This window comes from Nyctereutes procyonoides, unplaced genomic scaffold (genome assembly GCF_905146905.1).
Source record: "Nyctereutes procyonoides isolate TBG_1078 unplaced genomic scaffold, NYPRO_anot_genome, whole genome shotgun sequence".
NCBI lineage: Eukaryota > Metazoa > Chordata > Mammalia > Carnivora > Canidae > Nyctereutes > Nyctereutes procyonoides.
In genome coordinates this window covers 221,040-291,316 of record NW_026575034.1, presented here as the reverse complement: position 1 = coordinate 291,316, position 70,277 = coordinate 221,040, and the positions used below count along the sequence as shown (strand labels likewise).

The window sequence follows — 70,277 nt, the reverse complement described above, 5'->3', positions numbered from 1 at the left end:
AAATAATTATGTTGTTGTTGCTGTTTTTGTTATTAAAGGGAGGAAAAAGTGGTTCACATCTTAGGCCAAGCCGATGGGTCCTGTGGAGAGCCCGAAAAATCATCTTGGGGTAACATTCACAACTCATTGATGAAATATTTGTTTTATGTACTTAGAGTGCCAAGATTAAAAAGTGGCAGGTAGACATCAACTCCTTGACTCACAAGTGATCATATAACCATACACTTAGTATCTAATCCTAGTACCTCAGGTTTTCTACTTTAATTTTTCTGAAATAATATTGTGTCTCTCAAAATTTGATAGCAGCATAAAAGTATCCCCTTTCACTGTGTTGCTTGCTAAGTGATATCCCCATTCTGGAGCACATCACTTCCTATGTATATATATATCCAAACTCCTAAGCCTGATCTACCAGGACCTCAAAAATGCATCCAGTTTATCTTTACAACTGTACCACACATCACTCTTTCTCAATTCATATTTTAGCCACATTGTTGACTCTGTCTTTCCTGTGTACGTGACACAATTTTCTCTCAGGACCATTCAGTTACCTTTTATGGTGTGCCCACATCAGGCATACACCGAGCACACAACCGGCCTGTTCTTCTCACATGCTTTGGTTTCAAATTATCTTTCTAAAATTTTCAACTTAAAGGTAGTCTTCTGCATGAAGATGCCAGGTGCACACCTGCTTATCCAGCCTTCATTTATTGCTTCATAACCACTTTACCCCATGATGCAGTATATAATCATTCATTGTTAGTGTACTTGTGATCTTCTCAAAGTATCTCACTAGTATTTGTGCAATAAATTGGAATAATTTAAATTGATTTCTTGTCTGTGTTTGTGTTTGTGCATGAGGGTAAGGGTCTGACCAAGAGTAACAGAGACTCAAAGCATCAGTTCAGTGATGTCCAGGACCAAGAACAGTTTGTGGAATCCTCCTTTTTGATCAATACTTTATCAAATAGAACAATCTCCAAATAATCCTATAGACAGAAAACAGTTGTAAGAGCAATTGTCAGCCATCCCCTGCCAATAAACGGTGGGATAAAGTGTAAAAAAAAATGTGATGATGAATCTCATATACAAGTTCATTCTGACTCTAATTTTTTGCTGTGTTTGAACTTGAATCTTCTCCCTTTGTGGACCTCAGGTTCTCTGTCTGAAAATGAACAGAAAGTTGTTGAAAATGCAACAGAAGTTTTCCAACTGATCTTTCACTTTTCCATATTCTGTGCTTTTGGTAATCACAGTGATTAAGTTTGTGGCTGAGCTAGCTTTAGCAATCAGAGCTAGTTGATGCTAGCTGACGTAGGGCCTAGCAAGGCACCTGGGACAATAATACATGTTCTAAACTTCTCTGACCAAAGGTTTCTTCCTGAAAATTGTCTTAGAAATAAAATTTCCCAAATAGTTCCTATTCTATCAGGTTTGGGTCTACCTACAAAAAAAAAACCCACTAATAAAATAGAGCACTGTATTCATAATTTCAGCTTGATGTAGAGTGTTGAGGTGAATTTATACATGCAATAGTGTGAAAATCCATTGATAGTTGCTGTTTTTCATGAATATTATTTCCCCTGGAAAACCTCTACTCACTGCACAGTCAAGTGGGCTCAATTTGTGTCTCCCAGACAGCTTCTCTCTGGGACATCCTGCATAGAGTTTTGGTGAATGACATTGAGGAAAGAGACTGTTTAGAATGTGAACTTTGGTATATAAAACCCTCAGAGCCAAATTGTAGTAGCCACTTTAGATACCAGCTCTCTCATCTTGGGCAATTTTATCTTAGTTTATTTTTCTTATTTCTTAAACTGATATATTAAATGCAACTATTTCAAATTCATTGTATATGTTCAAAGATCATGTAGCCAAGTGTCTAGAATGGTGTATAGGACATACTTTTGCATTCATAAATATTGATGCCTAATCATAAACTTAAAATTAGGAGAAGAGATATTGTCCCAACCTCTCAGAAGCTTTTGACAAAATTCACCTATACCTTGTCATTTCTAGTTCGGGAAAGTGGGTATGGGACTGGAAGGGACCAAGAAAGGTAACTAGTAGTAGGCTTCATATACTTCTGGTAAATTGAAATGCATGAAATGTACATTGGAGGATGGCATTGGCTTAGCCCTAAATAGGCAGAGATGTAGAAGAGGCGAGGCCATAGAGAAACATGGTACCAGATGAAGTTTGGGAAACTTCTAAAAACATTTCTCTTGGGCAATGAACACGTGCTATCAACCTAGTAGGAATGAACTGCTAGGAAAACGCAGTGCAAGAGCCTCAGTCCGAAACCAACACAAGGAACAGAGAGATGGATAATCAAGGGAGATTCTGGGATCTAACGTTCAGCTGCGCCAAAAAGGTACCAGATGAAACAACTCATTTTCTGTTCTTATTCTTTGGTGGCCCCGATAACATTTTTGGGTTGGATTCTGATCTGTGCTCTTGTGAGGACTTGGTCACTGGGATAAATTTAGGGCAGGCAGGAGGGCTGACAATTAGTCTACGAGAGAAAGTTAGGAACGGCTTTCTACATGGTGTGATAGTTTTCAGTGCTTCCTTTCCCAGAGACAAGTATCCTAGGATAGACAACTATCACTTCCAGCTTCCAGCCATGTTTTTGTCACTTGTAAATGAACTGATATTTTATCTAACAGGATTCTATGGATATGGCAATTCTATGGATATGAAAATTTTATTTATCACAAAATAATCAGTGATCCTCTGTTGGATTCCAGACATTTTGCTCCATCACAGAAGAGAAGATCAATATATTGTGAATCCTGCCCTTCAGAGGTTTATATTCAAGTAGGGAGAGAGAAAAAGAAAGAAACATTCACTTGGGTGAATAGAAGATGCTATTAGAATGCAGAGGAACAGTATCACTAGCTGGGAAGGTACCACAGGAAACCAACAATTAAATTTTAAAAAGCTGAACTGAAAACAAAATAAATAAATAAAAATTTAAAAAATAATAAAAAGCTGAATTGGAGTTTGAACTCTCGTGGGAGAGTAAGAAAGAGAATAAAGGTAAAGTTCATTGTATTTCCACTAGGAAATTCTGCTGGAAGCCTTCTGCTGGAAGCCTATCTTCTCTTAGTTCATTTTATTCCATAAAACAAACTGTGAGGTAAGCAATATCTCTCTTTAAAATCTGCAAGGAAGCTCCAAGGGGTTGTTCACTGGTTCCTCACAGAAAACTTGGATCATTGGAGTGACATCAGCATCATAAAGCATAAGACATCACTCCTCTTTGTTCTATTTACTTACTTACTATTTATGTTGACTTCGTGCCCAGCATGGAGCCCAGTGTAGGGCCCAAACTCATAACCTTGAGATCAAGAGTCAGACACTTAACCCACTGAGCCATCCAGGTATCCTTGTTCCCCTTTATTTAAAAACAACTAATTCTGGATCTGCCCCTGCCCACAAGTGCCTCTGTGGGAGCTTCAGTACCACACACCAAGGGACCTAGGAGGAGTCTTGCTGCCCTGGGCATCTGGTGCCAGGCAGACAGATCTGAGTAGGGGCTCCAGATCCAGCAGGAGCTGGCTAACTGGCCACAACCTCCCTCGGCCTTAGTAGGGGAAAATCAGAGGAGGCCTCACCTGGCGTTGATAGGTGAAAGACTTTGTACAAGTCTGGTCTTACCAAGGAGAGATTCTAGCACTCCATTGAGCAAAACCAAACCAAAAGAAATGCTAAGTTTTGACACCTTGGAGAGGGCAAAGAGGAACTTCCAGTGACGCCCCTTCCTTGAAGAGGCAGTGCATGGGGCTGAAGTGGCTGGTGGCGATGTCTCTCTCTCTCTCTCTCTCTCTCTCTCTCTCTCTCTCTCTGTCGGGGAAAAGCGAGAGCAATGATTGAGTTCCCAGCTACCGCAGCTGTGTGGGTCACTGCTAGAGAAAATGGTTCCTGTCCTGGAGCAGCCTGATTTTTGAGGCTCCATGACTGAGGATTATGGAGGAGATCCCGAAAGAGACAGATAAGAGTATCAAAGGGAATGAAAGGGGCAGAGCTCCTGTTGACCACATTTAGGACTCCAGCAAGAAGCCCATCTTATAAGAAACCATCATTAGGCTAATAGCAGATTCTTCAGCAGAAACCCTACAGCCCAAGAGATAGTGGAATGACATTTTAAGTGTTCAAAGAAAATACTTGCCCCCCAAGAGTACTGTATACAGAAAAATTATCTTTCAGATATGAAGTAGTCAGAATGGCTAAAATTAACAAGTTTGGAAACAACAAATGTTGATGAGGATGCAGAGGAAAGGGGACCCTCTTCACTCTTCTATGTTGTTGGTGGGAATGTAAACTGGTGCAGGCACTGTGGAGAATAGTACGGACATTCTTTGAAAAATAAAAAATTAGAACTACCTTTTGATCCAGCAGGTCCAGTCCTGAGTATACACTGAAAGCAGGATCTGGAAGAAATATTTGCACACCCATGCTCATTGCAGCATCATTCACAACACCCAACAGGTGGAAACAATCCAAAGGTTCATCAACAGACAAATGAATAAAGAAAATACGGTGTATACATACAATGGAATTAAGTCTTAAGAAAGAAAGAAATCTCGTCAAATGTACAACATGGATGAGCCTTGGGGATGCTATGCTAAATAACATAAGACAATCACAAAAAAAGACAAATGCCATATAATTCCACTGTGATGAGGATCTAGAGAAGTCAAATTCATAGAAACAGAAAGTAGAGTGGTGGTGGCCGGGGGCTAGGGGTAGGAAATGAGTTGTTCAGTGGGTACAGAATTTCAGTTTTGAAAAAAAAAAAAAAAAAGGATTTCAGTTTTGCAACAAGAAATAGTTCTAAGTGCTGTTGCTCATCCATTTAACTATATTTAACAGTGCTGATGCTGTACTTAAAAAATGGTTAAAGTAGTAAGTTTTATATTATTTTTCCCATAATCAAAAATTAAAAAATAATTTTTGGACATTGTTGGGGAACCAGATCCAGGAAGACACTGCTGTTGCCTGTCAGTCACGGCTGTTTCCAGTAGATCAAGATGTGGTTGCTGCTGCCCGTGATAGGAAGCTGCAGAAATCCTACCAATGGCCACACGGCTCCCCTAGAGCACTGAGGAAGGAGACTGGTAGGAAAAGCAACATTGCTCTTACTCCTCATGCTTGCTGAAGCGTGTGTCTACACCTCTTCCTGCCAATCTAGAAAAAAGTGTGTAACTTCTATGCCTCTTCCCCTACCCGACCTTATTCTAGCACGTATCATTGACAGAGTATGAATTGCCTCTAGAACTTTAGCTGAGAGATCTGGTAGGTATTGGCTCTAGTCTTCTAGCCCCTTTCACACAAAGTAGGAAATGGAATGAGAAGGACCCCCTGGTTTCCATGAAAAAATCCAACGTACATACTCAAGATAATTTTACTAAGTGCTTGGTGTTCACCTATTTGCATATTGCATTTCCTCTGTGGACGAATTTATATGCTTTTTTATCAGGAAGAGGGAAGGTCAGGATGGAACAGGATGACAGGATGGAAGCAGATGTCTGTGCCGTTGATGACTCTCTAGCACTAACTTTGAGGGTTTTGGTACGTGTGGAAGTGAAAACTATAAGCCATGGACAGATAGGTTCAAGACAGTCTTTTATCCATGTCTCTGTGAAAATGCTCTACTGTGTTTGTGGGCCTATAGCCCTATGTATGCACAACGTGTGACGTGACTTTTGCATCTTGGAGAAGAGATTCACTCACTAAATATAAAAAAATCTTTCCTTGTGGTTATTGTTACACCATGTTGGTTCTAAATGTTCCCCGTGATGGTGTTGAAGATAATTCTGTTTCCTGTGTGGGAATAGGTGACCTCATAGATTATTCCAGAAAGAGGAACCTCTCTGCAAAACAACATTATCTTTCTCGTCTCTCTTTATGTGTGAAGATGGGTAATCTCTCTCGATAGCTACATGCTCTTTTGGGGGGTTTCTTTCACTCAGCAAACTTCTATTGATGGTCATTCGTGTTTGTTTGCGTGTACCGAGTTGTAGTCCATTGTATGAATTTACCACAATTCATCGGTTTGCCTATTGATGGACATTGGACTGTATCCAGGCTTGGTCTATGACAAATTAAGCTGCTATGAACTTCCATGTTCAAGCCTTTATATGGACACACGCTTTAATCTCCTTAAGTAAATATCTAGAAGTGGAAAGTCTCAGTCCCATGAAAGATATTTTACATTTAAGAAACTGCCACGTAGCTTCCGAAGGGATCGTACTGTTTTTACGTCCCCCCAGAGGCATATGAGAGGTCCAGTTTCCCCCCATCAGTGCCAGCACTTGGAATGGCCAGTCTTTTTCATTTTACCACGCTAATGGATGCGAAGCAGTCTCCTTGTGAGTTTAACTTGTATTTTGAGCTCTTTTCATGCTATCACTTGTTTATTTGGTCAAGTGTCTATTCATATCTCTTGCCTCCTTTTAAACTGAATTGCTTGTTTTCTGGTTATTGAGTTGTGAGGTCTTTGTATATTCTTCATTCAAGTCCTTTATTGGAAACATGATTTGAAACTCTTAATTCTCAGCTTTTTGTTTTTATTCTACATTTACATATTTCAAGGAACAGATGTTTTATAATTTGAAGTCCAATTTGCATTTTTTTGAAGCAGATCATGCTTGCACTTCTCCAAGTTCATCAGCAAAAGCAAGAGAGAGATTTTTCTCTAGCAAGTAAGAAAGCTTCTGCCAGTTTACAGGTTACAGGAAAATCTGGGAATTAAAGTTTTCCGGGGAATTTTCACGACCATCTCCCCATTCTAAGTCTCACCATCACACTGTTTTTATCACTAAGGTCCCTGACAACACAATAAAAGACTTATTAATATGCATATATCTAGTATCCTTTGCCGTTGTATTACCTTCAAAATCTAATGTTTGGCCTTGATTTCCATCATAGTCTCTGCTTTATGGTTGCAGAGTGTATGTATATATAAGTGTTTTAGGGGAAGCTTTGTGACTCCCTTGGTCTGCATTTGGTTGATATTTAAATAACCTAAGAATTCTATTCATTTTCTTTAAGGTTTCTAATGCACCTAATATCACCAATGAGACAATACTTATCATCTCCCCATATTGTTCAAAACTCTAAAACTGCTTAACTCAAAACCTTCTCTTCTACATGGACCTCATTTTTACCCACTGCTGGCTCGAATCTCAGTAGGGACATTACAGCAATCTAGACATCATCGTTATAATTTCCACTAATCTGGGATCTTTGATTGTCTGACTGTGTAGATACACTCACTCCCAAAATTTAATAAAGAACATCTACTTTGTAGAGCCATTTTGGTTCCTTTCTACTCACTTCCCCTACGAGCAGCATGTGAGATCAGGATTTGAGTGCAGATGGTTTATTGGGTGATCTGCTCAGAAAGCTGTGAGAGGGAGTGGGGAGAGTAGATAGGAAAGGAGAAAGGAAGCCAAAATATGATGGTTAGATCCACCACTTGGGGCAATTGGGATTCAATTTCCCAAATATCTTCAAGAAGTCTGTAAAACACCTCCCAGAACTGTCAGAGCACAGGAGACTGAGACATTTAGCCATCTTTCTTTGCGTGCATGTGAGCATTCAGTCTGTAGCATGTGCTAATCTTGTGCAATTTATATATCTTGCAAATATTACTTCCAAATTGATGGCCTTTCTTTTTAAAATGTTTTTAAAGATTTTATTTTTCTATTCACGAGAGACACAGAGAGAGAGAGAGAGGCAGAGACACAGACAGAGGGAGAAGCAGGCTCCATGCAGGGAGCCCAGTGTGGGACTTGATTCTGGGACTCCAGGGTCATGACCTGAGCTGAAGGCAGATGTGTAGAGCCTGCCAGGGGGCTTGATCTCAAGACCCTGAGATCGTGACCTGAGCCGAAATCAAGAGCCAAGCATTTAACAGACTGGGCCCTTCAGCGTCCCTAAACAACAACAACAAAAAAAAAAAAAAAAAAAAAAAAAAAAAACCTTTTCAAATTGTATAATAAAAACTCACAATGTTTCTGATTTCTTTTGCTTGGTGTGATATTTTCGAAGTTCATTCACTTTGATGCATGTATCAGTTCCTAACTTCCTCTTGTCGCTGAATAATGTTTTATTATATGGACATACCTCATTCTGTTTATTCATTCCTCTGTGGATGGACACCTGAGTTGTTTCCACCTGTTGGCTAAGGTGAATAGAACTGCTATGAACATATGTATACAAGTATTTGTTTGACTGTTTGTAGTTCTTAAGATTCCATATTATGTGATTCAATTTATATGAAACCCTTAAAATCGACACACCTATACATGCAGAAAGCATATTCGTGGTTTCCAGGGATGAAGGGTAGAGAAGCAATGGGCACAAGATTTCCATTTGTAGTGAAGAGTTCCCAGAGCCAGGCAGAGGTGATGGCTGCACAACACTGAATGTACTAAATGCCTTTGAATCATACACTTTAAAAAGGCTAATGGCGGGACGCCTGGGTGGCTCGGCGGTTGAGTGTCTGCCTTTGGCTCAGGGCGTAATCCTGGAGTCCTGGGGTCGAGTCCCACTTTGGGCTCCCTGCATGGAGCCTGCTTCTCTCTCTGCCTCTGCCTCTCTCTCTCTCTGTGTGTGTCTCTCATGAATACATAAATAAATAAAGTTTAAAAAAAATAAAAAGGCTAATGGCTACTTTTGGAAATAAGAGATTTTTACTGGGCCTTTATGCTTGGATAAGAGTGTAAAATGATGGATAAGTGTTTAAGTGTAGAGTCTGCATTCTGTAATATGTGTCTAGACTTGGGGATAAAATGGTGGAAGCCACTAGCACTTAAATGCTACTTACATTTATGTAACTGGATGTGATCAACTCAAAATAAAGAGTTTAAGAGAAAAAAGAAGATATCTCATTTGCAAGTTTTGATTATATGAAATTTTACAAATAGAGGAAAGAATAGAGGAAAAGTCAATACAGAAAATGAGAGCTCATGGTCGCTGTTATGAACCAAAATCCAATATAAAAGGTATTTTTGAATTTTTTACTTAAAACGTCTGACTAAAAACCTGAGTTAGAAAATGACATTTCTCCAGCTTAGGGATTCTCTTTGTTTGGCAGCCAAAGAATAAAGACCTGGCAATGGGCTGTGCTTGGGTGTCATATCTAGGAGCCTCCTTGTGTTTGGAAACTCTGTGTTTGTCATAGTCTGAGCATCTGGGCCAAGAAATCTTTAGCAGGAACCCCTGTGGGGCTTTCCTTATCTTTGTTTTAGCCCCTGGTGCTCTCTGATAAACAGCTGCAATGTGTCCAGACTTCTAGTACAGTAGATAATTACTCATCTCTGTTGCCTAGAGTTAGACTCTGAAGCTTTATTCCACTCCCTCATCCCCTTTCCACTCCTCTTTGTTTCCCTGGCTGAGATCCCACTTATTCTGGAAGTTATTGTTTTCCCATTGAAATAGATAGATACTGAGAATAGTGCATTTCTTCTCTACCTCTCCTTTATGACTTTGCTTTGGATCTTTCTTAATTATACCCTACAGTAAAACCAAAGTAGGGGTGGCTATTATCAGAGTTAATAAAAGTGGAGAATATGTCTCTTTCCCTTCTTTTCATCACCAAATTTACAGAACAAACATTTAAAATCAGAATTTTGTGAGCTCAAAAGGAAATAAGCAACCTGTCAATAATTTTATATATGTAATATATAAAATATAAAATTCAAATAAAATATAATTATAAAAATATAATCATACATGATTATATATGTAATATGATTTATCTATGCATACCTATCTCTCTATGTGTATTCTCCTCAAATTCAAAACAAAAACTGAAAAAAATACCATTGACATTCATTTAAGGACATTAAGGAAATTAAAGATTAGAAAAGCTTTATTGTTACCTTGGTTACAGACCTGGTCACTGATGTAGCATGAGCTTAACACTGATATTTATATATTTGTGACTCTAATGGTCTTCTATCCTTCTCCCTAATTCCCAATGTTACTCACCAAGTCCAGGCAGCTGTCCGGCTGGTAGTGGGGCATGACTGGGTGAGTGGGTGGAAAAAGTGGGCAGTAAGCATTGAGATTGAGACGATTTGAGCTCGTGGAAGGAAAATAGAATATTTTCACTTCATGAGACACTGGAGAGAATTAGTTTATCTGCTGCCTGATTTCCTAAGCACCTCCTTGCAGTAGACAAAATTATTTGGAATTTACACAGCAGAATTGCTTATCCTCCTTTATTTATTTACTCAGTCATTTATGCTATACCAGTATGGATAGTTATTTTATATGTTAGATTCTAATCCAGTACTGCTTTATTTATCTCATTGCTTAAAATGTTCCAGCTTTGGGCAGCCCAGGTGGCTCAGCGGTTTAGCACCGCCTTCAGCCCAGGACGTGACCCCGGGGACCCGGGATCGAGTCCCGCGTCGGGCTCCCTGCGTGGAGCCTGCTTCTCCCTCTGCCTGTGTCTCTGCCTCTCTCTCTCTCTCTCTCTCTCTCTCTCTCTCTCTCTCTCTGTGTGTGTGTGTGTGTGTGTGTCTCATGAATAAATAAATAAAATATTTTTTTAAAAAAGTTCCAGCTTTGGACATTATAAGCTCTTTCAGTTGTCTCCTCTGTCCTCTTGACATCTCCTATCACTGTTTCTTTTTGATTACTTTCTTGCTTTTTGGCATGGAAATATACTCCAAACTTATCTTGTCTATTTCTTACCCAAGACCTAGAATATACCACTTGCCCAAGCTATTGTTTCTTTATTGGAGCATGGTATTTGAAGCAAAATCTGCAAATTAGGTGTGCTTGTTACTGGGGTGTTGTTCTTTTAAAGTACTCTCAACGGAAAGAGCAGGGAAATAGGTGTGCACGCTGACCCCTGTAAACATATGTATCTATAAATATTCTTGGTATACCCACCTGTGTCTATCTTAGCTGAAACATGAGTCCATACTGATTTCTCCATCTCTAATAGGTTGCCACATCGATCATTCTAGACTTCTCCCCTGGCCCATCCATAACGTCCCATTCCAACAGTGAGAAACCCGGCTTCCGCAGTCCACCATCCACTTAGTTGTTCAATTCCAGTATCTGTGTATAGTAGTTTTACACTTGACTGACAACATTAATGCATGCTGTAGGCTGGCTGTTTGTCTCCTCAAAATTAATAAGTTGAAAAGCTAAATCTCCAATGTGACGATATTTGGAGGTGGGGCCTGTAGGAGGTGACTAGGTCATGAGGGCAGAGTCCTCATAAATAAGATGAGTGCCTTTTACCAAAGAGACCCCGGAAGGCCACCTTGCCTCTTTTTGCCCTATAAAGACTGTCAGGTCTGTGAACCAGGCAGTGGGCCCCCATCAGACACTAAATCTGCCTACGCCTTGATCTTAGATTTCCAAGACCCCAAAATTGTGAGAAATGAAATTTTTCTGTGTATAAGCAATTCAGTATAGTATTCTGTTAGAAACAGCAGCCCCAAAAGACTAAAATAACACAGAATTATTTAAAGATTTTAAACTCAAGACAACAAATTCAAACAAACCAACAGAAAAATAGAAGACACAACAGTCAATTCCAATAAAAGCAAAAAAATATATGAAAAGAAGCTCACCACCATTTTAAGCCCATAGAATGGGTACAAATTGATCTCTTGTATACTTATAAAACCAAGAATTGGACAAGATGTGAAGCAATAGTAACAGCAATCATCACGTATTCCAGGAAGTAAGATAATCAGAAAGATGACTTTAGAGAATAATTTAAGAATATCCTGTGGTAGGAGGTGTGCACAATTTAAGACATAGACCTTGCAAATTATTTCCCAGTATATAAAGAGACATGCACCAGAATGTTCTGAGTTGGGTTTCTGCTGAAATAAAAATATTGCAAGAACTGTAAATTTTATCAACATGTGAGGAAAAAAATGTTTGTATTTACACAGTTGAATATGGTAAAATAACTAATATGAATAAACGCCACACATTATGATAGAGAGTGAAAAATGCTCTTCGAAGATGAAGGAAAACAAGATAAAATGCATATTTTAAAAACACAATCATAATATATTAGTGAACTTGATTAAGGACAACTTTACTTTAGTCTGCCCATATCCTAACAGAATGCACTCCCTTTCACAGACTTTCAAAACTGGAGAGAGATGTAAAGAGCAGAGCACTGAAAATCAATCCAGAAAAAAATCTGATTTGTATTTAATGTTATATCTTGTAGAAAATAAGTGGAATAAATTAAAAAAAAACCCAAACTTTTTGGATCTGATTTCTATCTCTTGATCTTCTGAAGCAATTGGTTCTCTGATTTTTCAAAAAAATTAATTAATAAGCCATAAAATAAATGGAATATCCCCCCTGATTTTACAAATTGATGGGACCCAGAGCTGAGGGGTAAATATTTGAAATATTTGTGTTGGAAAAGATGCTAGAACATCACATGTGACATCTCAAGTAAAATCATAATCATAATCAATAAGAGTAGTGGTTGAAGAGTTCTCTAGTGTGACCAAGAGCTATCACAAGGGTTGGGTAGTGACTTTAAATAGGCTCCACCCAGGGCATGGAGCCCAGTGCGGGGCCTGAGCTCAAGACCTGAGCCCAAGAGCAGGATGCTTGGCCTACTTAGCCACCCAGGCACCCCAGCAACTTTTTTTAGTATATCCAGTCATAGCGGTTAGTGATTTTCATCCTGATGTTTGTTAACAAGTGTTAATTTGTGGACATTTAAACTTATTCTTAGCTGCAGTTTGGGCTTTGGGATAAAAGTCAATCACTTGTCCTCATGTGACTGAGGTTTTGATATGAAACACCTTAAATACGGTACTTAAGAAAACCGCCCAGGAGGGCAATCAAGATCTGAAAGCAAGTTTCTGTTGGTTTATCCTTGGCTTCGCTATCTCATGCGAGCCCTGGTTTAATTGACGAAATGTCCTCGCAGCTGCCCTGTGGTAGGCGGGGTACGATGACCACAGGAAGCGACAGTGACTGCGGAGCTGAAGGTGGTCATCCCACTACTCTTCAGATCAGACTCTTCAGGGGAAATGGTTTTAAGGAACGATGGTCAGGAGGAGCTCTCACCTCCCATTTGGTGCACTTCTAGAGAGATGCAAAGGTAGGCAGAGCTCATTTTCTATTCTCAGCTTCCAGGAAGAGTTCTGGGTTCAGCTATTGGTGGGTGACATGCGGGAAGGTGGGTCAAAGGTGTCTGGTAAAGGCCGAGGTGAGAATGAGCTTTGGGATGAGTCAGCCTGCTCCTGACCAGGCTTTCGAAGGGCAGGTTCTCACCTACGTGGGCGTGAATGTCCAGGCTGCAGAACTGTGCCCCATTCAACGTTTACTTCAAAGGGAAAATATTAGCTAACTTCCAGAATAAATGGAATCTGAGCCAGAGAAACTGAAGGAAGGGAAAAGGAAGAAGTGGCGGGCTAACGGTATCAGTAGAACCCCCCCTTCCTGGTAAACGGCTCTGCTGAGTCTATTCACGTGCGGAAGGCAGCTCAACACACCCCGGCTTCACCCTTGACCTGATCTCAGAGGGAAACTGTGAAAACTTGGTGATGCAAGGAAACTTCACTAGCCCATCCATATTCCCTGTGCAATGATAGAGATACTGCTCTTTTAGGGTGCCTGGGTAGTCAGCCGGTTAAGTGTCCAGCTATTGATCTCAGCTCAGATCTTGATCATCTCAGGGTGGTGAGTTCAAGCCCTGTGTTGGGCTCTATGCTGGGCATGGAGTGTACTTAAAAGAAAAGGAAAAGAAATATTATTCTTTCTTGAGACACAGAAGATCATATGCTAACATGTTTGACATTGCCCCATAGCTATGGGTTTTAAACACATGCAAAAATTATCTGGGACCCAATGTAACCTGAGGTGGCAAGTTTAGGTTTTGTCTTCAGGATGTTTTACTGACACCTGGATCCTGATCACTGAACAGATAGTCGCCAAGGCTCTGTCCGTGTTCTTTTTCCCAGACAGAGGTAGTGAAGCTACTGTTCGAGTCTATTTGTAATGATCCCTGTTTGTGTGGGAGAATATGCAGGAATGAGCAAGTTTTCTTTTTTTCCTTTAAGGCAAAAAAATGACACAGAAACTAGGAGATACAGACAAATGAGAACTCTTTAGAGGTCACATCAGAATGAAGGCAGAGTCTGTCCGGCAGCGTGAACAAGGGTGCGTCAGTGATTTATTGCCACAGTAACGGTGCATAACAAGTAGCCCCCGAAACGTACTGGCTTAAAGCAACAAACACGCATATTGCTGACAAGTCTGCACGTGGGTGTGGATGGTTCTTCTGAAATCCCCTGGGGTCACTCACACGCGTGAGGGCCCATAATTGCTACCTGATTTGGGATGACTCCCCCCGAGATGAAGGCTATGACTTCTCTCATTTCCAGTGTCTCTTATCCTCGAGCAAGGGGGTCCAGCTAGTTTTTCTTAGCCACGCATGAGCTCAAGAGCCTGTGCTTTTAAGATATTTGCTGATATCTCCTTGGCCAAAGTGAATCACAAGGCCAACATCAACATTGAGAGAGGAAGAAAATATATTCCACCTTTTAATGGGGGCAGCGGCAAAGTCATGTGGCCCTGGTGTGAACGCAGGGAAAGGTAAAGGATAAAGGCTGTCGGTGCAACAAACCTATCTGCAGGGCTGCTATGCAACAATGAACAAGAGCCCTGAAGGCCATTTGGAGTTGGCCCGGCCATCAGAGCTTTTAATAAATCGTCACTATGCTTGTAGCAAAGGGCAACATTAGCGAAGGCCAGTTTGCCAGAGAAGGTGAGGTCTCATTTGGTTCAAACATGGAAACGCCGAATGACATTTTCCGTACATGGAAAGTGAAGATTCTCATTTTACGTAATTTCTATTCCCGTGCACTTACACATTCATGATATAAATTAAAAATGTATTCTCTTTTACTGTATTGTAGGCTCCCCTTTGACAAGAATTACGTATGTTTGGTTCATTGCTATATTCCTAGCAACGAAACCTATAATAGGGTCTGGCACATAGTAGATATTTAATCAATATTTGTTGACTGACTGAATGAGTGGATAGTACTCTTGTGAACAGCAGCCACGATACATGGCTCTTACAGGATTCTACATGATTCATTTTCCATCAGTCATTTTTTTCTAGAAGATATAAATGTAAGCATTCTGTGTGTATATTTATTATATCAAATTTTAATAATAATACAATTTTTAAAAATGATGCTAACTATCTACTAAGTACTTTGGAGGCACCAGGCACCCAGTTCCAAGTTTTATGCATACAGATCTGTGAAATCATAGACGTATGACAAACAAAAGGAGGCAGGTACCACAATAACCCCCTTTTTATGATTTTATAATTTATTTATTTATTTATTAAAATAATTAATTTATTTATTTGAGAGATAAAGAGCTAGAGAGCTGGGGGGAGAGACTGAGGGACAGGGAATGAATCTCAGGCACATTCTGCACCAAGCATGGAGCCCACCTTGGGGCTTCATCTCATGACCCTGAGACCATGTTCTGAGCTGAAACCAGGAGTTGGATGCTCAATTGACTGAGCCACCCAGGTACCCCTCCCCCACCATTTTATAATTTTAAAAACCAGAGCATGGAGATGGTTTATACAGTGCGTGACTGGAATTATAACTCCGGTAGAGTAACTTACCATCACAGCAGACTGCCTCATGATACCATTCCCCCCAAAGGACGCTTTTCATGCCTAGAAGAAAGGGGTTGGAGAATGAGTCTGTTTTCTGTAAAATGTTTGCATTTATAGTGCTAGAGACTGTGTTAATACACCAGAAGGAACACCTGGAGGGTTTGGCCTGAATCCTCTACAGAAAAACGTCATCCAAGAAGACCAAACAGACAACCTGAAGACCTTCCTGAAGGGGGAGCCCCAAATCCTGGGGGTGAGTGAGCTTGGCCTCCAAGCATAGTATTTGCGGAGATAGCGGTTTCCAGAGAGGAGAACAGTTTTCCTTTGTGATGCCTGAGCCATGATTAACTGTGTCCTAAGCTGACTTCATAAACCTCTCAGTGGCAGGAAAGAGATTTTTTTTTAAAGTCAGAAGTACTGTAATCTGAAAGGAAAATGCATTTCTGTAATGAAAGGGGGAAAAAAAGTTACCCTAAGATCTTTCTAAACAGCCTTGCACTTGAGGAAAGGCCATGGATTCCTAGGGGTTTCATCCTGGGAGCCCTTTCGAAACCAGTTGTGTGTCAAGACCACAAAATCTTCTTCCTAGAGACCTGCAAGCCTCATGCTCTGAGCGTCTTCTTCTTCGCTCCCAGGTGGCCCAGATTCTGATTGGTCTGATGAAAGTGTGCCTGTTTGCTACAAATCAGTGTTTCTATTATTCTGACTTCAGTTATTGGTGTCATCCCTTGAGCATGGTCTCAGGATATCCGATATGGGGATCCTTCTTTGTGAGTACACCTTACCTCCCTCAGTGATCGCAGTCTGCAAATATTCCTTCCAGCCTTCTCTTTCCAAAACCCAATGACAAGACCTGGAATTTTACTTCTTAGAGCAAAATATGTGACTAACTGCATTGGGGTTCGGATGATCTCTGGTACGGGTGGCAGTGCAGGGGCAGGCCCACCAGGCTGAGTGGCTCCCTCCGTTTTTAGTTCCTCATATCCGGAGCGGTGTCTATTGCTGCTGGAAGAAACAGGACCCTGAACCTGGTAAGTACTTCCCGGGGCCCAAAGCACAAGCAGAATCAGGCAGCAGGTGCGCTCTAGCTCAAGACAAAAGCAATAATCCCCAATTCTCTGAATCATCTGGCCTCTACGGGGTCGTGGCAAAGTCTTCCATGAGGAAACTGAGGTTTGACGTACTTTTTCCACCCCTATTGTCTGACATTCCGTCCCTGGGATTAATTTGTGAACATAGAATCCAATGCTTCAGCCCATGCTCCTCCTTCTTTCTTAGACTTAGGAGAATTATTTGAGAATGTGTCTTCAACCCCTTAAAAATAAGTGAATGTGGGGATCCCTGGGTGGCTCAGTGGTTTAGTGCCTGCCTTTGGCCCAGGGTGTGATCCTGGAGTCCTGGGATCGAGTCCTGCGTAGGGCTCCCTGCATGGAGCCTGCTTCTCCCTCTGCCTGTGTCTCTGCCTCTCTCTCTCTGTCTATCATAAATGAATAAATCAATATTAAAAAAATAAATGAATGTTTTTGTGTTTTCCAAAGAGAGGAAGAGCGTGAAACAGGTGACACCAATCATTGTCTTCCAGATCAAGGGCAGCCTGGGAATGAACACGCTCAGTGCTGTGGTTGGAGGAATAGGGACAATCATATCAACAGTAGAACTGACTGTGGAACTTAAGTCGGAAAGAAGGTGTCTTATTTTTGTAAGTGTTTGCGAGCTGCTTTGATTTTCTGAAACTCTGTTTATATTATCTAAATGTATATTTGCCCGAGGTGATTGTCTCTTAGTTGATCCTGGCGTATCATGACAAGCCAGAAGATCCAGGACTCTGATCTCATGGGGAGAATTTTCAGCCCCTTTCTGCTGGGACCTACCAGGATAGTTACCTTTTTTTCTCTCATTCTTCACTGAACACAGTTACATTAGAAAAAAATTTTTTTTACATTTTTTAAAATCTAAATTCAATTCATAAAAAATAAATAAATAAATAAATAAATAAATAAATAAATAAATAAATAAATTCAATTTGTTATACATATAGTATACCATCCAGTGCTCCTAAGGATCTTTTTATAAAGTCTCCAGGTTCAAGTTGAGATGGCAGCAGGCCGCTGTGCTGGCTCAGTGAGCTCGGTGTCATTTGCAGGGGGTGGTGGTGGGGAGGAGAGGCAGGGCCCCAAGCCAAGATGCTCAGAACCTCTGGGGTGTGCTATGTAAAAGGAAAGGACAGTGATGTCCCTTTCCTAGGCCTGGAGGTTCTCTGATCTTTAGATGAGAAAAAAACTTAAACTCATACAGGGAAGTGGTTATAAGGAAAAAAACTTGAAGCAGACAACAGAGAGAATTTCTAAGCCAAAAAAAAAAAACTAAGGAAACACATCTGATTTAATCTGAATTTCCCTGCACTTATAGAGATCCAGAGTAGAACTCCTCTCAGTCATTTAAGGATTTTCTTGTCGATTTTTCTTTTTTGGTTTGTTATGAGAAAGAATGTACCTGTTTCTAAAGTGGAGGAAGAGTCAGATTGGAATCAGATAACCCAGGGCCTGCAGAAGCTCCATCTATTAATTATATTCCTTTCCTTTTTCCCTCTTTCTTTGTGGCATCTGTTTCTTTTTAGAGGGCATTTGAGACTGTGATACTGGTCCTTTCCCTCCTGGAAGTCAGCATCGCCATCTCTCTTTCTGTGTTTGGGTGCAAGGTGACCTGCTTTGTCTCGCAGGTGAGTGCTCAGGACCTGAGGGAGGGTTCACCTTTGGCGAGTGATGCTGAGTCTGTGTTTCTGTTTCTTTCACTGTCTCTTCTCTCTGAACCGATGGGAAAGATAAAGGAGCAGAGTGAAGGAAGGATGGCTGTGATGTGACTTCTTCCTGAAATTAGAGAACACAGCAGAACGCAGAGATAGAGCTATGGCAGGTGTTTCCAGGAGTCTCATAGATCTTGCTGGATATTGATCTTTATCTAGTGAGGGTCTAAGGCCCTGAAGGAACAGATATTGAACTCTTAGGTCCCAGGATACAGAAAAGGTGTTCCCAGGATAGATGTGAATCCCTCTAGCTGAAAGAGTATGTGCATAACTCTATGTATGATTCTCAACCTCCAACAGGTGGTGGTTATCCAGTCAACCAATGACAAGGTGCCCTCAGTAACGGCCCCTTATGAACATGTTTATGAGGAGCTGGAGTTTTAACAGAATTGTTCCTGCTTTTAGAAAAGTCATTCGCTGTGCGTCACTAAGTCAATAATAGCTTGCCTGCCAGGAAGTGCTCACATTTGTGCACAAGAACAGTTATTACAAAACCAAATAAAATACATTTTTTCCCTCTATTGGTGCTGATCGTGATTTTGAATCCCATCCTCCCACATCGTCCCATAACCAATCATATGCCTGGGACGCACAGTATCATTTCTCTTGATAACTCTTAAAGAAACTATGCCACACACACAGGAAAGTGAGCAGATCACTATGACAGCTGGCCAATTTCTTTTTTTTTTTTTAAGATTTTTATCTTTAAGTAATTTCTACACTTAACATGGGGCTCAAACTTACGACCCAGAGATCAAGAGCCACACGCACTACCAACTGAGCCAACCAGGCACCTCCAATTTTTAGATAAATAGGAAGAGAACATCCTCATGTAACCAGCACTTGTGTCGATGAGGTAACATTATCAAAGTTCCTGAAGACTGTGAGTGCTCCTTTTCACTCACTAAGATCCCCAGGGTAACTGCAGTCTTGACTTTTACAACCAATGTGAGTTTTATGCATCTTTGAATTATATAAAATGGAATCTTGTGATCTGTATAACTGAGTATGCGTCCTGAATATGGCTCCTTTCTTCTAGCCTGCTCGTGAACTTCACTCATGCGATTGCCAGTGGCAGTAGTTTATTCATGCTGCTGCAAGATATTCTATTTTAAGACTTATGGAACAAGCTATAAACTATTTAGTATTGATGAATATTTGAGATACTTCCATTCGGGATGAACAGTGCTGTGCACGAAAACTGTACCTCTATACCTTGGTACAGGTATGTGTACAGTTCCACTGGAATTGCTAGGTCATATCCAAATTGCATATCACACGCACATGCCTTCTAGCAGTGCTTGAATTCCAGTCATTGTACATTTTCACCTTGACATTTGTGATTTTCATTTTAACCATCTTGATGTAGTTGTTCACATTGTAATACTTTTAATATTATCTATTAAAAAATAAATGGTGTTTTTATTTTTATTTATTTTTTTAAAGATTTTATTTATTTACTCACGAGAGACACATTGAGAGAGAGAGAGTGGCAGAGACACAGGCAGAAGGAGAAGCAGGCTCCATGCAGGGAGCCTGACGTGGGACTCGATCCTGGGTCTCCAGGATCACACCCTGGGCCGAAGGCGGTGCTAAACCACTGAGCCACCCGGGCTGCCCAATAAATGGTATTTTTAAATAATACGATTTATAAAAAAAAAAAAATTGAAAAAGATAGTAATGAGTGTTCCCATACAACCCAAATCAGTTGACATCTTACATTAGTGTAATGAACCAATATTCATACATTATCATTAACTAAAACATTATTACTATTATTCAGATTTCTTTAGTTTGCAGCGAGCACCCTTTTCCTGTTCCAAGATCCCAACCAAGACACCACATTGCATTGGCTGCCATGTTTCCTTAGTCTCCTCTTGGCTGTGACGATTCTCAAGACTCGGGTTTTGATGACCTTGATAGTTTTGTGGAATCCTGGTCAAGTATTTTGTAAAATAGCCCTCGACTGGAGTTTGTCTGACTTTTCTTTCTCATGATTAGACTATTGTTTTGAGTTTGGAAAGGAGGGTTGCAGAAGTAAAATATCATTCTTATCATAACCAATCAAAGGCATATATTATCAACATGACTTATGCTGTTTATGTTGACTTTAATCACCTCCCTGAGTAAAGTTTTTCGGTTTTTTCCACTCTTAGCTTTTTCCTGACTTTTATGCTGTACTCTTGGGAAAAACGTCACTATACAGCCATTGCGTGTAGTCCAGACTCAAGGAGTCAGGAGTTATAATCTACTGCGTTGAGGGTGCAGTAGCTACATAAGTTACTAGATATTCTACGCTGGGATTTTGTCTATTTTCTCCCACTTACTTATGCGCTCAATTATTCATTTGTATGAATTCATGAATATTTACATATACTTTGGGTTATAATCAAATGCTACCTTATTTTATTGCTCAAATTATTTCTATTTCGGTCACAGTGGCTCCTGTGTCCCTTTGAACCCCATCGTTGTGTCTCACTGTGTGTGAGCCCTTCCCTGTTTTATGGCACCACCATATTCTCAGGCTCATCTTACGGAGCCCCTGCTCCAGTTTTGGAATCAGCCATTTCATCAGGCAGCCCTGTTTCCTTTTATTGGAGAATGGGATTAGAAATCAAGATCTGGGCTCTAGGTATGGTTGTTGCTATTGGTATATCATTTCTTTCCGGTTCTCTAAGTTAATAGAGCAAAGAAATGTGCATATGTCTATTAACTCACATGTCTTGGTTGAGCTACTATAACAAGATATTATAGACTGAGTAGCTTAAACAGCATTTATTTCTCATTGTTCTGGAGGCTGGATGTCTGAGATCAGGGTAGCAGCATGGTCAGGTTTTTTCTTGGCTTCCAGATAGCCATTTTCTGATTGTATGCTCAAATAGTAGAGAACAAAGAGAGAAAACAAACTTTCTCATATCATTTCTTATGAGGTATTCATTCCAGATCCATCCTTGTTACCTCATTCCCTCCCAAAGGCTCCTTCTCCAAAAACCATCACATTGGGGATTAGAGTTTCAGCCTATGAATTTGGGATGGTGGGGGGAGGGGGGGTGGGGTGGCACAGACACTCAGTCCATAGCACCATGTTTATACACATCTATAAAAATTTTTATCCATACCCATCTATTATATATGTTACATCTGGTTTTGAAAAAAATCATGAGAAGTGCTAAAAAAAGGCACAAGATGCTCCGCAATTTTTACACATTTTAAAAACTATTCTGTGACCCATGGACTATTCAGAAGTATGTTGTTTAATAATTTCCAAATACATTGAATTTTCCACTTATCACAATTCTCTTATCTGAGAACATATTTTGTATGATTTCTATTCCTTTAAATTTGTTGAGTTATGTTTCAACACATGAAGTAACCAATACTGGTAAATATTCCATGAATATTTGAGAAAAATGTACTGTTGTTGGATGAAGAAGTCTGTAAATGTCAATTAGATCAACCTGATTGAACTGCTGCTCAGGCCATCTATACCATCTATACCTTTACTACTTCTCTGCCTGGTTGATACACCAGTCGCTGTAAAAGAGGTGTTGAGGTCTCCAAATATAATGGTGTATTTGTCTATTTATCCTCTTAGTTTTCTCCATCTTTTTCTTCAAATGTTTTGGACCAGCCACAAGTGGCCATTGAACACTTGAAATATGGTTACTGAGACTAACAAAATAGACTTTAAATTTTAAAAGATTTAAATAATTTAAATTTAACTTTCTATACATGTCTAGTGGCTATTGTAGTACATAGAACAGGAATGGAATTGTTTGATCTCATGGGACATAGTATTAATTTTATTAGACTTTGAAAAGTTTTGGTTGTATTATTCAAGAGGAATGGGGTAATGCTTTGATTAATTGTCAGTGGGTCAATTAAACAACAAAAGTTTTTATATATGACTATTTACATAAAATATCATCAGAAAACCTTAATGTACTTAGAATGATGCAGTATAACTAATTAACCTAACATGATATTAATAAAATATTATAATAATCTGTAGTATCTCATATAGTTAAAAGTTTGGGGTGGGTTTTTTTTAACCTATATTTACTATTTTCCTTGATAGATATCCCAATCTGAAATGGGTCAGCACAAGCTAGACCATTTGAGAGATAAGCAAACTGATCTTTAGTCAGGGAAGATGCACATCCGAAGTCACAGAGTGTAAAAATGATGGACCAGACTTCATGTAAACAATTTTCACAATTACTTCAGGAAACTCTATGTTTACTTCACTGGTTTTCATAAAAAACTAAGCTTCTGAACTTGATGTCGGCCTACATTTCCTGTCTCCCACACAGTGCTGGGAAGATGACTATTTAAAGGACTGTGGCAAAAAGTGACACTTGCTTTTTCTAGAACAACTAATTGCTAAAGGTCCAACTTCTAACATTTTCTTTCCCTATCTTGGCAAAATAAAAAAAAAACTTTTTCAGATATTATTCTATTTGGTAGAACTCATATCAGTGTGCATCTAAGGTGAATAACCAACCTATAAAGAACATGTAAAGTAGATAGCAAATGAACTTCTGATGTGTTAGGCCACCAATATTTCTAGGTTAAGTTTTGTAACAGAGCATAAACCTAGTCTGTGATGACATCCAACCATAACAAAAAAAAGTGGCAACAACCAAAATCTCAATGTTATAAATCCTAGTTGCTCTCTTTGTGACCCTGAACTCTATGTTTATGTATCTTCACAGGTGTGTATTCCTGCCTCAGTGGCCACAGTATGAGCTTCTTGCTATCACTGTGGATCCAAAATACAGAGGTGCAGCCTCATATTTGTTTGTTAGTATCTGTGGGATAACATGAAGGTGTATCTTCTTTGCGTTCAAGTTCTCGATAGATTATAGTTTGAGGCAACAAGTCTTGATAAAGACCTTCAGAAGGTGATTTCCAGCAAAGCAATACACAAATCTGTAAATAAGCCAAAGAATAATCTTCAAAGTATGTAACATAAGCCATTAAGAATAATATAATCCAAGTCCTCAATGATTTGTCTCCAAATATATGCTATCTTACTCCAAAGATAAATTGGGTGGACTTTGGGCCCAGAGGAGCCCACTGGATGCTCTCCAAAAAGGTAGAAGATAAGGTCAATTTCAATCATGACTAAAAGTACCCAATGATTCAACAAATGGTGTTGGGAAAACAACAGCAAAATGCAAAGGAATGAACCTGTACCACTTTCTTACGCCATACACAAAAATAAATTTTAAATGGATTAAAGAGCTAAATGTGAGTGAGACATGAAACCATAAAACTCCTAGAGTAGAACACAGGCAGCAACATCTTGGACATTGGTCATAGCAACTTCTTTCTAGATATATCTCCTGAGGCAAGGGAAACAAAAACAAAAATAGACTATTGGAACTTCACTGAAATGCAAAGCTTCTGCACAATGAAGGAAATAATAACGCTAAAGGGCAACCTACAGAATGGTAGAAGATATTTGCAAGTGACATATCTGATAAAGGGTTAGTATACAAAATATATAAAGAACTGATAAAGCCCAAGACTTCAAAAACAGATAATCCAATTAAAAAATGGGCAGAAAAACACTCTGGAAAACAGTATGGAGGTTCCTCAAAAAGTTAAAAATAGAACTACCTTACAATTCAGCAGTTGCACTAATAGGTGTTTATGAAAGGATACAAAAATACTAATTCAAAGGGATGCATGCACCCCAATGTTTATAACAGCATTATTTACAATGGCCAAATAGTAGCCATTTGTGGCCAAATGGAAGCATCCCAAGTGTCCATCAACTTATAACGGTGAAGATGTAGTGTATATATACATAGTATATATGGAATATATATATGCAGTGGAATATTACTCAGCCATAGAAAATAATGAAATCTTGCCATTCACAACAATGTGGATGGACCTAGAAAGTATTATGCTAAGTGAAATACCATATGATTTCACTCATATATAGGATTTAAGGAACAAACCAAATAAGCAAAGGAAAAAAGGAGCGAGAGAGAGAAACCAAAAAACAGACTTTTAATGATAGAGAATAGATGGATGGTTACCAGAGGGAAGGTGAGGGGGGGATGGGTGAAATAGGTGATGGGGTTTAAGGAGGGCACTCTTCATGATGAGCACCGGGTGTTGTATGGAAGTGATGAATCACTATATTGTACACCTGAGACTAATAGTTTTTTTTTTCCCAAATCAATGTCCTTTTTTAAAAAAAATGTTAATTTAATTTTCCAACATATAGTATAACACCCAATGCTCATCCCATCACGTGCCCTCCTCAGTGCCTGTCACCTAGACATACCATCACCCACCCACCTCCCCTTCCTCAACCCTTTGTTTCTCAGAGTTAGGAGTTTTTCATGGTCTGTCACCCTCTCTAATTTTTCCCACTCAGTTCCCCTCCTTTCCCTTATCACCCCTTTCACTATTTCTTATATCCCCCATATGAGTGAGACCATATGATGATTGTCCTTCTCCGATTGACTTACTTCGCTCAGCATCATACCCTCCTGTTCCATCCATGTTGGTGTAAATGGTGGATGTTCATCCTTTCTGATGGCTGAGTAATATTCCGTTGTATACACAGACCACATAATCTTTATCCATTCATCTGTTGAAGGACGTCGAGGTCCTTCCACAGTTTGGCTGTTGTGGACATTGTTGCTAATAGTTTTTTAGTTTTATTTACATTTTATTTACAAACCCTTGTGTCAAGGGCTGACTTTCAATAATAGATTGCAACAAAGAGCAAAGGAACTGCTCTGCTACAAAACAAAAACAAAAACAAAGACAAAAAAAACATGCAGAGGCAGGTCATCTATGAATGGTTTAGCACCAAGCTCACCATGAAGGTAAATGAGTAAAGAAAGAAAACTTCCCAATGATGACTTTTTTCCAGATATTTAGCCAGGTATCAGGCTACCTGGCTTATCAGTGTTTAGTCTTGAGGAAGATAAAGGAAAATATAAGCCTACCCATCAAAATAATTCTTGAACAACAGAAATAGGGAGAGATGATAGGGCTTTTTGCCTTCTTTTATCATTTGGGTATAAAGAATGCCAGTCCACCTAATGCTGGGAACTTGTTTATTTGGTATATTGCTGATGGGCTGGAAAATAATGAGCTGATAATAGAACTAAGTTTTTGAGTGTCTGAACACATTAGGCGTGATTATGTATATAAAATGTGAGGTCTTTTTGTATTTCGTATTTGTGATTTGATATTTGTCTCTATAATGAATGATTACTTGATAAGAGAAAAAATGTGAGGGTTTTTTTTAAATAAAGGATGACTATTGTATCTTTATAATTTTTAAATAATACTTAACCTATGGAACCTTTACTAACATTTCCTTTTTTTGCCTAACAATCTAACTTGTTTTTAAAATGGAAAATGGAGATAAAATTGTGACTGTTTTCTAGGCTTTCTTGCAGTATGGACAGATATTTAATTACTATCCAGAAAAATGTGAGAATAAATAGCATGTCTCCGTTTGGAGTTACACACTTACAAAGAAGGGTATGTATTTTCATTCCCCTTTTTCCTTTCTGCTGGTTGAGATGTGGATGTGACAGTAGGAGCTGGAACCTCCTTCACGGATCTAGAGGTGAAAGCCACATTTTGAGAATAAAAGATCTACCTTTCCATCCCTGTTTTTGGTAAAAGTATATTGCCATAGAGAGCAAAGACCTGGCTTACCATAGCCAGGGAATATTTAAAATATAAAGCAATTCTACTGCCACCTATATCATCAGAGAGTAGGATGCAAATACTAAGAAATACCTAAGAAAAGTATCCTCTCCAATGTCTACTGTAGTGATGGACGTGAAAATTAGTGTACAAAGAGCTGGAGAGGAAAATGAATAAGTTAATACCTCCCAGAGACGTGAACTACACTATAACTTAAGTATTTTATGTCTTTGGGGTGGGGGGAAAGGAATCTTCATAATTTTTAATTCTTGCATAAAAATTATTGCAATTGCTATAGAGCAGTGATTTCACATTTCTCTTTTTTCTCTCCAGGCTGATGATCATTATTTTTGGTCCATTCCACACTCACATAAAGGATGTGAATAGAGTGGGGGCAAGTGATTTGTCTTTCAGCCAGCACTGCAATGGGCTACACCTGGACTTGTTGAAGAGAGCTACAAATATACAAAGACTCCAGCACAATAAATGGTTTGGATTATTGTCCTTTCTGAGTTGAGTGTATCTAGGCATGAGGGGGAAGGTAGATGTTTATACGTGGTGCCTATAGAGAAGAATGACATTGAGAACATTACCCATCTTTCTTTAATAATAGAAATTCTATCTACTTTAGCTAGATTTGAGCCTGATGGACTTCTGTAGCGTACATTATAGTTCAGTGAGATCACGTGACACGTGTTGGTCCAGTGTAATGCGAGAGGGGAGATACATTTCACCTCAAATCCATGACCTTACAAGGATAAACACGTCTTCCCCTTCTCTGTATCTTTTCTCACTGGGTTCTGCACAAGTATGAAGAGAGGAGCTGTGGCATGCAGAATAATATGGTGTCATTACTATAGTTATGTTATGTCATATGATAAAGAAGACATTATTTGGATGGCCTTAATCTAATTACAGGAGTCTTTTAAAAGCAGATTATTCTCTGGATAGTAGAAGAAGGAGTCAGAGAGATTCAAAGCATGAGAAACATTTGACAAAGAGCAAGTTATCTGTTGCTGAAATGGAGGGAACACCTTGATAATGTCTGAGAGTGGCTTCTAGGAACGGAATGTGAGTGACTCCTGGCCAATCTTCTCAGTCCCATAGTGACGGGCAACAGAATCCTGCCAACAACAATGAGCTAGCAGACCATTCGAGACTTTCCAGGGGTCTGATGTCTCCAGTACGTGGACTTCAGCCTTGTGAGACTCTGAGTGGAGCTTCTAGCCAGGCCCACCCAGGCTTCTGTTCTACGGAGCTGTGAGGTGGTAAGTCGGTGGTAGGTATTGTTTTAAGTTGGTATGCTTGTGGCAATTCGTCAAGCAACAACAAACACTTATTATGTATTTTGGTACCGGAAATGGGGTAACAATCCAGTATTATTACTATATCTAAGGTATGTGAATAAGTATCTAGGATATGGGAATAGCTGTGGAAGTGGGCAGTGGGACAAAACAAGTTTGAAGAAAATTTTGAGGAGCAAGATTTTCAAGAACAAAATTTTGAGAAATAAAAAGTACAGAGAAAGCCTAAAATGCTTCAAATTCTTTGTTTACTGGAAATAAAGACATTGAGAATGCTGTCAGTGTGGCTCAGAAAGGAGTGAGGAACACATTACTAGAAACTGAAGGGAAGGTCTTGCGGTGGAGTAGCAGAAATCTAACAGAATGTTGTCTCACGGTCATGTGGGAAGCACAACTAGTAAATGGTCAACTTTGATAACAAACTGAGGAGATTTCCAAAGCATTGAAGGTAAAGCTCACCCAGCTTCTTGCTTACAATAAAAGGTGAAAGGGAAGAATTTCCACCTCTGGGTGATTCCTTTTGCCATGCCCTTGGGTCCCTCCCATCCATGGTCTTCCTTTCCAACTGCCTGTCTGAGGAATTCAGACTTGCATTATTTCCCTTAGGATCAGGGAATTCAATGCTCATGATAAATGTTATATACTTGAAATGAGGGGAGTTTTGATGCCATAAATCTTTCCATTTTCTGTTTGAATTAACCCTGACACACAGCTGTGGCAATAATTTCAACACAGAAAAAGAACCAAGTAATGAGGTTGAGAAAGTATGCTACTACTTCTGTATTACCTATATTTGTTACATGTGATAATAAAATACAAAATTCCAACTCTATTTGTGTTTCTTAGTCTTCTGTATTTTCAACTGTGTGGACCTGCAATAATATATTTAATCTGTTACAGGTTTTTAAATTAATTATACCTTGATTTTATTATTTTTTGGATGATACATACTTTGTATATTCATCACACTAAAGAGTATACTTCTCTAGTAAGTTAATGGATGGATGGATGGATGCATGGATGCATGGACGCATGCATGCACAGATGGATGTTTGAATTCGTGGATATATACCCATGGGTGAGAGTTTCTGTATGGATTAAAGAATTATACACTGTGCATTCCAAGTGTGCTCAACACACAACTAGGAGCTCCCAGGTTATCCACAGAATCAGTTACAGCTTATGTTTTTGTTTGTTTTACCCAAGGTAGAAAGAGTTACTGACAGACCACTTCATGAAATAGTTGAAATTATCCTCATTCTTCCAAGAATTGCACTTACCCAGTGAATATTCTCGTCATCCACATTATAACTGAGCATGGAGAGAGGAAGTGAAATTAAAATTTGCAGACAAGTTAGGATCATTAGGACAATCACAAGTCCCTGTCAAAGAAAATAAAATGTCATGCATTACCTTCCACCCTGATGACAGTTTGGAAAGTTTTATTTCAGAGCCTCACATCAGGCCCTCAAAAGGGGACACATTACATTATACAAAATGGTGGCATGAGGTTGGATCTGAACCCAGATGTATATGTGCTGCTGTAGGAAACAAGAGTTAGCATAGTCAATATTCTTGAATATACTAATATAAGATAGGAAGTAAAACTTGATGAGATTTCAGAATTCACAATGATTATTCCACTTATTATTATTATTATTGGTGGTGGTAGTGGTGGATTATTAGTTATACTATTATTGAAGTTATTATTAGTTTGCCATAGATATTGGTAATGTTGCCAATGCTTACAAAGTTGGCTCTTCTCAATATACAAAGCAGAAATGGCAGGGGTTCAGATCTCCCCGGTGAGATACTAAATTCTTTTAGTTTTCCAGTGAACTCAATTCTAGTTAAAACCAGAAAGTTTCCCAAATTTGGAATACACTTTAAGGTAAAAATCAAATGACGGTTGCAAAATTTTTTTGTCCTTGCTCTAATAGGTGAGATGTGTCTTCCAACACTCCAGTGGTCTTGGCCTCTTTTACTGGTTTCCCACCGGTTTCTTTCTCCTCTGCCTCAGACCATCCATCTCCATTACTTTCACAAGGCTTTATTGCAAAAAAGAGTCCACTCTCAGGTGGTGGCAAGTCAGAATAAATATTCATTCTCCATGTAGCTTTGTGAAATACTTATTTTTAATTCCTAGCAGTGATGAATTATGATAGAATATAATTAAAGAATAATAAAGAATAACGTAAAGACTACCCCAATCTTTGACTCAAATTTTAATATCATTCTACTTCACCGCTTTTTCTTGAAAAACAAAATTTAGATCCCAGAACTTGGGGATCTTTGCCATTGTAAAGAAATAGTTTTTGTTTTGTTTTGTTTTTTCCCTAAATGTGACACCTGTAGAGAGGCATTTGGAAGCAAGAATTTTGTTCCTCAAATATACCAATGATCATGTCTCATCTGCATCATGCTCAGATAAGCATTTAGTCTGCCCACAATTCAGGAGGATAATACTTACAGTTGCAATTGATTTGATGCCCAAACAGAGAGTTTCCTTCTTGCAATCATGGTGGATATTTTTTGTTAAATTGTACAACAAAATACAGATCCCAACAATCGAGATGAAGGTGCTGAGAGTGTTGGCACCTAGATTCCCTCTCAGCTGAAAAAAAAGTAAATAATGAGCTTATAAGTTAAGGGCCAGGGGCTTCTAGACCCTATAAGCTGAGGGGAGAATTCTGACTTAACTTAGCCATGGGATCTACAGGCTTTCATCATTCCTATATGGTCAATTCAGCTCAATGGCAAATCACATTTGGGAGAAGAAAATTTGCAGAGGATGGATTTTTTTTTAATAAAAAAATTGTATTTATTAAAAAAAAGATTTTATTTATTTATTCATGAGAGACACACACACAGAGAGAGAGAGAGAGAGAGGTAGAGACGTAGGCAGAGGGAGAAGGAAGCTTCCTGCAGGGGCCCCGATCCAAGATCTCCAGGATGGCGCCCTGGGCCAAAGGCAGGCACTAAACTGCTGAGCCCCCCAGGGATCCCTGATCTTTCTTAAGCACATACCATGGATAGGATATAAAGCATTATAGACCTCTTAGTCTCTGTAGTTTTTGACTCTGTATAGCTCTTCCCTCCATCAAAAATAAAAGTTTGCCTTGCTCAACCCTAAGACATGGTTTTCTTTTTATTCACATCGCCCAACCTCATACCATAGAGAGGTTTAGTAGCTACGTAAATCTTTATTCATTCTTCTTATGGTGACAAGATATGAGGATCACAATTTCTAAAATCCAGGGAGATCCACTAGGATGATCACTTGAGTCATTGGGCCAACGCGACAGTTACAGGATGAAATGTATTACAAAATAATGAATCCCCTGGGGGACTGGGCTTCACACGGGAAGTCAGAGTGTTATAAGTTCTCATTTTCTTTCTGAACGACAAATGGAAAACTTATTAGCTTACCAGCGATTTTGTTTGCTTCTTGGCAGACACAACAGTCAGAGATCCAGAGATGATAAACTGTTTATAAAATAAGAAAGATGTCTGCAGAGTAGCAGCTACTTTCAACTCACCCTTCCTCCTCGTTGCCAGATGCATCTCCCCCCTCCCTTTCTCTCCCCTATTTCCTGGGCCTCCCTTCAGAACTTGGAGGAAAGCAGATCCTTAAAGTGTGTGCACCACACGATTAAGGTACCATGGTCATCCTTTTATTCTTATGAATAGTAAAATTCCTTTAGCTAAATAAAAGAAGTGGATGTAAAAATCACAGGGGAAAACAATTTATTCAATGTGGAGAAAATGAAATAAAGAGAGTAGATATAACTCAAAGATACACTTTGGGATGCAGAAAAGAGAAAACGCGAGCTCAAATTACATGGCATTTTTCTCAGTGTGTTTGGCCAAGAAGGGTGATGACTAAAAAAAGAGGAACATCTCCCTATCCCCAGCATCTTCTCTGATCCACGTATTAATAATACATTTCAGAGACTCTTCTTCTATGTGTCAAACCCAGGATATTCTCCTCAGGCAAAATTGCAAGATTATACCGAATAGGTTCATGCTATACAGTAATGAACAGAACTTAAGGGCTTCATTATAGTAGAATATATATTCAAGTTCAGGTTGGAAATCAGATCTTAACCTAGTATCATTGCAAGCACTCGAGAATTGGCAGGATGCCATACAAGTTCTGTGTTGAGTTGATGAATGAGTGATTAAATGATTATAATTGGAGATGTGGGATACTCACAGACAATGCCCCCCATATAGGGAAGCCTGTGTAAATCGAGAAGAAAATGATTCTGTACATTTCAGAATCAAGAAGAAGAAATCCAGTTATCCCATAAAAGATGCATTTCACACCAATCATAATCTGAGCCACCTGGATAAGAGACAAAACAAGCCAAATTACCAACCACCCAAATTAAATCAAAAAATCCATGTTTTAAAGACAATGGTGAACCTTTTTCAAGAGAGAGAATCACTTGGTCCAAATATCGTGGTCACTCATAGGGTTGACCCCCTTGACTATTATTAAAAGATCTGCTAAGAAGAATCAGTTCCCGGAGAATCTGCCTTTTTTTTTTCCCCAGTGGCCAGCCCATGTGGGTAAACCTTGCTTCAATAAGATATAATCAGTATGAGGCTCATCCAAGAGCTTAGGACTTCTACGGTCTCCTCTTAATGTACGCCCCCCCCATGCCCATATAAACACACTCCCTTGCTTTTTTTCTTTCTTTCTTTGTTAATGTTTATTATTTTTAAATGTAAATTCAGTCAATTAACATATAGGGTATTATTAGTTTCAGAGGTAGAGCTCAGTGACTCATCAGTCTTATATAACACCCAGGGCTTCTCCCATCAGGTGCCCTCCTTCATGCCCATCACCCATTTACCCCATTCCCCACCTCCCCTCCAGTGACCCTCAACTTGTTTCCTAGAGTTAAGAGTCTCTTATAGTTTGTTTCCTTCTCTGATTTTGTTTTGTTTTATTTTTCCCTCCCTCTCCCTATGATCCTCTGTTTTGTTTCTTAAATTCCACATGAGTGACACCGTATGATAATTGTCTGTCTCTGATGGACTTATTTCACTCAGCATCACACCCTCCAGTTCCATCCACATCGTTGAAATGGTAAAATTTCATTTTTAGTGGCCGAGTGTTATTCCGCTGCCTCACTATGCTGCATCTTCTGTGTCCATTCATCTGTTGGTGGACGTCCTCTGGACTCTTTCCACAGCTTGGCTGTTGTGGACTGCCATAAACATTAGGATGCAGATTCCCCTTGGGATCACTATGTTTGTATCCTTTGGGGTAAATACCTCATAATGCAATTGCTGGGTTGTAAGGTAGCTCTATTTTCAGCTTTTTAAGGAAACTCTAGTCCCTTGCTTTTAATCAAAGTGTTGTACTTCCACTTCACAGAACGGTTGACACAGAATGGATGACACAGGTCATAACCTGGTGCCTCTATGCCAACCATTTCATTAGCCAGAATAATCCTTCATCCTGAATATATCCTCCTGCTTCTCCTGATTCAAAATTCTTTATTAGTGGTTTACTTACCCCCAGTGCTTTTAGGTTTCCCTTCAGGAATTTCTGCAGCTTGTCTAAGGGATGTCTCAGGGTACCAGATGTTTCTGTCTTTCCCAATGGGGTACTCTGGTTTTGGTTTGAAGAAATGTCCACAGTCATCCCATCAGAATTCAAAGTTTTTCTCATTCTGTAATAGATCTGTCATCTGATAATAGCATCAGATATGTACTGTCATATGCCAAATACTGTTCATTTTATCGCAATGGAAGTAGATACTGGGTTTCCTTTATCTGAGGTCTTTATCATGTATGAAGAGAAGCCACTGGCCATGTGATGTTCATGTGTCTGTGCTGCTAACTCTGATACCACTGATGCGATAAACAACAGTGTAAATTAAGGAGAGAGATGACAGAGGTTGAGAAATATCAAAGCCTACATAACTGTAAGATATCCTCCCAAGTTAAGGAAATTTGTAAATCTCAAGTCTGTGGTTTTTGTTTTGTTTTGTTTTTTAAGTTGCATGTGGTCACAGACTTGTACAAAAGTACCCACCATGGGAATTGTGATATATCTATTTAGCCTTACCCTTGGTGGAGTGAAAATAACCTGGGATTTAGAGGCAAACGGATCTGAATTAAAGACATTTCTCTTTAATTTAATTAAATGTATAGGTAATTTATCATCCAATCCAAGATAGTTTTGAGAATGAAAGAGAATAGGAGTAGTATCCATAATTATGCTAAGGAAATAGAGACCTGGGGATACACTAGATAAAATCCACCATACCTTTAATTATTGTGTGACAAGGGATCCTTGGGTGGCTCAGAGGTTTAAGCGCCTGCCTTCAGCTCAGGGCATGATCCTGGAGTCCTGGGATCGAGTCCCACATCGGGCTCCCTGCATGGAGCCTGCTTCTCCCTCTGCCTGTGCCTGTGCCTCTCTCTCTCTCTCTCTCTCTCTCTCTCTCTCTCTCTGGCTCTCATGAATAAATAAATAAAATATTTTTTAGAAAATTACTGTGTGACAAAGAATTTAGTTGAAGCTCCAGGTTTGTCAACATAAAATATAATTATGTTTATGCCTCATAGATGTGACACCAGAAATGATGCAACCGATTTTCTCAGTATCATCAGAGATGTGATAAATGTAGCATAAATTCTCAGTTATCTTCTCAAGAAGTTAGGCTATGCTTTGGTACTTGTCAAAAACAGTGATGGATTTCCATAGAAGAGCAAATCCCAGAATGGCCATCCTTGAAAACAAGCTCATTGTGAACCTTTTCTCCCCAAATATTAGCTTTTTATTTCTATATAATATTCTACCATATCAACTTTATGACTATGTGCTAACATTAAGTTAAGTTTGAGAGATAGGGGCAGACTCTCCCTTATTGCATTGGTATCTATGAATTCTATCACTCTCCCTAGTATGTTTTAATTTAGTTCTGCTTACACTTTGTACAATTTATGTTTCCTCCTCCCATTATGCTAATTATATGGAATTAGACCCTTAATATAACTGCTTTTGTACAAAATTCCTGGATCAAAGTGGAAACGTAGTTTCTGACTTTTGCGGTCCATGCCAAATTTCTTTTAAAAAAAAGTTGGGGAGGGGGAGATAGCAATGTACACTGGTCCCAATAATGTGTGTGTGTAAATTTCTTTGCAGCCCCAATGAAAAGATTAAGATATCATGACATGGACTCTTATGGGACATTTAAGATTAATCCTAAGTATTCAATTTTTCTATTTCCACTAGTTGCTTTCAATTAAGGAGTCGAAACAAGGAATTTATCTTATATGAGAACGCTGGAAGTGCTAACAAGAACTTTTTTTTTTCTATTTCTTAAGAGGATGAGTCTTGTCAATATTTCATTAAAAAAGTATCTATTCAATCAGTTATTATATCTTTTTAACATGTGACTCCTACATCCAAAGATGGTAAAAAACAAACAAACAAACCAAAAAAAAAAAAAACTTGCCCAAGTTCACAGACATATTTATAGATGTGGGACCAAAGAGCCATAGGTCTGATAAGTAAAAATCTTCTCTTTAGATCAAGCCTGGCTCAGAATAACACATCCCCTATTCAGCCTCCTGAAGCTCCCATGTAACAGGTTTGAGTTTTTGAGGGAGCCATAGCTTTCAGTATAACTTTGTTGGGGGGGGGAATAAATTGTTGACTCCAAAAAGTATCTCCCATTATTCCTCATTGCAAATGTCATTATTTACTCATTCGTTCACTCAATAAATATATTTATTTTCTAGGTTTAAAATATTGACTATAATATTTACTGGACACATTTTGATTCACTAAACTCGCTTTAATGATTTTTGTTACAGATATATGTTATTAAATACTGTAATATTCTATCAATCTTACACTTGGAATTCAGCCTTTGACTGCTCCTTGAAGCCACCATCCAACTGTTCAATATTTTGGTAAGATTTTCACATTTACAGTTATCATCTTTCTAACAAATGCTGCTCTTCCATCTCTGTTGTCTATTTAGAGAATGACATTGCAATATTTCTTGGCTACTCCACAGTACAAAAATTCGCCTTGTTTACCACATTGTCCTCACCTTAAATATTGACGTCAAAGCCCTATTAACCTTTTAAGTTAATATAGCTTCAAACCCACCAAATCCTCTTCGTTATACCTCTACCAGCTTAGTTATAAAACTCTCATGATTCTCACTAAGAATGCCACTGTGAACCTAGCTGTCTTACCATATCCAGTCTTGAAGTGCTGAATTGCACTTGCAGATTGTAACCAAAAAATTTCTGTCACAGTTCTAACCAAATTATTCCCCTGTATCTTAAATTGCGTCCGCTAGAAAATAGGGCTGGAGACAAACTTCCTTGTTAATGCTAAGCCTTACTCTCTACCCACTGATGAGTAAGGTGTGCTTGCATAATCAGAAAATCAGAAAGCTGGAATGAAGACAAGATCAAATGTATCTAAGTCACTGGAACTTTCTCATTACCTTAAAAAAATTCCTGAAATATTGGGCAGTGAGTATCTACCAATGGAAAAAAAGGAAGAACGGTCTCTGCCTTGAGCCCACATTCAGTCCAGCCTCAGTCTGTCAGGTTTCACACCTGTGCCTCTCAGAACATAGACAAAAGTACTTTCTGGTGCTCAGGATAATGAAGGAAAAAAAGGTTACCTACCTAGATATGTTCCACCACAAGATGTGGGAGCCTGTAGTCTTCTTAAGCTTAAGTCTCTTCTGTATCTATCAAGGACTGTGACAACATATGGGGGAGGAAAATCTATGCTCTGATCTCTGTGTTTCCTCATTTGCTGTATTTCCACACCTAGAATTCCAGATAAGCAGTTCTTCTCATGTGTTTAGAGAAAGTTGATACATATCATATTTTGTTGCACAAAATGAGAAGCCTTATTACCATAATCCGCAATACCAATTGATAGTTTTATTTCTGCACATTGTCTTTCCATTTCTTTCTATTAATCTAAAAAAGAATGTATTTTTTTAGCTTACTAAATAAAATTCTTTCCTTTGGAGCAATTTCTAGGAAATTCATATTTTCAACCAACTTTTCTTGGTCTTTGCTTTAGCACCTTATGAACTACACCTTCACTAAAGTAAAATAAACATTAAAAACCCAGAAAAATAAATATATTTCCAATAATATTTAAATTTCAGGACTCTATCTCAATGATCAAGCTCAAATATACCAAGCAAAGTATTAATATATAACTATGCTAAGATGACATTACAATAAAAATCAATAAAATGGATTAAACTTTGTCCAGATTGACCAAGGGAAAACGAGAAGACAAAAATTATCAATGTGAGGAATAAAAGAAGAGATACCAGTGCAGAATTCAGAGACATTTAAAGGATAATAAATACTGTGACCAAGTTTATGAAATAAATTAACGTCTTGAAGGAAATAGAATCTTTATTTGAAAGACACAAATTATAAACACTGACTGAAGAATAGATGATCTCAATAGTTTAATATCTATTTAAAAAACTGAATATATAGACAAAACCATTACAACAGCAACAGCAAAACCAACTCCAACTGGTTAGCCATATCACTGACTAATTCCACCAAATATTTAAGGAAAAAATAATTTAACATAATCTGTTGTACTTTATGAGGTCAGCATTACTGCAATATAAAAACAAGACAAAGATATCATAAGAACTATGAAGCAATAACTTTTAATATAGAAGCAAAAATCTTCAACAAAGTGTTATCAAATCAAATCCAAAAATGTACCAAAAGATAATACATCACAACCAATGGGATTTATTTCAAGAAGGTAAACTGATTTTTTTTTAAATCAATGTATACAATTCATCATGTTGACAAAATAAATACAAAACACATGGTCTTCTCAATATACAGAAAATGCATTTGACAAAACTTATTTATTCATGATAAAGAAAAATACTCTCAGAAAACTAGTAGTAGGTGGGAATTCCCATTATTTGAAAAAAAACCATATACAAAAACCTACAGTTATAGCATACCCCATAGTAACCTACTGAATGTACTCCTCTGTCTCCCAATACTAGTGTATCTGCCCTCCCCACTCCTGTTCAACATCTACTGGAAGTCATAGCCAGTGAATATGGTAAGAAAAGAAGCTTCACTTATCATGTCCAAATGTAATCATGATTGGGAATAGAGTAGGAGACCATAGCAGCGTCAACATCAGCAAATCTGTAGCCTTTTTCTCCCCCCCTGAGAACACTGAAGACTATTTACTTCTTGATTACTAATTTACTCCCAAAAATGCAATTTAAGTAATTCCAGGGATAGCTCAGAAGTTAATATATCAAACAACTAAGTGGGTTGGAAAGCCACATCATCATAATTATGATAAAGAGCAGATATGGGAAGTTCACACTCATTGGAGGATAAGTCGACAACCACCTGTGGAGGAAGAACACACAGGAGATGATATTTCATGACGTGATATGACATTTCACTTGCCCATGGCCCTAGTTCCCTTGGGGCCACTCTTCTCTTTCTGATATAAACATCTCTATCCATCCAAGCAATCTTCTGCTAGTGCCACGTCTGATCCTGCTCATGTGGCTGCCAGGGGCAAAATGGAATGTGAGGGGCTCCTAAAGTGAAAGAGGGTCTTAGATGCTTCATATGCTTTGAACTGTTTTAGGACAACTTAAAGAGGTAAATGGAAAAGTGGCAGAAAATATCTCAGAACACATTGTAAGTCCTCTAGATCACGGACACTCACCGAGGTGGTACCACAGCAGACCGCGCTGCATCCAAACGCAGAAAGCAACACTGAGAGGATGAGTCCGAGGATGATGAGGATAAGCTTCATACTCATAATCCCCTGCAAATTAAAATCATGCAGGGAGAGGAAAGATTGAAGAACTGAGCAAGGGAGCTTCTGTCATGGACCCTGAATGTTGTCCTTCCTAACTCATTGACAAGTTGTCAGCGGTAGTAAGATACTACACTCTGGCTTCACCTTCAGATAAAATCTGGGCAAAGGTACACATAATTACTCCAATTTACAGACTCCCAAATTTGTAATTTCATTCATTTGTAATTTTCACACAAGTGAAGTAAGATCCTGTTATCCATTTTTTTCTCAACATAACCAACTGATAAAAAGCTGCTCATTTGCAAACCTTACTTTATTGAGGTGTTTAAAAATTAGAATGTTTTAGAATTCCTTTCTAGCTCATAGTAATTTTCACCATATGATCAGTAGATCCATGTCAGTTTTGTTAAATATACTTTCTAGAAAGGATCCTGGACTTTGTCTATCACTGTGCTGAATGGACTAAACATCTAGACTTGTCTTTTTTTTTAAAGATTTTATTTATTTATTCATAGACACACAGAGAGAGGTAGAGACACAGGAAGAGGGAGAAGCAGGCTCCATACAGGGAGCCCGATGTGGGACTCAATCCAGGGTCTCCAGGATCACACCCCAGGCTGCAGGCGGCGCCAAACCGCTGTGCCACCGGGGTTGCCCCTAGACTTGTCTTTACCTCAGTGAAGACAATCACAATCATTGAGCGAATTCATTGGCACCCATTCTGATCTTACCTAAAATAAGAATCTTATTTAGCTTCACCTGATGTACATAAGTCCTGACATCATCAATAATTTATATTTTGTAGATATTCACTTGGAGTCAAGGCCCTGACCTTTCTGCAAATGATTTGTCAGTTTTAAGTGGTGCCCTATTGCCCACCTGTGATGAGAAAGATTTCTATAAGAAATTTTATACATGTGGATAAATATCAGGAGTTTTTTTTTAACCAGATCTATAAATACTTACAATCATGAAATAACGAATTGATGTGCTTGGTAGGAAGTAAAGGGATATGGCTATTCTGAATGCAACGATTATTAGGGACACTCCGGTCAATACGGCGGCCACAGTGTTTGTTCCAATGTTGCCATAGATCTGAAAAAGAATCAGAAACTGAGTCCCTGTTCTTACACTCTTCAACCTGGCAACTTGATTGTACACATGTGAACATTTTACTTAAAGTGTAAGTAAAATTGGAATTTGTAAAAATTATGCACAGGGTTGCTATCTACTATGTGACCTATAGGGAACAGGGAAAGAATCATCCTGAGATCACAACTCAAGGCAAAAAAAAACTCCGAGAATCAAAGACAGTCTGATTATTTCGAAAATGAAGGTCAATCTATGCTATGCCTCTTTTGATTTTCTGAAACTGTAGATAAACACACCATCTGTTTTGTTGTCTTCATCCCAGACACAATAGACACAGTTCCGGATGTGATTAACTGTACAAAGATAAAGTTCAAGGAGTTAGTCTTTGAATACCTCATTCTGTAGTCTTTTTTCCTAACACCAAATATTTCTCAATACTTTTCCTCCAATTTTGTGCTTACATATAACTATTAAGGATTTTACATATATTCTAAGTGATACAGAGATAAGTTGTTCCAATTTACTTACAAAAGTTGGTCCCAAAAGGAAAATGAAGGTATATACAGTATCCTCTAGGAATAGATGTAGTTTATGGAATGAAAGGAAGACTTTTACCATAATCCACAGGCAAATATTCATTAGGCCAATCATGATTTGGCTCACCTAGAAAATGAGAAAGTGCCTCTGAGTTAGGAGGAATCAGCTTTCCTCTTAGAATTACGTGCCCCACATGTGGAGGTGTAAATGGCTCAAGAGCCCTTTAACTTGGGGGAATTCCAAAATCAGCACTTAAATTTCCATTCAGTGTTCCCAAATATAAAATAGTTTGGTGATTTGGCTAAATGGAATATGTGTTTTCTCATTTTAAAGTCCTATTTTCTTCTTGATATGGTAATTATTGTGACCACCCCAAACTTTTGTCTCAGGTAATCATGTAGCTTTGACCCAGAGCAAATTCAGGGGAATATGAGCCACCTCAAAATCCTTAGATGACCTTCATTGTACTTACCCCAATAATAACTGGCTGCCCCTTTAGGAAATTCTGCAGGTTTCTCTGTGCCTCCTGAGGCAGAGGCCCTGGCCCAGTTTGGCCCTGGTGGATGGCTGGATCTCTCTGCTGAAGGTCCATGGTTGTGTCCCTTGATGTCGTCACTCTTCACAACCTGTTGCTCCCCTCACTGTGGCGTTGAGTCATGACACATGTGAAGCATATGTTGGTCAGAAAGATCAGGTAAAGGGATTAGTCTCTGATTCCATGCAATAGTTAGTGTTCATAAATATTTTAAAGTAAAAGTAGGTGCTGTGCTAAGTGTAAGAAATTGGGCCATGCAATTGTTTCAGTTCTTAAGGGTAGGAAATCTGACATTTATTAAGTATTTAACAGTGTACCTCGGGCAGTTCAGAATGACATAGTCACTATTATGCTGAGTTCCAGAAAGGCTATCTAAGTAACATAAACTTACATTATAGGAAACTGAGGATGGTAGCCCGAGAGCATGTGCCTTATGGATCCTATTGTCTTGAAACGATGTTGACCTCTTGACCATGAAGCTAAAAATAAATATTGCCCACTGGTCCTGGTATTCCTGTCCCATGGAAAGACAGTATTTATTACTTTATTTCTTTACACCTCTGTTCCTAGGTAGCATCTGGCAAGTTATTTTTGTTTTGTCTCTGGGTTCAGGCTCCTTCTGAAGTTTAAGAACTAACAGCACTTGACCCAACAAGCCACCGTGTAACATGTGTGCTCCTAGACTCAGAGCTGCTTCCTCCTGGTGCCTCCAACTGACTCGCCACACAGACGACACACGACTCACAGAAAGCCTGGAAGGGACCATATGTCCGCACGGGCGAAGCTGGGTCAGTGGCTGGGAACCACATCTGCCCGAGCCCAAACCCTTGTTTTCTACATATGATCTGCTTACAGAAACGTCAAGCAAAATACTCACATATTAGAAATGCTTCCCTTCTCTGACCACAAGAAATCTTCTCTCTTTATTTGAACACATGAACCATCCTGAGTATAAACAAGAAATAGTATCACCTTTTCTGTCTTCATTATGATGGCAATGGATACTCTGTCTTGCATACATTCCTCTTTGAAGTGAAATCATAGGAAACTTGGTATAGTCCATGGAGCTACAATTCCACTTTTCCTCTAGAATTCACTGTAAAAAAATTCTAGCTATGTGGTGTACAGGTACGTTCGAATTTATCAGGTAAATATAATAAAACAATAGCAATAAAACAAATATTTCTTCTACTACCTTTATTAAGTTCCATAAAATCTGGTGATCCTTTAATAGAAATGAATGCCTTTTATTCTTAGGAGATTGAAAAAAAGAAAAAAAAGAAAGAAAGAAAGAAGAAAGAAAGAAAGAAAGAAAGAAAGAAAGAAAGAAAGAAAAGAAAGAAAGAGAAAGAAAGAAAAAGAAAGAAAGAAAGAAAGAAAGAAAGAGAAAAAGAAAGAAAAAGAAAGAAAGAAAGAAAGAAAGAGAAAGAAAGAAAGAAAGAAAGAAAGAAAGAAAAGAAGAAGAAGAAGAAAGAAAGAAAGAAAAGAAAAGAAAGAAAAGAAAGAAGAAAGAAAGAAAGAAAAAGAAAGAAAGAAAGAAAAAGAAAGAAAGAAAGAAAGAAAGAAAGAAAGAAAGAAAAAGAAGAAGAAGAAAGAAAGGAAAGAAAAGAAAGAAAGAAAGAAAGAAGAAAAGAAAAAGAAAGAAAGAAAGAAAAGAAAGAAGAAAGAGAAAGAAAAAGAAAGAAAGAAAGAAAGAAAGAAAGAAAGAAAGAAAGAGAAAGAAAGAAAATACAGTTGACCCTTGAGCAACACATTTTCAAACCTTACAGGTCCACTTATTTGTGGATTCTTATAGTACAGTACTGAAAATGTATTTTCTCTTCATTACGATTATTTTTTAAAGATTTTATTTATTTATTCATGAGAGAGAGAGGCAGAGACCCAGGCAGAGGGAGAAGCAGGCTCCATGCAGGGAGCCCGATGCAGGACTCGATCCCGGGACTCCAGAATCACGTCCTGAGCCAAAGGCAGATGCTCAACTACTGAGCCACCCAGGGGCCCCTCATTATGATTTTCTTAGTAACATTTTCTTTTCTTCAGTTAATTGTAAGAATATAGTACATAATACATGTAACAGATGCATGAGTTATCGGTAAGGCTTCCAGTCAACACTGGGCCATTAATACTTAAGTTTTGGGGGAGTCTAAAGTTATACCAGATTTTCTACTGTGGGGAGAGAGGGTGCCCAGAACCCCTGTGTTGTTCATGGGTCGACTGTAATTATTTTCAAATGGAAAATGGGTGGGGAAAAGTCATACACATTTGAAAGCTGGTATTTAGATGTTGAATTTGCATGAGGAGTCAAGTGGGAATAGAAACTTTGGTGTTTAATGTAGGCCAATGATCTTTTATATAGAATTCCGACTTGATATTCTGACTTTATTTCTACCCTTGTTTCAATGAGTTTCTGAATACTGAATTCTCATATGCAAAATCTGTTTTTATTACCAACAGAGATTATTATCAACCCATACATAGGTATGGAAACAAATGTGTATTTTTTTTTACATCTTGATAGCATTATAATTAGTATGCTACTGTCCTTACTCTTTAATTTACTTTTTAAAAAAAACTTTAGTTCTGTTCCATATTATTAATCATATCTGAAGCAAAAATATGTTTCTCTGAGCAAACTGTGACTGTCTCTTTCTTTCTTTCTTTCTTTCTTTCTTTCTTCTTCTTTCTTTCTTTCTTTTTGACTGTCTCTTTCTGATAATAAAGTCAACACCCTAAAAAATATGTTTTCCTTGATTCCTGATTTACAAAGCAGGACTCTCAGAGTCCACTCAGTCCTGTATTTTTTTCTCAAAAAAGTAATGATTATACAGAGAATATATTTCCAGATCAAGAACCTCCTCCTTTTGGATCAAATCCTTTCACTGACAAAAAAAGGACAAAGTAATCATTCATTATATAAAATTGAATAAAGCCGCACACTAGTGGTCCCTACCACTAGGAAAGAACTCTGTGTTGCAAATTCTGGATAGCATATGATTTTCAGGCTACTTGTTTTCTGTTTTTTGAAAATGATTACATGGCCGAGATAATCTCAAAGCACAATCTGGAATGCTTCTTTACAACTGTAAGATTTAATTTGCTACCAGAGAGTCAAGCATTTTTTTTAATGGAAAAAAAAATCCCTTTAGACATTTATGTCCTTCTCAAATAACTAGTTTTACAAAAAGTAGTTTTTATAAGATTATTCTACTCCTGTTCCATGGTTTCATCCCCTGGAACAATTCTCATGAGTCTTAGGGACCGGCATGGAATGGACATACCTCTCATAGGCCAGAGGAATAGCCACCTAAGTAAGAATAAAAGAAAAATACATACCCCTGTCCCAAAACAACATTGAGTCTTAACTTGATATCCACACAGGACGTGGGAACTTCAGTACCCAGAGTCGGTCTCAGAGTCTTTCCAAGGAAGTTCCCCCACAGAGCAAGCAGTATATGATCTGTGTCTCCATCAGGCACTCGAGGCCCTGGGTATTTGGTGTACACAAGTTTTGCTCAGACAGATTGCCCTGTTCTATGAAGAGATAACGCACACCACCCTAAAGGCATCTTTCTGCACTCTACTTCTTGCAGATGGGTCTCTATGATGGAGTAAATTGATGATGTTGACAGAGATAACGACTTATCTCTGCTGTTCAGATAGCCGCAATTTGAGTGCCAAAGCTTGGCACACTCTTCTTTTTGCCAGGGAAAATCTTAATTCTTGTTTACCCACCACTCCTCAAAGACCTTGTCCATGAACCACATGCTTTCTGTTCGGGGAAATATTTTGATTTAAAATAAAACCTTAACTTGCGCATAGAAGTCCTCACCTTTGTTAGAAAATATGGGATTTTTTTTCCATAAATATGGGATTTTTACTCTGTTGGCTCCCAAATTATACTCTGTATGTTTTGCTAACAATGCCAGTTCCTCCGCCATGATGTTAGCAAGCTTCCTTACTCCCATTTCTACTACTTGACAAATAATTTTAGAAAAACAGCACATAATATTTATAGAGCCCAAGTCAGGAAATCCAAAGATGGGAGTAATGTGCTGTTTGTCCATATCTCTGGAATTATAGTCTTCAAACGTAAAAGGGAGCCTTTGCATATTCTTTCATCTTGGCTCAATCATCCATTAACTGTCATTCTCTCTGCTCTGTGACCCCTCTGGGTTCTTTTATGGTCTTGCCCATAGTTTCCATCATGAATGATGGAGAATCTCCGTGTTCCACACCACCCCTGCCTTCCCTCAAGGTGTAATAATTTGAGGTAAAGCTTCTAATAGGAAAAAATAAGCTATTTTCCTATCCTTGTATCTGAATAAAAGAAGGACTAACTGTCTCTGTTCTTGTTTCATATCCATCAAAAGGAATGCTCTGCCTTTTCTTCACAAACGTGAGTGTCATCCTTGCTCAGAGGCCGGGTAAAGCATCTCTGTATTGTTCCAGTGTTAGCATATGTGCTTTCAAAGAGAGCTCTGCTCTGCCTTTTCTTAACTTTAAGAATTTTCAGTATATTCTTTTATTCGCTGAAAAGTTCTATTATGAAAGGAGTTTGACCAACAAGACAGCGGCCATGGAAGTCAGAATCCACTAAGGAGTGGGTAACAACTCACCTGCGAGCCAACTAGCCCTGAAAATGGAGGGGCTGGAGGGGGGTGGTGTGGGAGGGTGTGGAGTCCTAGGTGGGAAGTACTGCGGTTCCCCCCACCCCCCACCCTGTGGTCTCCATGCTGTGACTAGTAGGAGGGCCAATGCAATGAACCTTGAAGCCCAGAAGACACCAGTGGAGCCACAGCAGGTGCAGATTTTGGTGGTAGTAGACCAAAAAAAAAAAAAAGAAGAGTTTGATCTTTTTCAACAGCTTTTTCTCCCTATTGTAACAACCATATAGTTTCTCCCCTTTATCCAGAGGTGTAAACAACCTCCACACCCTGCATAAACCAGTTTTCCTGTGACATACCTGTTTTATATGTTGCTAGGTTTAATTTATTAGTCTTGGTAAGGATATATGGGTCTAAGTTCATGTAAATAGATGCATATTTTAATGATATTTTAATCCATTTTGCAGAGTGAGAGAGCTGGTTACTACTTGCCTCAAAAATATGCTCTGAAGTTTTTCTTCCTCTTCAATGTTCGGAAAGTTGTTTGTATAATATTGGTATTACTTCTTCATTGAATGTTCGGGAGAATTCACCAGCAAAGCCATCTCCACCCAATCTTCCGTGCATGACAAGTCTTTTAATTATGAATTCAATTTCTTTTCACGATACAAGTCTATCTGTATTGATCGGGGTCCTCCAGAGAAGCAGAACCAGAAAGATGCACTGATATGAACAATGACATTTATTATAAAGATTTGGCATGTGTGATTGTGGAGGCTGAGAAGTCCGAAGTTCCACAATCAGCAGATTGGAGACCACAGAGCCACTGTTAGTTTGGGTCCAAGTCCAAAGACCTACATAAGTAACAGGAGAGCCTACTATAAGGTCAGGTGCTAAGGACAGGGTTCATTTTTAATTATTTATATTTCATGGTTACATGTGAAATGTATAACATGGTTTTGTGCAGAAGGAGTCAGAAAAATCACACTCTGGCACAGATGGCCTATTGCATGACTCCAAATGGCATTCACAGTATGATCTGAAGTGAATGACTTTCTAGAAATTGTACAGATCGGTGGTCCTGAGACATTCTCTTTAGGAGCAGACAGCACCCGAAACCTTCAACAGACTTCCTGATGTGTCTTTCTTCATGCTAAGAAGGCTGTGGCATGATGATAGTCCAGATGCCATGAGCATCGTATGCTTAATTCATCATGTTCAAAGGTGATACGTTGATGGAAAGAGTAGATGACCCTGGCAAAGTCAGCATTAACAAACCTATGACTGTCATATCGCTGAGGACACTTCAGCTCCTCTCGCTGTGGAGACTGATATAAATTCAAGAGCACAAACTAGAATAAATCTAGGATTTTCTCATTGAAGAGATATATCAAGCAATGCAGGTGGGTTGGGAAGCCACACCATCATCATCATGACGTGGAGGTATCATGGAGAGTTCACACTCATTGGAAGATAAGTCAACTACCGCCTGTGGAGAAATCAGGACACACAACAGATGAGCATGTGGGGTTTCTTTTGCTCAAGGCCATAGATTTCCTAATGTCCTTATGGATCCTACTTTTGTCTTGTTCTGATCCAAACATGTACACCTTAGGCACCTCCTCAATTTGTGCCCAGTCCAATCTTATGCCTGTGGATCCCAGGGGCAAAACTGAGCACTAATGGGCTCCTCGCACAGATGTGTAGCATTAAACAGGGGCTCAGGGCTTTTATATGTTGCATACTGCCTAATAACAATAGAGGTAAATGTGAGAATGGCGGAGAAGCCCTAGAACACATTCCAAGTCCTCCAGACCACATTCACTGAGCTCACATCGTAGCAAATAGCACTTGCACCTAAATCCAGAGACACTGAGTTGACAAGTCCAAGCACAAAGAGGATGAGCCTCAAAATCATAATCCCCTGCCAATTAAAATCATGGATAGAGGCGTGCCTGGCTGGCTCAGTCGGAAGAGCATGTGACCCTTGATCTCGCGGTCTCGAGTTTGAGCCCCATGTTGGGTGTAGAGATTCCTTAAATAAATAAAACTTTAAAAAATTAAGTAACTCTTTTAAAAAATAAAATAAAATCCTGTCAAAAGAAAAGATTGAGGGATGGAGCACAGTGAGTTTCTGCCACTGACCCTGCTTACTCTCCTTCATAAATGATGGACATATTCTCGATGGTGATGAAATATTCCACCCTGGCTTACCTTACAAACCAAATGCATTTTGTGTTAATTCTGTGTTTTGTTAGGAAAAAGTGTATTTTTCTTATATTTTCATAACACTATAAGTAGCTCATTACTTTCTGTCTTCACTGCTTAATTTATTGTTTTTTTAATCTTTTAATCCTAGTTTGTCATCATCAAGTCATATCTGAATTAAAAGCAAATTATTTCTCTCCGGACAAACCGTGACTTCATAATGATCAAGTGCATATTTTATAATTTTTCTTCAACTGACTCGTGATTTACAAAACACACTCTTCAGAAGTGAGAGTCTTTTTGTGCAATATCCTATTTCTCAGCAAGAACAATGAGTACTTGGAGAACATGATCCACATCAAGTACACCTCCTTCATGGATCACAGTCCTTACATTGATATACATTTTCAAAAGAATTATTTGTTACATAGAATTGGATGAAGTGGCTAATTGGATAAAGGGGAATTAGCTAGCCAATGTTGAAGGCCACTGAAAAAGTATTCAGGGTTGCACATTCTGGACAGAATACGGGTTTTAGGAGATTCTCTCCTGCCCTTTGAGAATGACTCCATGATTGCGATCATTTCAAAGCCCAGTTTAGAAGTATTCTGAGAGTCTATAAAATCATCACATTGTTTGCAATCAGAGTCAGGTAATTTTTTAAAAGATTTTATTTATTTATTCATGAGAGACACAGAGAGAGAGAGACAGAGACACAGGCAGAGGGAGAAGCAGGCTCCATGCAGGGAGCCCGATGTGGGACTCGATCCCTGGACCCCGGGGTCACGCCCTGAGCCAAAGGTAGCCACTCAACTGCTGAGTCACCCAGGTGTCATATATATATGAATATTTTATGGAAAAGGAAATGCCCTTAGACATCGATGGCCTTCTCTAATAACTAGTTCCATAACAAGAGCTTTTTGTAAAACTAATTCTTCTATATTTTCTTTGCATGGGACAACTCAATGAAAACTTATATGAGCCTTAGTCACTGGCCCAGACTGAGAATCCTCTGAGAATCTAAGAGGATAGCTGCATATGTAAGTAAATAGGAGAAATACCTAGCTCTGTCCCCAAACACCGTTCAGTCTTACCTAGATGTTGTTGAAGACTAGGGAGCATCATTTCATGAGAGTCCATTTCTGAAGCTTTCCTGGCAGATTCCCCAAACACAGCAGACATGCATGCGAGCTGCATCCCTACCAGGCACTTGAGACCGTGGGCATGGGGTTCACCGTGTTGAGGTTTTACTAAGCAAGACACAGCTCCCTGCTGTTTGGGGAGCTGAGGACGTACTGCCCTTAAGCATCTTTCTGCAACTTCATTTCTAGCAGATGGTGTTCTGTGATGGAGTCGGTTGCAGGATGGTGACACAGCTCCTAATCTCCACGGTTGGGATACTTTTGGATAGTCACAGTTTCAGGTAACAAAGCCTTGATCACTGCTTTCCATTCTGAGCACAAACCTGAGGTCCCCGTTACCAATCACGTGCCAAAGGCCTTGCTGATGAAGCGTGTGTTTTCTGTTTAGGGAGATATTTTAACTTACATATGAAAGCTTAATTAGTCCATAGACTACCTCTTGCTGAGAAAAATACTGAGGATTATCCTCATAAATTTGAGATTTCCACAATCCACTGCTAAGATTTATTCTAGAAATTTATTCTAGAAACATTATGTAAAAGGAGATTCAGTCTAGCCCTTGAGGTGTAAAGTTAGGTTGCTTTTTTGAGGTCTTGTTCTTTCACATAGACATTCACGGCTATGAACTTCCGACTTAGCGCTGCTTTTGCTGCATCCCATGTTTTGGTGTTTTCTTTCCATTTGTCACAAGATATTTTTAAATTTCTCTTTTAATTTGCATACTGGTTGTTTAGTAGCAGCATTTTGTTTAATTTCATCTTTTTGAATTTCCCAGTTTTCTTCTTGTAATAGATTGCTAGTTTAAATGTACAGTTTTTTGCAGGTCAGTTACACACACCTTAGTAGGGTGCTGTTAAGCATTTGTGCTCTTATTTTTATTTCTATAAAGGTAAAAAGAATATGACTTCAGAAAGGAAAGTGCTAGATGGTCCATTTAATTTGGATATATAATTGGGCGGGGTCATATTGTCATTCTCCTCAAGTGTGCCATGAGCCACCCAACTCTCACTGTGGTGCTAAGAGTTCGGGGATGACTTGCAATAAAGGGTTACGTGTTGAATCACCAAATTCAACACCTGGAACTAATATTACACTGTATGTAAACTATTTGAAATTTAAGTAAACAATTAAAATAAGAACTTAAAAAGAAGAATTATAGGATGGAAAGGTTCTGAGGGTCTGATATACAGCACAGTGACCGTAGTTAATAATACTGTATTGCATACTTGAAATTTGCTAACAGAGTAGATCGTAAGCTTTCACACACACACACAGCAGCTGTGTGAGGTGATGGATATGTCTGTTAACTCAGTTCTGGAGGTCATTTTACAAGGTGTGCATATATCAAGTCACCATATTGTATAATTTAAAAATATTACATTTTGTCAATTATATCTCAATAAAGCCAGGGAGGAGAAAGACTACTAGAGTAAAGAGAATTTTAAAAATTATATCCAGGAGGATTTTGTGAGGGAGGCTTGTGACTGTTATGTGGTGTCTTTATCCCAAGGAAAGTCAGGAAAAATAATCATCCTAAGTGGTCAAAAAAAGTTACTAGTCTTTTACATTTGAGAAGCTGCCTCTGATACTGGTAATGGCTGTAATGTTTATTCAGATTTGCCTACATGAAAAGAGAATGAGAAATCTTTTATTGGTTAGAAGCTCTATTGGTTAGACATGACAGCAAAGAAGGCCCGTGGTATGGACCTGTCTTTCATCTGTTTCCACCTGTACTCAGGCCTCCATGGAACCACGGCTAAATCTTTCAGTCTGTTTTGCTTAATGTGATTTTAATTGGCAGGTGCACCTGTTGACCTATTAGGTCACATGGGATATGCAACTAATTTGATCCAATTATGATAAGCACAAGAAGCATTTTGGGGATTAGATCTTCTTATGGCATCATTGTCTATGCCGGTTGATATTACAGGAGTCAATAAAAGAGGATCCAGACAAGCTTTCGGCCTTCTGTTGTTTTATTTTTCCAGTTTCCACCTCCATGACTGCACATTCTCACTCCTGTACTCCTGTCTCAGGTGTTGTAGTATAACAGTGTGTCCTTCCTCTCAAGATTCTGGTAGAGTGAAGGGTGAGGCAGCAAGCCTTCATCAGGACTCCCTGAAGCTGATTTCCGGGAAAATAATGCCGAAAGCTGCAAATAAGCCAAAACATCATTCAGAACCATTTCCCCTAAATCCTCAGAGTTCTTTTCCAGTCTGATTCCTGAGGGTGTATCCTGGCCTCTGAAGTCTACCCCACATTACTCTGAGTGCCTGTTACTTAGGAAACTCCCCCCAGAGACGGCCCAGTGGGGGTCAACTCCAGGCACCACTGATGCCGCCAAGTTACCCCAAGGTCCACCCCTGTGTCGGGGTGCATGTGGACATTGTCCAGCCCATTTGCCCATGTCCACAGAATTTGCGGAATATAATGGAAAAAGAAAGTTTACCTCTTAAAAGATATTCAGGATGACACACACTAGGGAAGGATACAATGTCGCCACCCTCCTTGTCTGTCCTTAACCTGGAAGTCAGCCTGGCTATTCCTGGGAACCTTGAATATTTATGAGGGCCTAGAAATCATCTGTGCCTGTTAGAAGCTTAATATATATTTTCACGTGTGTGATTTTATGTCTGTCCACACATAAATGTGTAAAGAAGATTTCACAAGAGAATATATGTAAATTCTACATGTTTGCAGGAGGACCATTGTGTTTTCCAAAAATATATTTAGCACCCTTTTTTTAAGACTCTTATAGGAGGGGTAAGGCTACATTTTCTCTCTCACTCCTTTAAAAAAAATCCATTTGCGTTTACCTGAGCAAGCAGCTGTCGATTTGTGATTTTTTTCTTTCTTTCTTTTTTTTATGTTTAATTTTATTTGAATTCAATTAATTAACATTGAATGTGACTTGATCTTTCAAGGCTATTTTCATCTCTGAGTGGCCAGATTCTGAAGCCAAGGGAGTGCAAGAAAGAACACTGTGAGCCACTCCTGAATGGCACACGCAAAGTAAATGTGTTTCCTCTCCTGCTGGGCCTGAAACTGCGTGCTTGGCACAGACCACAGACGGGAAGCTCAGGCTGAAGACAACAGGGCTGTTAAACCACCCCGGATTTTTTTAAGACTCTCTTTTCATCGACTCAGCAGCCAGCACTGCAGAAACCTGAACGGTGGACACCTGCCTCCCGGATGCCCCTGCCCCATCAGAGGGTGGGGCGCAGCAATCCAGCCCCCGGCAGGGAGAACGCTTCAGTATCCAGACAGGTGACAGTAAGGGGCTATTTAGTAAATGAGCAGAGGGGAAAGCCATGCCCTCGCGTGGACGGCTCACCGTCAGATCATTCCTAAGGATGTGTAACAGGGAGGTTACCGGGGCTTGTTTTTCAAACTGGGGATTGTTATTATTTTTAATCCTCATCATCGACTATTACCTCTTGGCTCTGAGGATACGTGCGTGCCAGCTGGATTTCTACTTAGTAGCTTCTTAAACTAGTAAGTAGTTCCAGGGTTGTAGGGGAGGATGGCAAATCACTCAAGAATCCTGGACTTTGAGCCAAGAACAACAAATGCAGCAGACTTGTGTTTTCTCAAGGATTTTCTCCTGGAGGAGTGGGGAGGGACCTTCAGTTGGGGGAGGAAGGTTGGACCCAATGTGACAGGGTTGCCTGCCCGCTTTTGATACCATCTGCGTCCTTGGGTAGCAGAACCCCTGGGCTTCACCTACACAGATGACGTCCAGCTAATGACTGAACTGTGCAACGTCCCTTGAAACCGTGTGTGGCCTCATGACAAAGATCTGGGGTGTGATGCAGGCAGAAAGGAAGGAGCCAGAGCAGCAACTTGTACCCAAGAGAGAGACCACACGGTGCAGGAGGCAAGGGTGACACCACTGGGTGTGGGCCGCCTACTCCTGACCCGGGGCAGGAAAGGAAGAGAAAATCACACCCTGCAGGCGCTTTGAAGGTGGTCTGAGTTCCTGGCCCAGTGCCAGTGCCCGAGGGCACGACTCGTCCCTACAGCTTGGAGTCATTCCAAGGAAGGACTGGTGTTTGCATCTTTGCCGAGTCACACAGTGCATCGCCTGTGTTTGTTAAATATGCACATCAGTGGATCCATAAACTAGCAACAAAACGGAATTACTCGGTGTCGCCGTCGGGTAAAGCTTCTGATTACCCTAGGCAGCAATCATTGTGCTCGAAAGTACGGTCGACGTATAAAAAGCTGTTCTCGACTGGGTGACAGGCACTGGGTATTATTATTATTATTATTATTATTATTATTATTATATATGTTGGCAAATTGAACACCAATAACAAACAAATTTATATATATATATAGCTGTTCTCGGAAATTCTATACCACCTGTTTTGTCTTTGTTCCTCTCCAAGATCATGCGAATAATCACAGCCCAGGTCGCCAAATAAAATAACCCATTACATCCCCGTTCTCCCAAGAACTGCCACTTACCCAATCAATTTTCTCACCGTCCACGTGATAGTCGAGCACACACAGAGCAAGTGTGATTGAAAATTGCAGACAGTTGAGTAGCATCAGCAAGACCACCAGGCCCTGTTAAGAGAGTAGAGCACACTGGGTTGGATGTTGCTCCCCTGCCCTCTGGAGACCCCCCAGCCGGAGCCCACTCGGGCCTTTGGAGTCCATCTAGGTGGTCCTCAAAGCAGTGACTTGCCGGGTGGGGTCTGAGCCTAAAGATGTAACATTGCTTTTGACGAACTGAATTTCAGAAATAAAAAAGAAAGAAAGCCAGTGTTCCTATGAATTTTAGCACAACAATGCCTGCGTTAAAAAAAAAAAGCCTTGGTTACTTTCCTGTGTTAGGATCATTTTATAAGTTGTTGGTATCATGATATTGTTCATTCTCCGCAGGAAAGATGCAGTGTCTATAGGAGCAAGTGTTCTCAATGGATAGGGGATTCAAGGAGACATGGAAGGGGATCCAAATTCCCTTTCCTGAACCTGGTCTCCTAACTGAAACCAGGAGTGTCCTACAGGTTGAAGATCCCCTTATAATCATTCATCTGAAAGGTGCAAGGCCCAGCAGGACTGCTCCCCCCACCCTACCGTGACCTCCGGAGGCCTCATGCCTGTGGCCTCCCCGCGCTACCTTTTTTGGATTATTTATATAGTCTTGTGATCTCAAATATTTTTTGCTTATTAGATATAACTGTGCTTATTAACGTGGTTGCTTTAGGATTTATATTATATACATTTAAACAATCATAATCTATATTCAATTGATATTATAACGCTTTTATTTGTGATATAAGGACTTTATAATAATGTAGTCTCTACCCTCTTGGACTGGATGCTTTTGTAATTTTACACATGATTTATACATATTTTTAAGTTCCCCAAATACATTGCTATTAATTTTGTTTAAAGAGTCAATTATCCTTGGGCACTCTGGGGGGCTCAGTGGTTTAGCTCCTGCCTTCAGCCCAGGGCGTGACCCTGAGGTCCCAGGATCAAGTCCCACATCAGGCTCCCTGCATGGAGCCTGCTTCTCCCTCTGCCTCTCTCTCTCTCTCTCTCTCTCTCTCTCTCTCTCTCTTTCTCTGTGTGTGTGTCTCACAAATAAATAAAATCTTTTTTAAAAAGTCAATTATCTTTTAAAGATATCTAAATAACACAAAATTCTTATATATTTTCCCATGTTGTCTCCATCTATGGTGTTCATACTTTGTGTAGATGCTCATTTTCCTTCTTCCTGAAGAACTTCACACTTTTTTGTATTGTTAGGCTCTGCATAGAAATTATTTTAGCCTTTGTGTGTCTAAAACCATGTTTATTGTGTCTTCATGTGGAAAGATATTTTCACTAGACATGGAATTCTAGGGGGACAAATTTTTTTCTCTCAGTACTTTAAAATTTTTTCTTCACTCTGTTCTCCTTTTTTTTAAAAAAAAAATTTATTTATTTATGATAGTCACAGAGAGAGAGAGGCAGAGACACAAGCAGAGGGAGAAGCAGGCTCCATGCACCGGGAGCCCAACGTGGGATTCGATCCCGGGTCTCCAGGATCGTGCCCTGGGCCAAAGGCAGGCACCAAACCGCTGCGCCACCCAGGGATCCCTCTGTTCTCCTTTGTGTTGTTTCTGATGCGAAATCTGTTGGCAATTCTCTTTATGATGTGTTTTTCTTCACGTTCTGGCTGCTTTTCATATTTTAATATTTCATATTTCAGTCATTGGTTTTGAGAAATTTCACTATGATGAGTCTTGAGATAGTTACTGTTTGATTTCTTACACTCGAAGTTCATTCAACTTTGGATTCTATGAATATACAGATTTTTAAAAATTTTGGAAAAATTTACCCAATGCTTCTTCAAATATTGTTTTCCCGTCCCACACTCTCTTTCTGTGGGGACCCCAATTACCTGTCTCTTCAATAACTTGAAGTTATTTCATCAGTCACTGATGCTCCTTTAATATTTTCACATTTATTTTGTGCCTCTATTTTTCACTTTGCAGAGTTTTTAATATTATTCTTCAAGGTCATTATTAATATTTTATTTATTAGTATTTATTTTCTTGAATGTTTATTCTGTCATTAATCCTGTCGTCCGGTTTTTCTTCTCAAATATGATAGTTTTCTTACTCTTTTTTCTTTTTTTTAAGTAGGCCCCATGCCCAACATAGGGCTCAGTGTGTGGCTTGAAATCACAGCCCTGAGATCAAGGCCTGAGCTGAGATCAAGTGTCAGATGCTCGACGAGCTCTGCTACCCAGGCGCCCCAAACAAGGCTGTTTTCTTCTCTAGAAGTTTGATGTGGGACTTAAAAACTATATTTTCCATGTCTGTACTTAACTTTTGAAAATATGGGATGCTGAATAAAGTAATTCTTAGCATCATGGTCTGCTAATTCTAACATCTGTGTCTTTCCTGAGTTTGTTTCAATTGATTTATCTCATTACAAAACATTTTATTTTGTTTCTTTGTAGGTCTGGTAACTTTTTATTAGATGTGGGACATTGTATTTTTATCCTGTTGGATACAGGATGTTTTTACAGACTTGCAGGTAGAAACAGACACTGTTCATGGCCGTATGTGAATATCGGGTATTGTTCCTCTAATCATTTGGGGCAATGCTTTCTCCGCCTTTGGTATTCTTTCATGAGCATGCACTGATAAGTACTGCAATTAATATCAAAGGGGACCTATTGAATATATCTGGAATTATCTCTGTTTGCAGATCTCTTTTCTCAGGTGCTCTCTCCTGTAGACTCTAGATGCTGTAGCTTCTCCTGACTCTCAGCTTCCCCCATCTCCTCAATTTGGACAGTTTTCTTGGTTCTGCCTGGATTGTCCAACCCTGTGCTCTGGCCAGGAAATGCTCACAAGTCAGTACATGAGAGTAGTTTTTAGGCTTGCTTCATTTGTAAGGTTTATTTCATCCTCAGGGATCGAGTTCTTTATTACCATCAATGTCCAGTGTCTTAAGAATCATTGTTTCATATATTTCTTGAGTTTTGTTGTTGGTGGTGTTTCAAGTGAAAGGAGGCACCCAGGCCCTGTTACTCCAACTTTTCCACTAGTAGTAATCCTCCAATCTTCTTGTTTTTGTTTAAAAAAAATTTTTTCCCCAAGTATAGTACATATTTCTTTTCTTCTTCCTTTGACATTCATTCTCCCTTTCTTCTACATGGCCATATAGTAGAAGGTCTGCTCACAGGTACTGGTAAAACAGATAAAATATAATCCTGTACAGAAGTTATTATTATTATTATTTACTGTTTTTAATTGTATAAGTAATGCATACTTATTGTAGAAAATTTGTGAAATAATTAATATAAAGCAGACAATGGAAATCACAGCAGTCATGGACCAAGAAATAAATAACGTTGATCCATTTGTTTGCCATTTTTCATGAAGCTATCCAATTGGGATACAGGAATATTGTGCTCTCTGCCCAATTGAATCGAATGGAATATGTTGCCTCTTGTTAAAAGGACATCAAATTTAGCTAGAACTTATGAATAAAACTCAAGTGCAGGAACTTTTTTTTTTTTTTAGATTTGTGCCTAGACCATCTGATCTCCTGATCCTGGGCCTCAGAAGTTATCAGGCTTTTCAGCATTCAGAAGGAAAATACTTACAGTTGCAACTGATGTGATGCCAGAACATAAATTTTCTTTCTCAAACTTCAGGAAGGTGATTTTTATTAAGTTGTTTGAGAGAACAAGAATTCCAGTGCTTGAAACAATTGTGCTGAGAGTGTTAGCTCTCAGATTTCCTCTCAGCTGAAATAGAAAGAAAGTTCATTCACTGAAAATATTCAGGACACTTTACTTCAACATTCTTTTTTATGAAGATTTATTATGTCGTTTAGAGACAGAGTTTGGGCAACCGAGTGGGGGAGGGGCAGGGGGAGCTAGAGAATCTCAAACAGATTCTGTGCTGAGTGAGGAGCCCATTATGGGGCCTGACACAGGCTCAAGGCAGGGCTCCATCCCACAGCCCTGAGATCAGGGCCTGAGCAGAAATCAAGAGTTAGAGCCACCCAGCCACTCTTACTTCCATATTCTTGCAGGTCCCCATAAACCTTTATTATTTCCTTTGCTCGCTCTGGATGGGCCCAAATAGATGTCTACCCTGTTCAAGGCTAAAGGCATTCATTTCTCTATATCACCACCATTCATGATTGTAAAATCTATCTCCAGGTTTACTCATGGAGGTCTGTGTTCTGAAACTCCAGGGGAATATATGTAATCTAAACCTGAGAGAGCTTCTGATTATATCCAGACCCGGAGTGATCAGATGAATTAGTGGAAAGAAAAGACGTTTGAACTTGTTCTCAAATGTACGGAAAGCTGTGGAACTTCTGGTTCATTGGGATTCATATAGGAAATCAGAGTATTAGTGGCCACATACTATTCATAAATGTGAATTCACTGATACTTTACCAGAGCTTTTGTTTGCTTCTTTGCAGACACAACTGTCACAGATCCAGAAATAATAAACTGCTCATGAGAGAGAAATGGGCATATTAGCACTGCTTCCTGGACATTTACAGTCCACCTCTAAAAGACTAACTTTATCCTTAGTGTATATTTTTTCCTATGGAAATCCCTTCAAAACTTCAAGTAGATGATTGACTAAATTTTCATGGCTGTATTCACATTATTATCAGAATAATTGACATTATTTAAAGGTTTAAAAATCCTTACATTAAAAAAATAATAAAATAAAATAAAATAAAATAAATAAAATAAAAATCCTTACATAAAGTAGAGGGGTGAAATCAAAGGATTCCTGTGAATGTTTTAATGGAAGGTGGAGAAAAATGAAAAAAAAAAGAGCTAGATACAAATTAATTATTTTGAGGTTCAGAGAAGGGACTATATGCACTCATCATACAACATGATATTCATGGAAAACAGAGAAGTTGAAAGGAATAGTTCACTACCTTACCATTATCTTCAACACTTCAATACCCCTTGCACATTTGAAGATAACTCTGGGGATGAACCAGGGATTATCTAGTAACCCAACCCAATATAGTCTCCTAAGCAAGTGAGCAGGATTTTACTGTATGGCTTTATGCTACACACCTAGAATTTAACAAATAATCCCCAGCATGTAGACCTTAAGGTTCATATTACAATGGAAGGTTTAGAATGGCTGAGATTGAACACTGAACCTTCGATTAGCATGTCTGAAAACTCTGCAGCATTTGCAGGAGGCTAATGCACAATTGAATGGATGACTGAGTGAAGATTTAATTGAACTATTAATTATTTTAGACATAAGTCAGATGTACTCACAGATAAAGCTGCCCATATGGGGAAGCCTATCTGAAATGAGAAGAAACCAATTTTGTGTATTGTGTAATGGAGAACCGTAATTCCAAGTGTCCCATAGACGATGAATTTCACGCCAATCATAATCTGAACCACCTGGATAAAAGACAGAACAGAATAAAGTATAGACGTCAGTGAACATTCCAAGAGAGAAGATTTATTTGTTCAAACATAAAGATCTTTCATGGAGTGAACCCTCAGATGTCACTAAGTCTACCCCTGAAACTAATAATACACTATATGTCAACTAAATTGAACTTAAAAAAAAAAAAAAAAAAGCTCTTCAGTAGAGCCCAGTGCAATGACATCTCCTCCCTCTAATGGCAACAGTTGAAATAGCATCACTGTGAAGGCTTGTCCTCTTGGCTGAGGTCACCCCGACAGGCACACATTGGTGTCCATCAAGTCTCCTCCAAGGGATTCCCAGCGCTCCACTCTACCACCTTCCAGTCAACCCAGCAGCCATCACCAACCAAGATTAAACAAAGCTTCCAGTCTCTCCTCTCCAAAACTCCACCTGGCTAAGATGCACGTACCCCCAGTTGCCTGAGATGTTCCTTCAGGAATCTCTGCAGCTTGCCTGGTGTGTGTCCTGAGGCGTTGGATGTCCCAGCCTTCCCTAACTGGATACCTTGGTTTTGATTGAAGGAAATATCCACAGTTATCCCACTGGAACCCACAATTTCTCCCATTCTGTAAAGAAACCATCTGTTACCAGCGTGAGATTCACTATCCAGTATTGACTACTCCTTACTCACGATACTCTGCTTGTCTATGAGGAATATTAACATGAAGTAGACACTAATGTTCCCATTTCTGCAGACTTTATATCTCAAAGTCAAAAGGGTCTCAAGCCAAGCCATGTTTGTCTATGATTGCAGATCCCAGCAGTACACCCACATTAGGCCCCTAGCGGCAAGAGTAGGAAAAATAAAGGAGAAAGAAAATGATGGAGCTTTAGAAATATCATTTATCAGGTGTCTGGGAGATTTTCTAGGTTATAGAAATCTGTCACTCTTGTATCTGGGTTTGAAAGAAGTTCTATGTGGACTAGGTGGCAAGATGGTCCAGAAAGAACTACTTCATACTGTAGCATGTATAGTGCTTTCTCTCTTTTTTTTATGACCAAAGAATATTCCATTATAAAGATATATTACATTTTGTTTATCCACATCAGTTGACAGGCATGTTGGTTGTTTCCACTTTTGGACTATTATGAATCTTTCTATTGTAAACATTAATGTGTAAATTTTTGTATGTGCATATGTTTTTAATTCTTCTGGGTGTAGACATGCGGTGGAATTGCTGGGTCCTATGATAATTCTGTGTTTAACTATTTGAGAAATGGCCAACCTGTTCTACAGAGTGGATCAGCTATTTTCCATTCAGCAGTGTGTGACGGTTCCAGCTTCTCCACATCCTCACCAACATCTGTTACTGACTGACCTTTTGGTTTAATCGTTCTAGTGGATATAAAGTGGTATCTCATTGTGGTATTGACTTGGAGATCCCTGTGACTCATGATTTTGAATATCTTCTCATATGTTTATGGCCATGTGTGCATATTCTTTGGAGAAATGCCTAGTCCAAGCCTTTGCACATTTAAAATTATGTCATTTGTCTTTTTAGTATTGACTTACAAGAGTTCCTTACATATCCTATATTCAAGTCCCTTATCTGATATATGATTTGCAAATTTTTTTTCCTATTCTATGGATGACTTTTCACTTTCTTAATGGTCTCCTCCAAAGCCCGGCTTTTATTGTGATGAAGTCCACTTGATTATTTTTCTTCTGTTTCCCACATATTTGGTCTCATCTCTAAGAACCCATTGTTAAACTCAGGGTCATGAAGATTTATTCTATATTTTTGTAAGAGTTTTGTGATTTTAGCTCTTAAATTTAGATTAATCCACTTTGGATTCATTTTTATTTATGGTATGAACTAAGGTCCAACTTCATTATTTTGCACATGGCTATCCAGTTGCTCCCAATACCATTTGTTGAAAAAAATGTTCTTCCTACTTTGAATGGTTTTGGCACTCTTTTCACAGATCAGTTGACTGTAAACAGACACATGAACTTATTTCTGACTCTCAGTTTTATTCTGTTGGTACTGATGTCTATCCTTATGCCAATACCGTGCTTTCCAGATTATTATTGCTTTGAAACTGAAAATGTGAGTCCTACACTTTGTTCTTTTGCAAAAACATTTTTGCTATACGGGGCCTCTTGCAATTCTATTTGAATTTTAGAATCAGTGTATCAACTTTTAAAAAAGTAGCCCGGTGGGGTTGTAAGAGAGAGAGAGAGTATTGAATTTCTATAGGTCACTGGTGGCTATTGCCATTATAACAATATTAAACATTATAATTCAAAAACATATTTTTTCATTTAACTATATCTTATTTGAATAATATTTTTGTAGCATTGAATTTTATACCTCTTTTATTAAATGTATTTCTAAATATTTTTATTCTTTTGGATGTTATTGTAAAGTGTCTTATTAATTTCATTTTCAACTTGCTCATTGCAAGTGTATAGAATTAGAGTGATTATTGTATATTGATTTCGTATCCTGTACCTTCCTGATTTAGTTTATTAGTTCTTTTTTTTAGGATTTTATTTATTTATTCATGAGAGAGGCAGAGACACAGGCAGAGGGAGAAGCAGGCTCCATGCAGGGACCCCGATGCGGGACTCAATCCCAGGACCCTGGGGTCACACCCTGAGCTGAAGGCAGATGCTCAACCGCTGAGCCACCCGGACATCCCAATTTTGTTACTTCTAATAGATTTTTTTAGTGGATTCCTTAAGATTTCCTATACACACAATGATGTTATGTGCCAACAGAAACAGTTTTATTTCTTCCTAATTTGAATATCTCTTATTTCATTTCTTCCCCCCCCCCCCATTTCCTATTTGCCTAACTAGGACTTCCAAGGACAATGTTGACAACAGTAGTGGTGACTACAGACAACCTTATCTTATTCCTACTCTTGGGGAGAAAGAAAGCGTCCAGCCTTTCACCATTAAGTATGATATTACCTATAGGATTTTCATAGATGCCTTTTAAGAAAGTGTCCTTCTATTCCTAGTTATTGAGGGCTTTTATAATGAAAAGTGTTGGATTTTGTCAAGTGCTTTTTCTGCATCAATTCAGATCATCATTTTCTATCAATGGTGCATTTTTTTTTCTGTGCAATGATGGTGCAGTACATTAATTGATTTTTCAGGCTTTAAAGCTACCTTACATCCCTGGCATATATCCCACGTAGTTATGGTGTATCATTCTTTTACATGTCGCAGGATTTCGTTTGCTTATGATCTGTTAGGATTTGATCTCTATGCCTCAACAACACTAGTCTGCAGCTTTCCTCTATTGTGATGTACTTCCTGGTCTGGGTATCAATGTAAGACTGTCCACACAGAAGGAGCTTGCAAGTGTTTGCTCCTCTTCTACTTTTTGGAAGAGTTGATGAGAACCTGATAGTAATTCGTTGAATGTTTGGCAGAACTCACCTATGAGGCCACCCGGGCCTGGGATTTTCTGAGGGAATTATTCTTATTAATAAGTCAACCCCTTTGCCTGTTAAAGATCTCCTCAGATTGCTTACTCTTGAGTCTTCTCAGTACTTTGTATCTTTTGGATTTTGAAATACATTCCATTTCAGCTAAGAAATATATTTGTCTGCAGTTGCTTACACTATACAGTTATAGTGATCATTTCTATAAGATCAGTAGCACTGTCTCCTCTTTCCTTTCTAATTCTTAAGACTTTTATCTTTTTTTCTTGTTCAGTATAGCTAAAGATTTGTCAATTTTCCTGGTCTATTCAAAGAACCAGCTTGATTTTTTTTCATTGATGTTTTTTCTATTTATTTTCATTCTCTATTTCATTAATTTCTGCTCTGATATTTCTTTCTTCCTCCTTGTTGTAAGTGTAGTTTCTTTTTTTCCCTCCAGAGTCTTAAGGTGGGATATTAGGTTACTGATTTCTAAGATCTTTCTTATTCTTTTTTTTTCTTTTTTTAGAGAGAGAATGAATAAGTGAGTGGGGGGAGTGGAGGGGCAGAGGGAAGGAGAGACATCTTAAGCAGGCTCCTCACCCAGGGCAGAGCAAGCCCCTGAGATCATGACCTGAGCTGGAATCAAGAGTCTGATGCTTAATTGACTGAGCCACGCTCTTCTTTTTTAATATAGGTATTTTCAGGTACACAATTGCCTCTAAATGCTGTTTTAGCTGGATTCCGTAAATTATGCCATTTGCCATAAGCACATTTCCTAACTTCCTTTTGCTTTCTCCTGGACCACACCCCATCCCCCATCTTTTAGGAGTGTGGCACTTAGTTTCCATGTGTGTGTTTCCCGAGTTCATTTCCATTGTTAATTATTAAGTTCACTGCAGTGTGGTCAGAAAACATACTTTGTATTATTTCTTTCCTTTTAAACGTATTGAAGTTTGCTTTATGGCCTAGCTTATAGACTAATCTGTGTGCCCTTGAGAAGCATGCCTATCCTGTTGTTGGATGGAATGCTAACTCCACTCTGACTCCTTAAGACTGCGAGGTCCTGGTGGGCAGTGTGTTCAAGCCTCCTATACCTGATCTTACACTAAGCTGTTCTGTCTGTTATTGGACTGAGGCATTGACTTAGTAGCTAGAATTGTTGAATTATCTATTTCTCCCTTAATTTCTGTTGGTTTTGCTTCCTATATCTTGATGTTCTGTTGTTAGGTGCATATATGAGTGTGTTTTCCCAAATGCCACTCCTTATCTGTACTAACGTGTCCCTGCTTCTTTCCATGTCTCATTGTTTTTTGTTAGAAAATGGACATTTTACATAATATACAGTAGCATTTCTGGGAACTGTACTGCTCCTAGGCTTGCTATTTTTATTTCTTTGTTTACTTTTATATTCCCTGGCTGGACTATTTTAGTAAGTCAACTTCTCCCCAGGCAGCATGAAGCCTCTGATGTTTCTCCCCAGGGAACACAGTCTGGGCAGTCACCTGGGAACACCATGGTTTCCTTGGGGCTTGCTTTGAATGTTCCTTTCCTTGCCTTCAACCAGCTATTAATCTCCACTAATTGCAGGCTAGCGGCTTGATTGTTTTCAACAGGGCCTCTCCAGTGCCTTTTGAATTGCTACACAAACAAGTGCAATCAAAATCAAGCTCCTTTAAAAGATAGTTCCAGGTCAGTGTTCAAAATTTGTGCTGGCCCCAGGCAGACTTCTGCTTCCCTTTCCCCTGCAAAGCTCACCAGCACACAGGTTAGCACGTATCTCCAGGGAATCTGCTGATGTGCTTCCGATCACCTTACACTGCAACCCACACTGTTTTTGAGAGAACTTTTGGGTTTGAACTTCTCTACACTCTGTTTCAAAGGAAGTTGGTTCCTTTAGGGAGTGTTTTGAAGGCCTCTGTTCTTTGGTCTGCTACTCCCCATCCTGAGGCCAAAAAAAAAAAAAATCTTTAAATTGTAGCTCTGGTGTTGGTGTTGGGGTAGAGGAACAAGGACATGCTTCTTTATGAATGACACCGCCACTTTAGCAGCCAAGAGGAGTAGGGCATCAGACTCGTGTATGCGTTACCTCTCAGGGTATGGAACCCAACTCATGAGCTGGGTCGAGATCCAGTATTCTCAGCAGTGCTGTGCCAAGGAAGAGCCACAGGTAGGGGCTTAGAAGAAAGAAGGAGACCCAAGCTTCACGTACATTCATCTGGAACTTAGCCTCACAACAGGTAGTGGGGGCAGGATGACAAATGTTGATGTCCTGCCCCTCTCAGGAAGACAGATCTTTGAATGGGAGCTGGGGTGAGCAGGTCTAGATTTAAATACCACGGATTTACCCCCATATTTTAGTTTATTTGCCTTCAATAAATTTTATTCATTTTCTCTATAACTATTTATAGACACATTAAATGTTTTTTTAAGAATTTTTACCAGTTTGCCTGGGGATAGCTCTGTAAACCTCCTCACATAGTCATGCAGGGTAGTAGAAACTCTTAATCACTTTTTAAGTAGAATTTGGCTACTATTGTGACCTTGTGTTTATGAAGCAGGAGAGTGACTTTCTTATCTCATGGAGCTGAAGGATGAATCTTGCAGACAAAGGAAAGTAACCAAAGTGATAGAATTTTGTGAAGCAAGGACGCAGAGAAAGCTCCCAGGAGTGAGCGGGGTCCCGACAGTGTGGCCCGCGACAGTCTTTTATTTAGAACTGACCAGGGAGCTTGTGGCCGTAACATTTTCATGATGTCTTGGTTTGAGTGAGAGGCCTGGTGATCACATCTTTAATGGCTAACTTCTTCTTAGGATCTGATCATCTTCTGTGGTCACAATGTGCCTGCCATAGAAAGACACTCCCCCCCCACCCTGATGCCCAGGGCAGTGTGATCTGGTTTGTTCCCTTATCTCTGGCTTCCTTATACCTCAGGATTTCTGGGATTTTCAATGAGCCTGATCACGTACTCCTACGTGACCCTAGTCAGGTAGTTCCCTGTCTGTCCCTCCCTACCCAGCTCTGCCTCTCTCTTACTCATATATACTATGGTAATATTGGTTAAATACTAATAACAGACTATTACTCTTGGTATATTTTGTATTAAATCTCATCAAATTCATTAAGTGAATAATTCATTGAATCTCAACAATCGCACTCTGTAATTTTTAATCATACATATTTTTTTCTTTTTTTATTGAATAAAAGTTCATTTTGAGGTACAGACAAGTAACATATTCCATGTTACAAAACTAATATGAGGTAAGTGTAGCTCTCTGGCTCCGGCATCCACGTCCTTAGGCATTGTTCCAAAAATAAATTGGTGTTGTGCACACTCACCGTTTTGTTGAGTGAAACTTGGAGGATACATTCCCAAGTAAGGAATCAATGAAATAAAGTGGAAGTGCAATATTATGGGTGTGTAAACTTCTGGTCAATTTTTAAAAGGAAGAGAGTAAAGAAAGATTAAGAAAAAACGGGGGGAAGGAAAGGAGAAAGAAAGAAAGAAGGAAAGAAAGAAAGAAAGAAAGAAAGAAAGAAAGAAAGAAAGAAAGAAGAAAAAAAGAAAAGAAAAGAAAAGAAAAGAAAAGAAAAGAAAAGAAAAGAAAAATAAGGGGAAGAAAGGAATGAAAGAAGGAAAAAAGGAAGGAAGAGGGAAACAGGGAGGGTTGACGGTGCTCAATTTGTGCCAACACTGTCTGGTTCTACATATTTCACTCCAGCCTCAGTGGAAAGTTAAGATGTGAAGACAGTTTGAGGCACTACATTTTAGGTAATCTAAAGTACGCAGGATTCCAAATTCACTTTTGATAAAAAGAACAGAGTGGAAAAATCCAGCTCCCTGACGGGGCCAGGGGCACACTTCTCCGTGCTTGCTTGCTCCTGGATCTGCTGGGGGATCCTTAGCGCTTCCCAAGGGCACTTCTCTCTGCTGACTTCATTCATCATTCACTTGCCCCCCAGGCACACCGACTTCCTAGTAAGTGCCAGGACTGGTGTTGGTCATTCTCTACCCCACAGTACTTAAAACGGCTCCTTATTGTAGAAGGACTCAGAGCCTAGTTTGGTTCCTTCTTTCCCCCGCCCCGGCTGGGAAAGGATGCTTGAATGATAAAAACACTAATTCTCCTCGGTTTGAGGTCCAGAAATATGTTATTGGAGCAGCCCCATTCTCTCTATCGCTCTTGCAGAGGACACAGTTGTGCAAAGTCTGTTTCCTACTCAGTCCAGCGAAATAAAAACTTCCCCATATTCACTTTGACTACAAATAGCCCTACTGCATGGTCCCCTGGAAAGGAGCCCGAGGAAAACGTATTTGCCATAAAGGGCAGTTCCGTCAGGAAAGCATGAGTGAGGACCCAGGTCATGGAGGGAGGGGAGCAGGGAGATGACACACGAGGCGCAGAGCACATCCAGAGCTCCTGGCACAGGAAGCAGACACGTCGCACTGCAGCCCACCCTCCCACTGGCTTCATCTCCGGAGGCAAGGGTCTGTCTCCACATCCTAGAATTTACCCAAGGACCCCCCCACCCCAGGCCCCAGGTCAGGAGGAAGAGTGAAGAGTGGTGTGTACCTGGTTTGCTCCAGCAGCACAGAGGGGGGCCCGGAGTCTCCTGGGGTGCTGCCCTGCTCCCTGTTTGGCACAGACTGAACCGTCATGTGGGGGCAAGATCTCCACTCTGGTCTCCGGGAGGCTCCTCAGGCTGTGCCCCCGCATCAGGGCCTTGTGGTGTGTTTAGGCACGTGCTGCTGAAGGCTGATGCCTATCAAACTCCACCACCCACAGTTAGGGGCGTTGGGGCCTACCTCCCGCTGCTGGCAGCGTCATTTGCCACTGCCCTTGACTCCTTGTCCCTCCAGCCTGCTCACTGAAGCTCTGCCCATCGTCCCATCAGCCTTTAGCTAAAAGGGTGTCTCTTCAGTGGTCTCAGCCCTGTGTCTGTGCCTCAGCTGGAGCCGCTCCTCAGACACACCCGAGAGGGAGCAGGGTACGGTGAGCACCGACAACAGTCGTCAGCCCGGCCCCATGTCTCCTTTCCGTGCATCAGAAGGAATTTACAGAAATAATACAGATAAGAAACATGGACAGACGGAATTTTAGAACCTTTTAGTGAAAGAAGTTTTGTGCTGAGAACTTTAGGAACAATACATCTCCTCAACACCCTACAAGAAGACACCAAAGAATAGTTGATGCCCGAACATTATAGGTTTGAACCGGATGGGTCTCCTTACACACCGACCTGCTTTTTACAAATACAGTCCAGTACGAATCATGCATTTTCTCTTCCTCATGAATTCCCCTTCTTGAGCTTACCTTAGCACAAGAATAGAGCGTAACATGCCACGTAACATGCCAAATATGTGTCAATCAACTGTTTATGTTACCGGTAAGGGTCCAGTCAGCTGTAGGCTGTTAGTCATTAAGTTTTGGGGTAGTCAAAAGTTATACTTTGGTTTTTTACTGCAGAAGGGGTCAGTGTCCCTAACCTCTGTGTTGTCTGAGGGTCAGCTATATTATCGTCATGAATTTATACTTGGGAATGCTGGGATTTAGACAAAAATGATTTCCTTTTTTAGAGCAAAGTTACTAATGACTGGTCTTTGGGCTCAACTCAGTCTGCTTTCTATTGCCTTTTAAAATTTTTATTTTTGCTTTTTTTTTAAGATTTTCTTCACTTATTTTAAAGAGACAGAGAAAGAGAGAGAGCATGCAGAGGGGGAGGGGCAGAAGGAGAGAGAGAGCCCCAAGCAGACTCTGCACTGAGTGGAGAGCCCAACTCTGGGCTTGATACACGATCACAAGATCATGAGACCAAGACCTGAGCCGAAACCAAGGGTCAGATGCACAACCAACTGAGTCACACAAGCATCTCTGTCTTTTCTTATTTTTTAAACTAAGCATCCCTTCCTTCCTTCCTTCCTTCCTTCCTTCCTTCCTTCCTTCCTTCCTTCCTTCCTTCCTTCCTTCCTTCTCTTCTCCTCCTCCTTTTCTCCATCCCCCTTTCATTTTTGCATACATAGGAATTTTCAGTTTAAAATAGACATCATAGTGTTCTGTATTCTATATTCTGTTGTCTTCTCACGGCTGCTGGTTGCTGGTAGTAGATAGCAGTTGCAATCACACCGACTCAAATGTTGGACACTGTCTCTTCTATAACATACAGAAGCTTATATTTATTCTCACCATTTTTTTTCCTGCCCAACTTACAGGTCTCCTTTCCATCTGTGCACTTCAGTGGTCAAACAATTATTTGGAAAGAGAGTATATATATTCAGCTCAAGCTGCAAGCTTGAAAAATTCATTCAGTAAAAGAATCAGCAATACAGCAGTCATTACCAGAAACAGTTCTGCCTTTCAAAGATAGACACCTCTTCAATATTACCTAAAATCTCCTGACCACATGTCTTCATTTCTGAAGGAATAGTCATCAGATATAGTCCCCCTCAGCACTTCATAAATTCCCATTTTCCTCTTCCTTGCATATTGCATATTTCCCAGTGTGAGATTTGTTACCATTAATCTCCTTGTTTCTCTGTACATATTTTTTTCCTCTAGCAAGTCTAAAGATTTTCTGATTTTTGGCTTTCAAAAAATTAATTACTCTATACCTTAATGTGGTCACCTTTACATGTTATCTTACTTGGCCTATCTTGCATCGAGTCAGTGGGCTCCTAGTTTTTGCAGTTAGAAAGTTTTCTGCCATAATTTTTTTTCAGTGTTTTCCTGTTATTCACCCTCATTCTGTCTTCTTAGGTGACTCCATTTATACGTGTGTTAAATTGCCTGGTATTCTTCTACAAATTACCAAAGTGCTGATTGATTATTTACTTATTTATTTTTAAGACTTTTTGAGAGAAACGGAGAGTTTGGAGGGGTGGTTAGAGAGAGAGAGAGAGAGAGAGAGAGAGAGAGAATCTCAAGCAGATTCCCTGCTAAGTGCAGAGCCTGATGCAGGGCTCAATCTCACAACCCTGAGATCATGACCAGAGTCAAAACCAAGAATTGAGAGACTTAACCAACTGATCCACCCAAGTTCCCCAGTGCTGATTATTTATTTTAAGGTTCTTTCTTTCTTTCTTTCTTTCTTTCTTTCTTTCTTTCTTTCTTTCTTCTTTCTTTCTTTCTTTCTTTTTCTTTCTTTCTCTTTCTTTCTTTCTTTCTTTCTTTCTTTCCTTTCTTCCTTCCTTCCTTCCTTCCTTCCTTTCATTCTTTCTCTATTTCTTTTTTAAAAAGATTTTATTTTCTTATTCATGAGAGACACACACAGAGAGAGGCAGAGACATAGAAAGAGGGAGAAGCAGGCTCCCTGTGGGGAGCCCAATGTGGGACTCAATTCCAGGAATATTTGAATTTTTGATTGGATAGTGAATATTGTACATGCTACTTGGAGGGATTATATTTGTTTCTTTTTTTAACATAATGCCAGTTTTTGTTGCCTTGGGCACTTGTAATACATACAGATCAGCTTGGTATTTTTAGTTTGTTTTTACGCTTGGTTAGTATGGCTGTCAAGTAGCCTCATGCTGGTAAACTTTATCCCTTTTACTAAGACATGATATGTTTGTGGTCTTTGTCAACGTGCTGAATGATTACAAAGGCCCCTCCACTGCACTTGAGTGTCCCTCCCCATTAGATGAGCTCTAGGAATCACTAGGCTTACTGGTCTCAACTTGTCCTTTGTCCAGAATTGAGGAGTTTTGCACTGTACTTCACGATTTACCATACAGCAAAGACTCAAGGACTCCTAGGCAGTTTTGTACAGTGCATTTCCCACCTAGTTTCCTCTTCTCCTGAGCTTTTCCCTGTTGTTTCTAAATCACACAGGCCTCCCTGAACTAAGGTTTCTGTCTTTTCAAACCAATAAAGTAGCTGTACTCTCATTTGGGTTTTGCTTTCTTCACTAGTCCTCCAGGCAGAAAGCCTGAGTGTAGGGATCATTTATTTGTTTTCATTCTCTCAGAAAAGAAATCCCCATGCTTCCTGTTTTACAGTGTCTGGAAATAATTATTTTATATATTCCACCCATTTTCCTATTGGTTTATATTAGGAGAGCAATCTGGGCATCCATTACTCTATCAAGGCTGGTTTCATATTGGTTTTATTTTCTAATGAGGTTAAATATCTATTTTTCATATGCTTATTGGACAAACTTTTGCTTGTGTCTGAGTCTTATCAATTTTTCTCATTGTTTTGTCTCCTTGACATACTGATTTGTAGGAGACACTTATGCATGTGGAAATAAGATTTTTGTTGATTATAACTGTGGCAAATATCTTCTGTCATATAGTAGCTTGCCTTCTACATAACTTCATGATAACATTGATGAAGAGATTTGTATCTAATCCAGGCAATTCATGTTGATACTGTGGTACTATCTAATTCTCAGGACTACCCAAATTTTATTAATAAGCAAATACTTTTCTTTATTGCAAAATGAGCCAGTAAGGAATCATACACCATTTAGTTCTCTATCTCTTTGGTCCCCTCTGTCTGGAATACTTTTTGCATTTTCTTTGCTATGA

At 39.3% G+C, this 70,277-nt stretch overlaps 4 protein-coding genes, 2 long non-coding RNA genes and 1 pseudogene across 11 annotated transcripts; 1 reads left to right on the top strand and 6 right to left on the bottom strand.

Moving 5' to 3' along the window:
* The first annotated feature begins 13,008 nt into the window (after positions 1-13,008).
* LOC129505000 (membrane-spanning 4-domains subfamily A member 4A-like) lies at positions 13,009-18,988 on the top strand. Of its 2 annotated transcripts, XM_055317923.1 has the most exons (7): positions 13,009-13,120; positions 15,782-15,917; positions 16,300-16,434; positions 16,639-16,695; positions 17,247-17,363; positions 18,282-18,383; positions 18,768-18,988. In XM_055317923.1, exons 1-7 carry the CDS (start codon positions 13,050-13,052, stop codon positions 18,849-18,851), a joined length of 702 nt encoding a protein of 233 aa, XP_055173898.1. In that variant the 5' UTR covers positions 13,009-13,049; the 3' UTR covers positions 18,852-18,988. The 2 variants fall into 2 exon arrangements, with proteins under 2 accessions (XP_055173898.1, XP_055173899.1); XM_055317924.1 differs by lacking the exon at positions 16,300-16,434.
* Positions 18,989-21,703: 2,715 nt separating this feature from the next.
* On the bottom strand, positions 21,704-36,192 carry LOC129504960 (membrane-spanning 4-domains subfamily A member 3-like). 5 transcript variants are annotated; one of them, XM_055317863.1, is made up of 7 exons: positions 36,140-36,192; positions 32,994-33,161; positions 31,680-31,811; positions 30,893-30,949; positions 29,934-30,077; positions 28,744-28,845; positions 21,704-23,399 (listed from the first exon to the last, which is right to left on the bottom strand). In XM_055317863.1, the coding sequence occupies exons 2-7, from the start codon at positions 33,147-33,149 to the stop codon at positions 23,259-23,261; spliced, it is 732 nt and encodes a 243-aa protein (XP_055173838.1). In that variant the 5' UTR covers positions 33,150-33,161; positions 36,140-36,192; the 3' UTR covers positions 21,704-23,258. The 5 variants fall into 5 exon arrangements, with proteins under 5 accessions (XP_055173838.1, XP_055173841.1, XP_055173840.1 ...); XM_055317866.1 differs by having other exon boundaries at positions 32,994-33,089; positions 36,140-36,187; XM_055317865.1 differs by lacking the exon at positions 36,140-36,192 and adding an exon at positions 25,981-26,070 and having other exon boundaries at positions 32,994-33,165.
* Positions 36,193-37,394: 1,202 nt separating this feature from the next.
* Positions 37,395-39,819, bottom strand: LOC129504690 (membrane-spanning 4-domains subfamily A member 4A-like). The gene is made up of 4 exons (XM_055317495.1): positions 39,695-39,819; positions 39,273-39,401; positions 38,211-38,312; positions 37,395-37,882 (listed from the first exon to the last, which is right to left on the bottom strand). The coding sequence occupies exons 1-4, from the start codon at positions 39,794-39,796 to the stop codon at positions 37,793-37,795; spliced, it is 423 nt and encodes a 140-aa protein (XP_055173470.1). The 5' UTR covers positions 39,797-39,819; the 3' UTR covers positions 37,395-37,792.
* Positions 39,820-39,971: 152 nt separating this feature from the next.
* Positions 39,972-40,978, bottom strand: LOC129504720 (uncharacterized). Its single transcript, XR_008663417.1, has 3 exons — positions 40,862-40,978; positions 40,408-40,576; positions 39,972-40,061 (listed from the first exon to the last, which is right to left on the bottom strand). It is a non-coding gene; the product is annotated as an uncharacterized LOC129504720 (long non-coding RNA).
* A 3,858-nt stretch (positions 40,979-44,836) lies between these two features.
* LOC129505174 (U6 spliceosomal RNA) lies at positions 44,837-44,949 on the bottom strand (annotated as a pseudogene).
* Positions 44,950-50,474: 5,525 nt separating this feature from the next.
* Positions 50,475-56,681, bottom strand: LOC129504772 (uncharacterized). The gene is made up of 3 exons (XR_008663422.1): positions 56,544-56,681; positions 52,895-52,996; positions 50,475-50,576 (listed from the first exon to the last, which is right to left on the bottom strand). It is a non-coding gene; the product is annotated as an uncharacterized LOC129504772 (long non-coding RNA).
* Positions 56,682-57,335: 654 nt separating this feature from the next.
* Positions 57,336-66,413, bottom strand: LOC129504745 (high affinity immunoglobulin epsilon receptor subunit beta-like). Its single transcript, XM_055317585.1, has 4 exons — positions 66,328-66,413; positions 58,784-58,940; positions 58,212-58,343; positions 57,336-57,407 (listed from the first exon to the last, which is right to left on the bottom strand). The coding sequence occupies exons 1-4, from the start codon at positions 66,411-66,413 to the stop codon at positions 57,336-57,338; spliced, it is 447 nt and encodes a 148-aa protein (XP_055173560.1).
* Positions 66,414-70,277: the final 3,864 nt, after the last annotated feature.

What these genes read in the sequence shown, in the direction of transcription:
- LOC129505000 (XM_055317923.1), top strand. Translation starts at nt 13,050, where the DNA reads ATGGTTTTAAGGAACGATGGTCAGGAGGAGCTCTCACCTCCCATTTGG. An exon ending in GAAACAGGACCCTGAACCTG is followed by an intron (nt 16,696 to 17,246) that starts GTAAGTACTTCC and finishes ATTGTCTTCCAG; the next exon opens with ATCAAGGGCAGCCTGGGAAT. An exon ending in AAAGAAGGTGTCTTATTTTT is followed by an intron (nt 17,364 to 18,281) that starts GTAAGTGTTTGC and finishes GTTTCTTTTTAG; the next exon opens with AGGGCATTTGAGACTGTGAT.
- LOC129504960 (XM_055317863.1), bottom strand. Translation starts at nt 33,149, where the DNA reads ATGAGAAAAACTTTGAATTCTGATGGGATGACTGTGGACATTTCTTCA. An exon ending in AGAAGCAAACAAAATCGCTG is followed by an intron (nt 30,078 to 30,892) that starts GTAAGCTAATAA and finishes CTTTTTTTTCAG; the next exon opens with CTGAGAGGGAATCTAGGTGC. An exon ending in GCATCAAATCAATTGCAACT is followed by an intron (nt 28,846 to 29,933) that starts GTAAGTATTATC and finishes TTTCTTTGACAG; the next exon opens with GGACTTGTGATTGTCCTAAT.
- LOC129504690 (XM_055317495.1), bottom strand. Translation starts at nt 39,796, where the DNA reads ATGAGGTATTCAAAGACTAACTCCTTGAACTTTATCTTTGTACAGTTA. An exon ending in TGAAGACAACAAAACAGATG is followed by an intron (nt 39,402 to 39,694) that starts GTGTGTTTATCT and finishes ATTCTTTTTCAG; the next exon opens with ATCTATGGCAACATTGGAAC. An exon ending in CAATTCGTTATTTCATGATT is followed by an intron (nt 38,313 to 39,272) that starts GTAAGTATTTAT and finishes TTTAATTTGCAG; the next exon opens with GGGATTATGAGTATGAAGCT.
- LOC129504745 (XM_055317585.1), bottom strand. Translation starts at nt 66,413, where the DNA reads ATGACGGTTCAGTCTGTGCCAAACAGGGAGCAGGGCAGCACCCCAGGA. An exon ending in AACATCTCAGGCAACTGGGG is followed by an intron (nt 58,344 to 58,783) that starts GTACGTGCATCT and finishes TCTTTTATCCAG; the next exon opens with GTGGTTCAGATTATGATTGG. An exon ending in CCATATGGGCAGCTTTATCT is followed by an intron (nt 57,408 to 58,211) that starts GTGAGTACATCT and finishes TCTCATGAGCAG; the next exon opens with TTTATTATTTCTGGATCTGT.